Source organism: Mercenaria mercenaria, chromosome 15 (assembly GCF_021730395.1).
Source record: "Mercenaria mercenaria strain notata chromosome 15, MADL_Memer_1, whole genome shotgun sequence".
NCBI classification, from domain to species: domain Eukaryota; kingdom Metazoa; phylum Mollusca; class Bivalvia; order Venerida; family Veneridae; genus Mercenaria; species Mercenaria mercenaria.
In genome coordinates this window covers 59,207,672-59,279,760 of record NC_069375.1, presented here as the reverse complement: position 1 = coordinate 59,279,760, position 72,089 = coordinate 59,207,672, and the positions used below count along the sequence as shown (strand labels likewise).

Here is a 72,089-nt window from a genome sequence, read left to right as displayed (position 1 = left end):
TATGAAGTGCAAGGCAAATACTGCCAATTTCAGAAAAGCTCGCCGAATGGGCGTTTACATCAAACGCATGTAGTAAATGACGTAGCTGTCACTCTAGTTATCAGTGAGAGGATCACCCGTGTAGTTTGCTCCGCCCAAAAGTGTATTTCTATCGATCGCAGTGGTTTAAAATGTACAAAAAAAAAAAAAAAAAAAAAAAAAAAAAAAACGATGTAAAGGGTTAGGTACAAAAGTAAAATATTGCGGGAATTTATTTTAAGATAATCCTGCATAATGCGTACATACATGTGCATGACACGTTCGCAGCATATACACATAAAATTATTTAGATTAAAGATTTGAACTGTCTGAGGATTGACACTGTTGTACTCTAAACGAAATACAACAAAACTTATTATTTCTTAGTTCGATTCTTTCAAACCAAATCATTCGGAGAAGTAACAACAAACACTGTGATGTATTGAGTAGGTACAGTCTCGTATTGTGTATTATACTTTAACAATATTTCTTTACAATTATACCTGTAGCAGTGTCACTATATCGTTAAAAAACAAAGTTTTGTGTAAAAAGTTTTCAGTCTGTTAAAAACTAGATCTAACCATGTGTCAACATTTTCAATGTTCATTCCAAATGTATTACATAATGATAAGCACAGTTCAAGTATCGAAATTGTAGAATGACAACTCTCCTTATATAGTCCAACATAAACAATTCATCATTTGTTTTCCTAGTTCTTGTAAACGATCACTTCAATCATTTGTATAAATGACTATTAATAAACTTTGATAATGTAGCAGTTGACCTCTTTGCAATCGACACCGTTTACTTTCAAATACAGGTTGCAATATAGCCCCAAGGTAATTTTATGACTGATATCTTTCAACACCCCTGGGCTTATCAAGAATACATACAATACTCCAACACCACTCATTTAGTACACTCAAATAAATTGCCTAACGGTAGGAAAGATTCCATTTGTATTCATAAAGGTGAGTGACAGTCGAGCCAACTCGCAAGAGTGAGTGACTGTTGAGGGAGGGCCTGGGGACCCTTGAGTGTTTCTCAAGGTCTCATAATGTTAGTTTAGATGATAAATTTTCAATATCTAATTAATTTGAACGTAAGATAACAGTGTCATATTAAAGCGGAAGTTCATATTTGTGCAAGGTATTTTGGAAAAATATAATATGTTCTTTTTTAATACATGTTGTTGAGAACGATGAAAACACAAAAAAGGCCCAGCAAATCAAAAGACTGTTTGAATATACAATTACGAAACCTAGCCTAACGGGGCTCATCAGTCACTCCCAGAAACACACGACGTAGTAATAAATATTTACATTTCACTAGCTTAGATACCCGTTAATTTATATTGAAATATATACAATCCGTCAAATTAAATGTCATGAAGAACCTATCATTATTAAATCTCATTGTTTAAATGACAACGGAAACATTTACTTATACAAAAAATATGAGCCGCGACATGAGAAAACCAACATAGTGCGTCTGTAGTCTGGTCAGGATCTATGCTGTTCGCTTTCAACGCCAATTGCAATTAGAGTAGCTATTAGCGAACAGTAAGAATCATGAGCAGAGTGCACCGATGCGTAGGTTGATCTGGATTCATGCTGGTCGCAAACGCACTATTTTGGTTTTCTCATGGTGTGGCTCAATTATGTTTCTAACTAATACGTATTTCCTTTCCTACATGGTAAAAAGCTACATATGATGAGATGTAATCCGAATGTCGGTAAAATACAATGTGATGAGGTCACTACTAGTATAATTATGCGTCTGTCTGGGTCTGGTGTCTAAATGCTACATGTATTTCGATTTTTTAAAGTTCGACGCCCAGAATTGTCGAAGTTGGACAAGATATGATAGGAAAACTATAGTTATGATTTTAAACTTTCAAAAGCACATGTGACTCTGATTAACTGCATATTGTCAAATGGTACGGTCGTTAAATTCTAGTATTTGTGACAGGCAATTTAACGGTGAATAAAGTCTATCCAAGATCGCCTTTTACAATTCAAATTCTGCTATCACAATTTTAAATGAAATTAAAGATAAAATACTTTTACCGATATTTTCTCTCAAACGAGTCCACTTTTGAGACACTTAAGTTCTGTATATATACGCGTGATGTGTAAAATATTAAAACAAAGGATTGTCATCGATTGAAGTTTCATTGGAAAAGTCTTCCATATCAAAAATTATACATTTTTCATAGAAATCCGTCAAATTATTACTGCATACAGAAACCATGTAGTATGTGATGTCATGAACATTTTAGTCAAACGGAAAAAATAGATGTAAAAATAAGCTGTTAGTCTAACTCGTCGCGCTAAGTCAATGCTGACTTCTGCTTTATTGCAGTAATGTGCCCGTGTGATTTCTAAACTAGGAATTGTAGTATCCATCCATCATGTGACTATCTCCGTAGTCAAGTGGTTAGTCGCTAACTTGAAATCACTGTAATCTCTGATTTGGTCAATTGGGTGGGTGGGGAGGGCAAGGGTTCGAGCCTTGCTACCGATCACATCTCTTTATCTGAGAAATTTGGACGTTTCTTGCAGAGGTTAAATTCTTCCCATGTACCACGGCTATATTTCAGTTAATTCAAGCCAATATTTGGTAGAATCTCAAACGCACAGAACTGTTTATTGCCGTTATAACTTGAGTAACGTATTTAAACAGGGAGTTTATGTTTAAATTAAATATTTTACTTTTTTGACATGAAAAGTGATGCCAATCGGGCTATGATTTACTATTATAAACTTAGATCTGTGACCAAGTGGTAAAAACACATGTGTAATTTTACATGTATAAACTTTATGCGCTGACTTAATTTGCATTTTGTAGTGAGGCTATAATGGATTAATGATTGTTATCATCGGTGACAGAAAAATTAAGTACTTTTAGATAATGCGACACTAATCGGGACAGTTTTACGTAATTGTAATCGGTCACAGATTGTAAAAAATGTTTGATTTGAAACTGATTCTGAGATACGGCTTAAACTGTAATATCATCAAGTTTTAAAAACCATAAATACATTGTATGACTGACAATTTATGTGTTGTTAAGACAAATTAATGGGAAAAACCCATATAACTTGACTCGCCACTTGGGCGGAGTTAATGTAAATAACGGTTACAAAATTAGCCACTCGCGATAAGAAAATCGATATCAGTCAGTGACTACAAGTGTATGATGCAAACCTATTCTGAAATTGGCAGTATAGTCAATAGTAAGTAAAAACCATTAGTTTGAAATAAGAAGTCTTATCATGTCTGACGCAAGTTTGATAAATGTGTCTTTTGGGATGGGACTGTTATTAGACGGTTAATAACGCACAAAAAAGGACCACCACTGCAGCGATTTACATAATTTCTCATTTAACAGATATTTATCTCTCCAAAAATAGCAATGAGCTTTGCTACCTATAGCTAAAATTACCGGATCTGGTCTGATGCATAGTTTTGAAATGTTTAATTTGATCGCAAGTTTAGATATAGATATATATCAAATATCTTAATTTTGTTTTCGACATGCCCAGTCTAAATTGAATTCAGTGTATTGGAAATCAACACTATTTATTTGCAAAGTGAATATTTAAACTAATTTAGTAGGTAAAAAAAAACGCTGAATATTTAGAATTCTTCACTCCAAGGTGTGATTTATCGTAGAATAACCCGAGTTTTTCGTTCTTATGCGGAACAATCTGTCACTCAGGCCTACGGCCTTCGTGATATATTCTTACGCATAAGAACTCAAAACACGGGTTATTCTACGATAAACCACATTTGGGAACTTATTATTTCTTAAATACATGTCTTATATATTTACTCGTGTCTCTGCCAACTCGTGGAAATGTTGCATACTGTGCTCTGTCGTGAAGATATAACTTAATCTTACACTAAAAGTACCCAAATAAACATACACATTGTATGGGTAATGCAAAAGAGTTAGGTACGTTCACTTAGTATAAAATATTTTAAAGATCAATAACTTTTACATTAAGAAACACTGTTGTAGTATGAATTGTTTCCCTTGACCTTGTCTACCTCGGAGAAATTCAGAAAGTGTGAATTTCACAAAAATAAGAAATGATTTTATTATATTCGATGAAAACTGGAATAAGTAAGAATGTACAAAATGGATATGCATGTGTATTAAAGTGTATTCTAACACGACCAGCAAATAACCTACATACACGTAGAGCAAAATCTATCTCGGGTTATTCTGCAATAAACCACTCGCGTGCAATGACGTCATCCGATCCAGGTGCGTAGCACGGTCGTAAAAAGTAGTTACCATATTTTTCTAACACTGTTGTACTCGTATGTCGTGTTAGAATCGAAATAACAAGCTCCCAAGTGTGATTCATCGTAGTATTAACCCGAGTTTTCCGTTTTTATGCGAAAAAATATATCACTCAGGCCTACGTGATATATTCTTACGCATAAGAACTCAAAACTCGGGTTATTCTACGATAAACCACGTTTGGGAACTCATCATTTCTTAATTTAAGTTTTGACTCTTGTTCATTAAAAGTGGAGGACGTATGACAAATATAAATAGATTTCAATTTCGTCAGCTACGCTATAGGCCTACAATATACAGAATACAGATATGTAAACTTTCCATTCATGATTGATATGAACTGAACCATGTCGGTATCGCTATATATGCCAAATGTATACTCTGTATTTGTAAAGAATGTCACAGTATTTGACAGCTGTCAAACTATGTACGTTGACTGGGTCGCGAAACTTTGTCTCTAATCTCCTGGATCGCATCCATGTCCATTAACACTCGGCCCTGTTTCTCATTTGGCTGCTGAACATAGACCTTACAGCCGGCGACCCAGCATTTTGTTATATATTTTTCTCTTTTTAACTGTCGTGCACGGAAAGCCAGATTTTCACGATAAGGAGTCAAATTTTCCTGTACGAATATACCATCCGCTAATTCCTTCCTAGAAGCATACAGGCGCTGTCTAGCCTTCGAATTTGTGAATTTGATGATAACTCTTCTGTTAACGTTATCTTGTGAGGTGGATATTCCTCTTCTTGGCTTCGTCTAGAATTTTGGATTCAGTATCATCATCGGTCCTGCCCGTATCGCCAGGAATTCCAGAAATATCTAGGTTTATACGGCGCCCATATTGTGCCAACTCGTCATGCTCCAATCTAGACGATTTCAAATCTGCTTTTAACATTGATATTTCAGTTTTTAGAGAGCTCACCTCATCCTGGAGATGTTTAGTTTCTTGGTTGACAATGTTTCGAATGTCCCATTTCAACTCGTTTAGAATTTCTCTGAGTTTTCTTTTATCAGTACGGGTGCCAGTTGCGAACCCAATTCTCTAAGATCTTCCTGACTGAACTTTGCCATAGCTGGAGGGGTAATTGAAATCTTCACCTGTTTCACACGCCTCGTAAAAATCTTCTCCCTCACTTTCAGAAATATTGATAATACTTGGAATGTTTGGAAATTTTATTGGTTTATGTTTCTTGTTGACAGAATTTTGGCCTGGAGAGGTTTTGTTTCGTTTACGATTGCCCATTTATCAGAATGTTTATTGATAACAGGTAAATCACAGGTAGTCAAAGGTTATAATGTCATAGGTACAATTGTCTGACAGCAATTCACCTAATATCACAATCATCTCGTATCAATGTTCATATAGATCACATAGTTGTCAATAATTGTCCAGAACTTAGCCCGACTTCGCTGGAAACTTACATTTTGTTAAATTATGTCTCCCACCACACAGTGGTGTGGGAGACATATTGATTTACTCCAGTCTCTGTGTGTGTGTGTGTGTGTGTGTGTGTGTGTGTGTGTGTGTCTGTCACAAAGCGTGTCCGCATTCTAAGTCGAACATTTCTCATCCGATTTTCACCAAAAATGTGTTTGACTATAAGACCTTGGCCAAGTTCGATAACTAGCCAAATCGGTCCAGGCGTTTTGGAGTTATGTCCCTTGAATTACCAAAAATCGGCCTTTTTACTCTTGTCCGCACTCTAATTCGAACTTTTCTCAACCAATCTTCACCAAACTTGAACAAAATGTGTTTGACCATGAGACCTCGGCCAAGTTTGATAACTAGCCAAATCGTTCCAGGCATTTTAAAGTTACGGCCCTTGAATTATCGAAAAATCAGTCTTTTTACTCTTGTCCGCACTCTAAGTCGAACATTTCTCATCCGATCTTCACCAAAATTGAACAAAATGTGTTTGACCATGAGACCTCGGCCAAGTTCGATAACTAGCCAAATCGGTCCAGGCATTTTGGAGTTACGGCCTTTGCATTACCGAAAAATCCGCCTTTTGCTCTTGTCCGCTCTCTAAATCGAACATTTCTCATCCGATCTTCACCAAACTTGAACAAAATGTGTGGGAGACATGCGCTTTTCTCAAAAGCATCTCTAGTTCTCTTTGTTTTTGAGAAATTCCCCGACATCCTGTTTTGACCGTAAGATTTAAACATATCAATACTATTTTCAAATCATTCATGAATAATGAAGGGTAACACGAGCTGAAACGTTTTATTTTTTTTTTTTTTCCGTAAAAGTTTTGCTTTAATCTTACATTAGTCTTGAAACTGCCAGTCAGAGTTTTTACCAAAGGTTTGATGTTTTCTTTCTGTTTCTGTTCATTATTTCTTATACATCGTACATTCCTGTTGAATTTGCAGTCTGGAGTATGCTTTTAAAGTTCACAAGATAGGTGCGTAATCGTCGCAAGTGCTACGTAACTTCAGTTTTCATCCGGATTAAACGAGCACAGATTAATTATTGTCTCTGGCTCAAAGTCTTGTTGATAAAGTCCAAGGAGACCGATTGATAATTATTTTTTCGGCCGGTGCTCACACGTGTATCATAATTGGCACGTGACGAGGTGCGCGATCGAAGAAAATATGATAGAATGTTCGAAATGATAAGCAGAAAGTGTAACATAGGCATAGCAGCAGTGGGACCTGAAGGACCCCCACAACTATGAGAGTTGCTTCCCCCTTCCCCCCACCCCCATTCCCTCCCCCCACCTCACCCCTCCCCCTATCCCCGTCGTCCCCCGCACTTTTAATTAAAACAGAGATTTTTTCCTAGAATTAACAGAAAAGCCCATTTGAGAGAGCATTTACATAAGAATTTGATGCAACTTTAGTGTAAAGTACTTTGAGAGAGAGAGAGAGAGAGAGAGAGAGAGAGAGAGAGAGAGAGAGAGAGAGAGAGATTTAACATAACTATGCATACCAAACCTGAACTTGAAAGAAATAGAATGCATTATAGCTGACGAAGGTTTTCATATATACGCCGAAACCTAAACCGAAATAAAAAGGAAACCGAAACAAAACATGAACGTGTGGGGAAGAGATGGGGGGCTAAATCGGGTTGAAGATGATTAAAAAGAACAATTTTCCTTCATGCAAAATGTATGTCAAATAATCATATAGGCTTCTTTCCGTGGAATTCCGCGGGAATTAATCTCTCTATGTATATGTATATGTTATGCGTAATATGCTATCCTTTCCTTATTTTGGCGGGAAAACTGCACTTGCTTTTATTGCGCTCCACCGGTTCATTAACATAAAGTTTCATGATTTTATTATAGAACGTAATCTTGAATTATTCTGTGATATGTTAACTCTGACCCTGCTGTATTTCTATAATGGACTGGTCCATCTTTCAATTTGGACCGTACCATTTATTTTTCAAAGGGGTTTGCACTGAAAATTTACTGACTGAATAGCGAACAGTGCAGACCATGATCAGACTGCACGGATGTGCAGGCTGATCTTGGTTTGCACTGGTCGCAAAGGCAGAATCATCTGCCGCCGGCAGGCTAAGGGTTAACCAAATGAAAATGCGCGATTCTGAGCGTGAATGAATTTCGTTTCTGTACGACGGTAACTAGATGTTTATGAAAATTTTCTTTCGGAACTATTAACATTTTGATTATGCGTTAAACTTCAAAAAGGACAGAGTTGAATCACAAAAAGACCTTTCACTTATTCTGGCGGACAAAAAAAAATAATTGCCAACTGAGCAATGTTTAATATATCCCTGTACATCTCGTACTCTTACAAGCTCATATAAACTCCCGTTTTCAAGGACAAACATGTACAAGTGCGGATCGAATTTGATATGATTAACCAATGTTGATATCAAATATTATTTTAATAACAATATAAAACGTTAAATTGATACCTTTGAAGAAGAGACCATGGTCCGTTCTACATTCTTTATCCACAGTGGTGACTAAAGAATTTTACATGTAACATAACTATGGAGTCTTGAAGAAAATGTGTTGAAGTTATTATTTTTCTGTTTGTTTTCCGAATACTCACTGGTCTGAGTTTAAACCTTGGCGTTTCAGTGGAACATTTACATTTATTTCTTTATTAGATCTGGGTCCTAAATATAACTTAAAAATACAGATGTCATTGACTGGAGTCAAAATTTGAAACTGATATTGATAGATTTGTGTGAGTAACTGAGTATCACTGTGATATTGAATGTGCATACGGTGTAGATCATTGATTATGTGTTAATGGTTGAACACATTCAATTACGGTGTTCCGTTAGGGCCAGCGCCTGCTCCCTGTGAACGAGAAGCGCGAATGTAAGACGGTACGATGGCGAAGCGTGACAGTACTATTGTGACAACACGACAGTGCGAAGGCGAAGCGCGACAGTACGATGGCGAAGCGCGACTGTATGATGGTGACAATCCGTCGTTCTCTCGCGCTTCGCCATCGTATTGTCGCGCTTCACCATCGTAGTGTCGCGCTTCGCCATCGAACTGTCGTGCTTCACCATCGTAGTATCACCATCGGACTGGCGCGCTTCGCCATCGTACTTTCCCGCTTCGCCATGGACAAGGTGACGGTGTCAATTTGGAGTAAAATTTAATATTTACAGAGCAAATGTTACTATACCTTGCATATGAAAAATATATGGTAGTGTGTGGTTCCTTTCAGCTTTCACAAATCTCAACCTTTATAGGACTGAACGCAGATGAGGACCTTAAACGATATAACAAACCTTAGGGCGTGGACGGTAGCATGCATTTCCACTGCCGTCCATGAACAGGCTCTATCAAACCGAGCCTGCAACATTTTTGTTTTTGTTGTGTTGAGCGACCTGTGGAGTTTCCACTTTTTCTATTTAGTAATTCGGGCGACTATGACCTAAGTTTTTGTTCTGATCTGGCATTAAACCCATATCTGTTTGTAAATTGCTTTTGATCTTCCTTATGAGGGGCGTTACAGCCGAATCGATTCAGTGTTTAGTGAAGAATGAAGGTATAAATTTGGAGTAACAAATTAACATTTACAGAGCATATGTTTCTATAGCTTGCATATGAAAGATATATTTCACTAGTTAATTTTATTCAGCTTTTACAAAACGCATCCGTATACAACTCAACGCAGGTAGGAACCATTCACGATATTTAAAGTCTTTGTGATATCCTGCTACCTTGACTGATGCGTTTGTCCCCCTCTATCATTAAAAATATACAATTAGCATTAAGATTTTCAACTACAACTTGGAGGTTTTACTGCCGATTCAGTTCATTGGTTAGAAAAGGGTGGCGGAATCAATTTGGAGTAAAATATAATATTTAAAAAGTCAATGTTACTATACGTTGCATATGAAAAATAAATGGTACTGTGTGGTTCCTTTCAGCTTTCACAAAACTCATCTTTATAGGACTGAACACAAATGACATCACAAGATATCAAAAGCCTTAGTAATTCGGGCCACTATGACATTGAAAACATACCTGTCTGTATTAAGCTTTTGATCTACCATTTGATGGGTTTTACTGTCGAATCGTTTCATTGTTTAGGGGAGGATCACGGTATCAATTTAGAGTAACATATTAATATTTTCAGAGCAAATGTTATTATACGTTACATATGAAAAATACATGGTACTGAGTGATTACTTTCAGCTTTCACAAACATCCGTATAGGATCCGACGCAAATGAGGACCTCACACGACATTACAAGCCTTAGAAATTCGTGCTTCTATGATCTATGTTTAGTCCTATTCTTTCATTGAAAACATATACCTGTGTGTATTAGGCTTTTGATCTACCATTTGAGGGGCTTTACTGCCGGATCGGTTCAGTGTTTCGGGGAGGATAAGGGTATCAATTTCGAGTAAAAAATTAATATTTACAAGGCAAATGTTAATATAGTTTGCATATGAAAGATATATTTCACTAGTTGCTTTTTTCACAAAACGCATCCGTTTAAGACTCAACGCAGTTAGGAACCGTAAATGATATTGCAAGCCTTTGTAATATCGGACCACTGTGACTTATGTGTTTGTGTGTCTCTTTCTATTAGTGAAAATATATCTCTGAAATTAATATTGTGATTTACAATTTGGGGGGATTGACTGTCGATTCGGTTCATTGGTTAGTGCAGGTTGACGCTATTAATTTGGAGTAAAATTTAATATTTACATAGCAAATGTTACTATACATTGCATATGAAAAACATATGGCAATGTGCGATTGCCTTCAGTTTGCACAAACCTCATCTTTATAGGACTGATGGCAAACAAAATGACCTCAAACAATATTACAAGCCTTACTAATTAAGGCTATAAGGACATACGTTTTTGTCCCTATCTGGCATTGAAACCATATCTGTGTGCATAAACTTTTGATCTACCACTTGAGGAGCTTAACTTCCGAATCGGTTGTTTGGCGGAGGATGAAGATTTATGGTAACAAATTTTAAAATGTTTACAGAGCAAATGTTATAATATATTGCATATGTAAGATATATTTCACTAATTTTTTTTTTTTTTTTGGTTTTTCTTTGTTTCTTCTTTTTTTCTTTTTTTCATTTTTCACAAAACGCATCCGTATACGACTCAAAGCTGATAGAAACCGCACACGACATTACAAGCCTTTGTAATATTGGGTTACTGTGACTTATGAGCTATTATTGAAAATATACATTTGAAATCTAGATGATGATCTACAATTTGTGGTGTTTCGCTGCCGATTCGGTTCTTTGGTTAGGGCAGGGTGATAGTTTTAATTTGGAATAATATTTACAGAGAAAATGTAACTACACGTTGCGTATGAAAAATATATGATACTGGGTGATTTCTTTCAGCATTTTTCGAAACTCAGTCGTAAAGGACTAAACGCAAATGAGGACCTCACACGATATTACAAGCCTTAGTAATTTGGACTACTATCACCTACGTTTTTGTACTTAAGTGGCATTGAAATCATATCTGTGTGTGTATTAGGATTTCTATGTAATAGAAAGAGCATTGAAACTCAAGGGTAAACGATTTGTACGAGGGGGCGTAGCCCCCGAGTATAAATCGTTTACCCGAGAGTTTTAATGTTCTTTCTGTTTTGTATCATAGCCATCCATATATGGTAGTTCAGTAGGCGTTCCGCATTGCCATATACAGCAGTTCAGTGAGTACTTAAAATCCTTGCTTTACAAATGTGTAAAGCTCAGGCAAAATAAACCAATGCGAGCGCAGAAAATTAATAAAATGCACTTCGCTGTCTGCTGTTAGAGACACGCCCATACACGCTGGCATACTTTCCTATCCAACAGTGCGGTAACTAGCGTGCGGGTATTTAATACCTGCACACTTTTAGTTACCGCACCCTGCGCTCACTGTATACGATTTAACTGCACCAGACTTGTTAAGAAAAAACACCGAGCTATGATACAACTACCATTTGTTGGGCTTTACTACCGAATCTGTTCAGTGTTTAGGGGAGGATATTGGTATCACTTTTGGATATTTACAGAAGAAATGTTACAATAGGTTAACTACACTGTAGTAATTTTTTTCAGCTTTCACAAAACGCATCCATATACGACTCAAAGCAGGTAAGATGGCGAATGACGTTACAAGCCTTTGAAATAATAGACTAGTGTGACTTATTAATATGATTTAACTGTCGATTCGGTCTGTTGGTTAGGGCAGGATGACGGTTTCATATTTGAGGACCTCACACGATATTTCAAGCCTAAGTAATACGGGCTGCTATGGCCTACAATTGTGGTCTACAATATGAGGGTTTTCGCTACCGATACTTTTCATTGGTTAGGGCAGGGTGACGATATCAATGTTTAGTAAAATTTAATATTTATGTTGCAAAATGGCAGTTAGAATAATGGGCTTGCCCTTAACGAGAAAGCATGGGACAGAACTAAACAAACTGGTATATAGAAAGCGGATCTGGGGTTACGGAACCTGTATATCACAGGAACTGCCAAAAGACAAAATTAAAAAAGAAGACACAATATCCAGTTTATTGTATGATATACGATATGTAATATGATTGGACATGACACTGACGGTAATACTTAACAATGTAAAAATTTCATTATATAAAAAATAAAAATAGAAATGCCGTGAAAAAATGATATGACTGGATTATAGAGACTTCGCTCAAAAGGATAAAGAGAATTTGTATTGCGTCGTTTTTGAAAGCACTGTCATTTTGTGCTCAATCTGTTGTACATTGTTTCAAGGTATGTTGCAATTCGGTTACCATCTAATACAGAGATATACTGTGTATTTTGACGCTCACATCTTGAACCATTCTGATATTGTACAAATAATTCAGACAAGTTTCCACTTGGAACAGTATTTACAGGATCACGTTGCTTTGCACGCAATGTTTTTTTCATGGTGCACATACAGTCATAAATATATTCTTGGAATGATGCCATCAGTTCAAGCGAGGAATCGTCTTGGGCGGCCTGACGTAAATATTTAAAGTAATTTGCAAGTTCATTCAGCATATCGTAGTGTTCTCTCACTGCCTCAAGGAAGGAGTCAAGGTTGTTGCAAATCTGAAAGGAATTATCACTTGAATTGTAAAGGGATCATGCTCCTACATATATAAAACAACAATATCATATATTTCAAAGCAGAAAGCAACATCTATACTATATGCTAATATTTTAAGTAATGTATCTAGTATAACTATTAAGTACACTAAAACTATTTTACATCACGTAGTTAAAGAGTGGCCAAATATAATTTTCAATATTTTTAAGCCTGAAACTGCTTTACTTTATATTTTCTGATACTAACAAATAACGGTACTTATTTTACGTTAGATGCACATGTGTATATATTTGTATATATTTACCTAAACTAAAATTTCCTTTGTGTTAACAGGTGCATCAAAATGAGGATACAAATTATCTTTTATGTATAGGCGCAAAATCAACATGGCAAAAAAGGCTGGTACTGTTTCTAACATATTTACAGTGGTTCAGAATTTGGTTAAAATGTTCAATTTAATGCGCATCTTTCACTAAAATTTATTTCTAGCTACTATACTCGTAGAAAATCCTCATCAAATGAATACATTTGAATAAGTATAGAAATAAACTTATTTCATCAGGTACATTCACAATTTAATGTCATTTATAACAGCCAATTGCTAAATATACAGTTAGCACACGTTTATACGGTGCTTGGCAATACATGTATAGATGACCTTATATAAATACAAGCTGTTGAAATTATATACTACATTTTATTATTTATATTTTCAAGAATGAATCTGGGTCTTTCTTTATATCATCTCACATTGTGTTTCAAGCGTATACCAGTATATGCATTGCATTCATTTCATCTTCAGATACTTACATTCTGTGGAAAAACTCCAGTTTCTTCAAGTGCGCCAGTCTCCGACAGACTCATGAAACTCGCATTTTCATCTTCGGTACAGTAATACACAGCCATCTGAATACCAAGAAGCAAACATTATAAACGGTTAAGTATCCAGCTACTACTCCGTATCCAATAACTCTCGTAACCAGTTACTACTCAGTATCCATTACTATCAGTACCAGTATACTATTCAGATCGTTACTACTCAGTATCCATTACTACTTAAAGTATCCAGTTACTATCAGTATCCAGTTACTACTCAGTATCCAGTTACTACTCAGTATCCAGTTACTATTCAGTATCCAGTTACTACTCAGTATCCAGTTACTACTCAGTATCCAGTTACTATTCAGTATCCAGTATCCAGTTACTACTCAGTATCCAGTTACTGTTCAGTAGTCCGAGTTATGTCATATCCAGTATCCAGTATCCATTACTCTCAGTATCCAGTTACTACTCAGTATCCAGTTACTCTCGTATCCAGTTACTTCAGTATCAGTTACTTCAGTATCCATACTCTGTATCCAGTTACTGTTCAGTATCAGTACGTATATTACTGCTCAGTATCCAGTTACTGCTCGTATCCAGTTACTGTTCAGTATCCGTTACTGTTCAGTATCCAGTTACTCTCGTATCCAGTTACTGTTCAGTATCCAGTTACTGTTCAGTATCCAATTACTGCTCCGTATCCAGTTACTGTTCCGTATCCAGTTACTGTTCAGTTTCCAGTTACTGCTCCGTATCCAGTTACTGCTCCGTATCCAGTTACTGTTCAGTATCCAGTTACTGCTCCGTATCCAGTTACTGTCCAGTATCCAGTTACTGTTCAGTTTCAAATTACTGCTCCGTATCCAGTTACTGTTCAGTATCCAGTTTCTGTTCAGTTTCCAGTTACTGCTCCGTATCCAGTTACTGTTCAGTATCCAGTTTCTGTTCAGTTTCCAGTTACTGCTCCGTATCCAGTTACTGTTCAGTATCCAGTTACTGCTCCGTATCCAGTTACTGTTCAGTATCCAGTTACTGTTCAGTATCCAGTTACTGTTCAGTATCCAGTTACTGTTCAGTATCCAGTTACTGCTCAGTATCCAGTTACTGTTCAGTATCCAGTTACTGCTCCGTATCCAGTTACTGTTCAGTATCCAGTTACTGCTCCGTATCCAGTTACTGTTCAGTATCCAGTTACTGTTCAGTATCCAGTTACTGCTCCGTATCCAGTTACTGTTCAGTATCCAGTTACTGTTCAGTATCCAGTTACTGTTCAGTTTACAATTACTGCTCCGTATCCAGTTACTGTTCAGTATCCAGTTACTGTTCAGTATCCATACTGCTCCGTATCAGTTACTCAGTTCTTACGTCAGTTTCAGTACTGCTCCGTATCCAGTTACTGTTCAGTATCCAGTTACTGTTCAGTTTCCAATTACTGCTCCGTATCCAGTTACTGTTCAGTATCCAGTTACTGTTCAGTATCCAATTACTGCTCCGTATCCAGTTACTGTTCAGTATCCAGTTACTGTTCAGTTTCCAATTACTGCTCAGTATCCAGTTACTGCTCCGTATCCAGTTACTGTTCAGTTTCCAATTACTGCTCCGTATCCAGTTACTGTTCAGTATCCAATTATTGCTCAGTATCCAGTTACTGTTCAGTATCCAATTATTGCTCAGTATCCAGTTACTGTTTAGTATCCAGTTAAATACTGTTCAGTATTCAGTTAAATACTGCTCAGTATCCAGTTATTGCCTATCATCTGATTCACAGTTAAACAGAAATTAAAACAAAATGTCCAACACTTGATTACAGTAACTGTTTGTCATGTGAATTTTGAAATTAGGATGTGATAGAACAACAGTTACCAAAACTTACAATTAACAGATGACAGGCCTCTGAGTCACAGCTATGAATATTTATATAATTTAAAATATAGTAATTGGCAGCCACCGACTTCCATGACCTAAATATTAAATAATCAGTCGTCCGAATCATGATCGGCTAAAACTGACTACAACATAGGTATCACAAAATACATTGACTGACAGTAGTTGGGATTAAAGAAAGCGGATACTGATTCAGCATCATTAGGATTTGATCCAGTAATTAAATAAACTATTAGAAATTCATGTGGCTTATGGCAAGCAACAATGGTTTCAACGTCAGTAATCAGTAATTTGCTACAGAAATTAAAAAAATATGCCAGGCAAAATTCGTACACTATCAGTATATCAGTGTTTAAATAGAGTTATAATAATCAGCTCCCCGATTCATTGCATCAAATACTTGTACAAGCATCCCTATCTAGTCCTTAAACACGATTGTTGGAAAATTAGCATAGCAAGCCAGACTTACAGTGTATTCATAAAATGTAGACATAATGCATGTTTGATTCTTGTTATGACATCTGTAGAATCCGGGATTAATTGGTGCCCAAGCCGGGCAGTGCGAGGGAGCCAACTTTTCTGGAAGTACTCTACAGATGTCATTACACGAAACAGACATGTTTTAAAACTATTATTGCAGTAAACTTATAACAATGTAATAAAAGTATTAATATATTTAGTCTGTTGAGGTTGTATGTAAGTGGTAGCCTGGTGCCCGACTTGTTATAGACTGACACTCTACTAGGAAACAGAGAGGAGAGCAAACACGCATATCGGTCCATACAATTGGAAGCATATACCATAAAACATTTGCAAAGAAAATAATAAGTTGTTTTTTTAGTTTCTATCAAAATACTTTTTTTTTCTAACACATTTTAGACTGCATCAGATACATACAGCATACTTGACCAAACCTGATACCTAGCAAAATGCTTCTTTTCAATTTCATCAACACTGTTAAAACAAGCAGCGATATAATTTCATATAAACGACTTAAATTAAACATAAATATATCCTTTCAAGGCATTTCCATTTATTACAAACTTAAGTAGTGAAAATTAAGCTAAAATCAAAACGGAAATAGTTTAAACATGAAGAAATTAGAAAAAACATTTAAATTCCCCATGATTATGACAGTTCTTTGGTAATGGACATTTGAGCCGTGCCATGAGAAAACCAACATAGTGGCTTTGCGACCAGCATCCGCGCAGTCTGGTCAGGATCCATGCTGTTCGCTTTCAAAGCCTATTGCAATCAGAGAAACTGTTAGCGAACAGCATGGATCCTGACCAGACTGCGCGGATGCGCAGGCTGGTCTGGATCCATGCTGGTCGCAAAGCCACTATGCTGGTTTTCCCATGGCAGGGGTGTAAAATTCCACTCGCCCGCTCGCATTGGCGAGTTAAAGTCTGGATAGGACGAGTGGATCTCGCTGTATACTCGACCGATCGGGCGAGTGGTTTTTACGTCGTTGCTTTAATGAAATTCAGAAATTACATCTTGAAAAACGTCAACAAACTTTGAGATAGTTCAGTTGCTACTTTGATTGACTGGAATTTACCCGCGAATCGTAAAGATATCAAAACGTCATGCCGGTAATTTTCCATTCCGAGAGCACGTACAACCTATCGTAATATCAAATTTACATCTCCGTTACTTTTGTTTATCGACAAGTACACAAAAAACGCGCGTAGTGCATTCGTTTTTTAACATTATCGCTTCAGTTTTTCAACACCGCTTGAGAAGTAATACAATTTGAATTCTATTAAGATTTCAATAAAATATCGACGGAAATGTAAGCAAATTTGTATGAAAACGGTCGAATTTTCATATAATCATTTGTTAAGTTTCAAACAGCGCGATCTTAATTACTGATTTCTTTCTAAGAGAAAATAAATGATACATACAATGGGCATAAAATTCAGACTTTTGACCAGAAAGAACAAAAAACAGAATTAAAAAATCTTAAATAATGAAAAAGAGACAGTAATTTAAATACATTGAGTAAAACGATTTTTGAGTAAAACGATTTTTTTGGTAAAAAGGTTTCTGTTAGTGCGGCGGAATAGGGTACGTGACCTCGTGGACGTAAATAGAAAAAAAAAATGATGTTGTTGCGCTTTTTAATAAGTTTTAAATGAATCTTTGTACATGTATTTTTTTTTTATAAAATATTCTTCTCAAACGATAATGTAAATTTCTTGAGGGCAAATAGGTCACATGGCACGAAAACTGTAATATGACGTAATGCCATGACAATCTCGTGCAACAATACCGCTTTGATCTCCACTTCAGATGTCATGATACAGACACACCTCTTTTAGCTCTTTGAGAGGATGTTAATTGATGGTGAAAACAGGCCAATTACTTAGTTTATCAACAGAATAATTACCGATGATCTTCAACTTTTTTTTTTCGCCATCAAGACGGGTAGGTGGATGATGATTATGGTGTCCATATTTTTAAGACACTTTTCAAAATAATTATTTTTCGGGAAGTAAGTCTTGAGAAAATGAAAATAACTGATGTTTAATACTTTCCTGACACTTTGGGAAACTACGGTAGGGGTTAGACTGTGATTATTTTTACTATCGATGCAGTTATTATATGGAGAGCAACTTGACGGTGGAGGTGACAAAATTAGTGAAAGAAAAATGTCTGGGGTGAAAAGGAAATTTAAGAGTAACAAAAATGAATAATCAAAAAGGAAACGTAGTGTACGAGCTATGTGTTTGTTAGAAATTTGCTTGTTGTACATAATACTCCTTCCATAAAACGTGACAGTATTTAAAATGTCAATTATTAGGGCGAGTGACTGTCCACTAAGGGCGAGTAGATTTTACTAGCTACTAGTCCTGCAGGGCGAGTGGTGTGAAAAAGAATTTTACACCCCTGCATGGCGCGGCTCATTTATTTAGTCAAAACAAATCCATCACCAATTAACCCTGGACATACAGCTGTATAAGATTTAGACTCAAGACATTAAAACGCTAAATGTTCTTTTTGCTCGTAATTTTCAAATTAGTATGGACTGTATAAGAAATTTGGAAGAATGTGAATTTCAAACTAAGAAATAGCTCAGCAAATTCTCTGAGTTACAAGTTCACTATAAACAAAGTTACGGCAAATTGAATACTTTGAATTATAAAGTTTTAAGTCTTAAGTTTCAGCCTTTAAACTTAGAAAAACAGGCCCAAATTCTAACAACAGAGGCCAAATAAATTCTAAAAAATAAACCACAAATATTACTGATCTTGCTCTTCAACAAGGAGTTGTACCTGGTATTGAAGAGCCTAAGGGGAAAATAGGAAAACTTGGGTAAGGTAAAATTCTGCTGTTGTAATCTGAAAACAGTTTTATTACCTTTGTGCATGTTGCTGCTCTGCCTCGGCCAGTTGGGCCTGCAGGTTTTGAACCTTGGTTGCTAGGTCAGCGTTGTCTTCTTCAACCTTGCAGAGACTGCGGTCCAGGCTGGTACGTTCCATAACAGTTTTGCTGGCAAGCTCCTCTGACCTCAACTTTTCACGTTCAACCTATACGAACAAAAAATAAATGTGAAAAAATTGTATATTCGGTACAGGAGCTATCCCATAAAACAAGTGTCATAATTTGATAATGAAAGAAAAGTATACAAATGAAACTTGTACCTCAATAAAATATTATCATGCCATAACTTTAATAGCAGGCAACCACTAGTCTGTGAAGGTTTTATCAAATTCTACCTGATAAATAAAGAAGCAGGCGACATGTAAGATTTTCAGGTTAAATAGACGTACTAGCAAAACCTATATGCTATCATATATTTAGGGTTCAAAAATCTATCTATCAAATTAAGTTATAAAACATACCTTGTCAAGAGTTTTTTGCAGAGCGGACTTATCTTTCTCGAGCCTGATTTGATCTCGTTCAGTCTCGCGCTTCTCGGTTTCGAGGGTAGCGAGGGCACGCTGGAGGGCCTGAACTCGTTCCTGGAGGCTGGACCTCTCTGCCTGTAATTTTTCAATCTTCATCGTCAAATCCTGCTCAGCTTCTTGTCTCTGTAGAAGCACCTGGAAAACACAATATCTTCACCATGTAGTCAAATATCATAGTAATAAGAAGTGTGAAACTGAATCTACCATTAGTACTGTATAAGTGAATACATTCGCGGGTTAAAATAGTTTGCCAATTGCTGATTCTAGACATTTCACAAATGGAAATATTCACGAATCACCAAAAACGCAAGTGCCAAAGCTAAATTTGGTTATCTTTACTTGACTATAATGACGTGTCTTGGTGAATGTGGCACATTCATACTGGCTGATATTTTTCCTGAATTTCTTGAATTTACGAACATTTCCACATCGTAAGCTATTCCACTTATACGGTAATCTATACTTCTTTGTCTCTTTGTCTTCTTTATATTTGGACTTTTGAATAACCTCCAGTAAATCCAACAGCTGATTATGTTGTATTAAATGAATTACAACAAAGTTACATTTATGAAGGTACATTACATAACTTGGGATAACAATACATGGCAAATAACATGCACAGTTTATTTTGAGGAACCAATGGAGTTTTTTTTTTTTTTTTTTTTTTTTTTTTGAGTGTTTCAAGTCAAACTGATACAATTTTAGGTCATATGGCAACTTTTTAGTGGTGGAGGAAGACCCAAGGTGCCTCTCCAGGTATTGTTTCAGCACGAGTAGGCACCCGTGTATAACCACTGACCTTGTATGAGTTAGATGGACGGCTACCTACTAGGCCACATTTAAACAAGAGGACCATGATGGTCCTGAATCGCTCACCTCTTCCCACATGATCCAGTTTTGAGTATGATGTCGTTTTTTCTATTATTTGACATAGTGACCTAGTTTTTGAGCTCATGTGACCCAGTTTTGAACTTGACCTAGATATTATCAAGATAAAAATTCTGACCAATTTTCATGAAGATCCATTGAAAAATATGGTCTCTAGAGAGGTCACAAGGTTTTTCTATTATTTGACCTATTGACCTAGTTTTTTAAGGCACGTGACCCAGTTTCAAACCAGACCTAGATATCATCAAGGTGAACATTTTGACCAATTTTCATGAAGATCCATTCAAGGGTATGGCCTCTAGAGAGGTCACAAGGTTTTTCTATTTCAAGACCTACTGGCCTAGTTTTTGATCGCAGTTGACCCAGTTTCAAACTTGAACTAGATATCATCAAAATAAACACTCAGACCAACTTTCATACAGATCCCATGAAAAATATGGCCTCTAGAGAAGTCACAACGTTTTTTCATTATTTGACCTACTGACCTACTTTTTGATGGCACGTGACCCACTTTCGAACTTGACCTAGATATCATCAAGATGAACATTCTGACCAATTTTTATGGAGATCCATTCACGAGTATGGCCTCTAGAGAGGTCACAAGGTTTTTCTATTTTTAGACCTACTGACCTAGTTTTTGACCGCACATGACCCTGTTTCGAACTTGACCTAGATATCATCAAGATGAACATTCAGACCAACTTTCATGAAGATTCATTGAAAAATATGGCCTTTAGAGAGGTCACAAGGTTTTTCTATTATCTGACCTACTGACCTAGTTTTTGATGGCACGTGACCCACTTTCAAACTTGACCTAGATATCATCAAGATGAACATTCAGACCAACTTTCATACAGATCCCATGGAAAATATGGCCTCTAGAGAGGTCACAAGGTTTTTCTATTATTTGACCTACTGACCTAGTTTTTGAAGGCACGTGACCCACTTTCAAACTTGGCTTAGATATCATCAAGGTGAACATTCTGACCAATTTTCATGAAGATTTCATGAAATATATTACCTCTAGAGAGGTCACAAGGTTTTTCTATATTTAGACGTACTGACCTAGTTTTTGACCGCACGTGACCCAGTTTCGAACTTGACCTAGATATCATCAAGATGAACATTCAGACCAACTTTCATACAGATCCCATGAAAAATATGGCCTTTAGAGAGGTCACAAGGTTTTTCTATTATTTGACCTACTGACCTAGTTTTTGACGGCACGTGACCCAGTTTCGTACTTGACCTAGATATCATCAAGGTGAACGTTCTGACCAATTTTCATGAAGACCTTGTGAAATATATGGCCTCTAGAAATTCACAAGGTTTTTCTATTTTTAGACCTACTGACCTAGTTTTTGACCGCACGTGACCCAGTTTCGAACTTGACTTAGATATCATCAAGATGAACATTCAGACCAACTTTCATACAGATCCCATGAAAAATATGGCCTTTAGAGAGGTCACAAGGTTTTTCTATTATTTGACCTACTGACCTAGTTTTTGATGGCACGTGACCCAGTTTCGAACTTGACCTAGATATCATCAAGATGAACATTCAGACCAACTTTCATACAGATCCCATGAAAAATATGGCCTTTAGAGAGGTCACAAGGTTTTTCTATTATTTGACCTACTGACCTAGTTTTTGAAGGCACGTGACCCAGTTTCAAACTTGACCTAGATATCATCAAGGTGAACGTTCTGACCAATTTTCATGAAGATCTTGTGAAATATATGGCCTCTAGAGAGGTCACAAGGTTTTTCTATTTTTAGACCTACTGACCTAGTTTTTGATGGCACGTGACCCAGTTTCAAACTTGACCTAGATATCATCAAGGTGAACATTCTGACCAATTTTCATGAAGATCTTTGAAATATATGGCCTCTAGAGAGATCACAAGGTTTTTCTATTTTTAGACCTACTGACCTAGTTTTTGATGGCACGTGACCCAGTTTCGAACTTGACCTAGATATCATCAAGATCAACATTCTGACCAACTTTCGTAAAGATCCCATGAAAAATGTGACCTCTAGAGTGGTCACAAGCAAAAGTTTACGGACGCACGGACGCACGACGGACACCGCGCGATCACAAAAGCTCACCTTGTCACTTTGTGACAGGTGAGCTAAAAAGTCTTTGTTTGCTATCTCCCGACCCTACTTTTTAAAGTTGGGTAAGTAGGTAGTCCATTTTTTTTTTTTTTGTGGGGGGATTATACTTTTACCAGTAGATATATGATCGTTTCTTACAAAAATAAGACAAATTTGTTATATTTGTATATGTTGTATAAAAGGGTGACATTAAATAATACAATTTAAACTTTCTTATTATTTTGCTTACTTGAAATATATGCGGCACTTGTCATATCGCAACTTTAAAAAAAAATTGACCAGCATTGTCCAATAAAAACTTTTGGGGCGCAGCATTTTAAGTGGGTAGGTAGGGAGACAGCAAACAAACATATTTTTAATTTTGGCCCTATGAAAAAATTCTGCACTAAAACTGAGATTCTGAACCCGCAGTAGTGAGGGGTAAGTGTTTCAAGACAGGAACAGCAGCCTTCTGAATTAGTTTAGAAGATAATGAAACCTTGGGATGTCTTCACCTTTAGCCTGCTGATGGTAAGTGATTCTGCCTTTGCAACCAGCGCAGACCAGGTTCGCTATTCAGTCAGTAAATTTTCAGTGAACATCCCTTCAAATAATAAAAGATACTGCCCAAATGGACCAGTTCATTTTAAAGATTTAGCAGGCTAAGGATTAATGTATCAATGTATCGATATATAATAAAGAAAGTCAACTTACACTATGACCCTGTCTGATCTGTCCGTCAAGCTCGGATCTGTTTACTTCAGCCTCACTTAGCTCACTCTGCATGCTCTGGACTCGTTCCAGGAGACTGTGGTTCTGTTTCTTTGCCTCATTCAAAGCTTGTCTGAAAATCATTATGCAAAATTTGGAATTACTTACTGGATACGGAATATATCTGGTCTGACAGCACATGGCATTTTTTGATCAGTAGAAAAGCAAGTAACTTGTAGAAAGGGAGATAATTTAACAAAATATATTAGAAAGATTAGCTGAAGGTGTAACAACGTATTCTTCAAAGTTTAGTAACATTTTCTCTCTTTCTCAAAAATACAATCTTATGATATCCAGGTAGAAACCTGTTTGCACTATTGTGAAGAGCAAATTACATTCAACACTGAACTTTATGCACTGGAAGTCCCACAAGGGACTTAACTCAAAATACCTGAAATTCGGCAATAGAACTGAACAGAACAGAACCATTTTAAGATTTGTACACAATACGTTGTCTACAACACAATACTGTCATATTCTTCACAAATTTATGTAAATGCCATATGACCACCTAATGAATTTGACTTAACAGGTTTTACTTTAAATGTTAAGAAAATGTTATTCTACTCAGTAAATACCTGGTAGTATCAAGACGTTCCTGCAATATTCTACGATCATGCTCACTACTAGTTAGCGCCCTCTGGAGGTGAGTGAGGCGTTCCTCAAGTTCCGCAATAGTGGCCTGGTTGTCGGACAATGAAGAGTTCAAATGATGAACCTGTAATGATGGAATAACATCTAAATAAATATAAATCTGAAATACAGATATATATTTACCATAATGATTACATGTATAACATTTAAATCTTGCGAACCATTTCTTTGAAACCATTTGATTTTTTTTTTTAAATATGTTTAACTTATAAGGTGCATGTATTCTGTGCCTGTAATCCAATTTTACAACTAAGTAATAACTGCAAAGCTATGTCATACCTTACATACTATTTTACAATTAATTTTCAGTTTCAAAATTGTCTTCAGTGACTTGTATAAGTTTCTACTGCGTCTTTATAACTAAAGGCTCTGATTTTGACATTAACTGTCACCTTTTCTTTCTGTTGGTTTTCCTCTTCCTCGGTCCTGGTGAGGGCGGAGCTCAGTCTGTCAATAGTCAGCTGTAGGGACTGTGCCTTGCCTTCCAGATCCTGGATATTCTTGGTCAGGGATTCCACACGGTTTTGTAGAACCTGAAATCATACAGGGAAGAAAAAAAATTAATTCTTCATATGTTAGCTTCTTCTTGTTCTTTGCTGTTCTGCTGAAGAAATTTCAGTTTCAAAGTACAATAAAATTTGAGAATTTGAAATTAAACAGACTTTAATTCTTAAAACTAAAGGTACAATCTAAGACACAACAAAATTATACATTTAATAGTGATACGAATGCATCCTGTTTTTTAAAGTAATAAAAATGTATTTGTGAGGTCCTTTTCAGTTCAGCTTTCTAATTCTATGGGGACAAGTGTGTTATCACCATTTCCTTCAATTTTCATAGGATTCTTGTTTTTACATAATTTTAAATCTATTTCCATTACCAGAATCTTACCATTTCTTTATGCTCCAACATTTGAACCCTACTTTCCCTATCATGTATTGAGGTTCTATTCTGTTGTGTTACATTATCAACTGATTTATTTGTTCTAGTGTTAATCTCTTGATCTCTTTTTCTTCTCTCCTTCATTTCATCCGCAACAAGCACCATTTGAAATGATCATTTTTTACATGCTTAAACATAACATCCAACTGACCATATTCTAGGTCAGACTTTGCTCTAGGTCTTTCAAAAGAACTTTTAACAGATTCTTTTTGAGGCATTTTGTATATTCCATCTTTTTCAGACACATGTGCATGAGATTTATCAGCACCATTCGTAAAGTGTTAAGAGTAGTCTCCCTTTTGTTCATTCTGACTGGCCACTGTATACACATGATACTCTCTATTTCTTATTTGATCCAAATCAAAATCCATTTTATCAAAGCTCAAATTATAATTATGAGATTTTTCATCTCTAGCACCTAGTTTTATATCTCTAGCAAATCTCTGACCATTGTTGTGCCCATTTGTTCCATGTAAACTCATGTAGGGCTCAAATCCATTAGTTTCTAGATCTTTTTCTTTTGAAGGAAAGTTAGTAAGGTCAGGGCCTAGATAACTACCATCTAAATCTGTACGGTAGTTAATAGCTTTGTTAGTTTCTGCAAAATTCATACCATCTCTCACACATAAAATGGAATCCAATCTTTGGCTGTCGTTTACTTTGTGACTGCGGCGAAATTCCTGAAAAGCAGACTCCTGTGAATTCACAGAGTTGCATCGACTCACTCGCCGGCTTCGTCCACTTTGATCAGAATTTCTACTGGTTCTTGTGTCACCACTTCTTCCATTTTTTGAAACAGCCGTATGACAGTCTACTCTATTTCCATGGTGTGTCTCATTGGATTTTCCACTGCGCCCCTTTCTTTCATTTCTACTATTTCCATTTCTACTAATCGCATAGCCACCATTTCCATTTTTGAACACTCCGTGGTGATTTCCATGACTTTTGTTACCATTACGAAGATTATTCATTGAATCAAGAGATCTTTGATGACGGTTGTCTGACTTTGTTATGCCATTTACACTACTTCTTTTATGTGAACTATCCACCAGAGTGTGTAACTGGTTGATGCTGATTTCATCTATATTATCAATATCACTTAAACCTTTTAAATCACTTTTCCCATTAAATTCTTGTAAGTAATCAATATTGAAGCACCCATATTCTGGACTCGAAACGGGCATAGAATGTGGAAAAGGAAAGTTTGTATTTCCATTTTTCAATGCACTTTCCTCATCAATTTCATTTTCTTGTCTAACTCTTTTATCAATATCCCTAACTCTATATTGCGAGTCTGTCTGATCATGACCAGACTTTATTACACGGCCATTTTGATTTTCCTCAATTTCTGACTTTAAATGTATATCACAGTTGGAAAAAGAATGACCATTTCCCACCCGATCATATGTTTCACCAGATATTTTATACTTTAAAGCTTCTCTTACAAAGCAAACACCTAATCGACAATGTTCATGATCGGAATCTAAAGCCTTTCTATTGCCATCACAAACAATTTCAGGCAAACATGTACCAAATTTGCATTTCTCATGTACAACTCGTTTCCCACTAAAATCACAATATCCAGTATTTTCAAAATCATTTTTGTTTGGTTCAGTTACAACATATGACCACCCATGACTTTTATCCCTCCTTGCAACAAATTCTTTAGCAGCATCCACATTGTTATTATGAATCGTATTTTCATTTGATAAAGTTTTAGTTTCCTTTAACCTATCATGTTTCTCAGAATCCGATATACCGTTACTATATCTATCAAAAGAGTTTTGTCTGCTTGGTCTATTCAGTTTCTGATTATTTACCCCACTGTTATTCCCATTTGTTTCTGAACCCCTAAAATCACCATAAGTATTCCCATCCCTTCTCTCTTTCTTAGTACCATTAGTATTTACTATGGATGTATTACTATTAGATTTAACAAACCCATTATTTAACCCATCTGTTTGTTTTCTGCTACTAATGTATCTATCTGATCCATTAAAACCATTATTTGAATGTCTTCTGGATGACACCCCGACATAATCTCGACCACCATTTTGATACATTCTATCTGATTTTTGTTGAACATCTACAGACATAAGCAATGACTCCCCTGATCCAGGAGGACTATTTACATTCACATTATTGCCGTAACTTGTGTCAACTGCAAGCGGCTCCATCTTAGCCTTAATATTTTTTGCATCCAATCTGTTAATAATTTATCATTCTTTCTTGAAATTTCCCTTATTAGAGTCTCAATTTTACTTGCATCAGTCCAAGAAAATCTTATTCCACAAAATATATTCCAAAAAATTAAACCATAATCACAAGAAAATTTATCTAAAAATGCAGTAATATTCCGTAACAGGTTTCTTCACCAGCAAGAACATTCACTGTTTTATTACAGTGTAACCTTAACAGTGAAACAAAAGTTAGATAAATGACACAAAGAGACAGAATGAACCTGAAGAAAAACAATTAACTACCTCATTTTTTATTCACCCAATTACATACATCCAGCATCAACCAATTCACACCCTTTATAATGGTAAAAAATTCAATTATGTCCAATTTATCGCACTATTCGCGATCGACAACCATTTTACATATGACAGTTCTAAGACAATGACCAACGTCTTATGCTGTCATCTCTGTACTGTAAAAACCCAACATAAGGTACAAAAGTAGTCCGGCAGATATAATCTCTAAGACGTCGTTAATTATGCATGACAGCCATATTGCTCCGTAATATTACAATCTCAATGATTTGCTCTTTTCATCTTTTATATTCAGTTTCACTGCTACATTCATTAATATCTTATCATGTAAATACTGGGCTTTCACCAAGATGTATGCAAAGGAAATGATCTTTTTCATAATTTTCACTTTTTGGAAATGGTGGCAGATTTGCATATCTTATACACTCGATATAAAAAAAATTGAATGTTTTTTATTCAGGCTAAACAGCATTTTACACAAGTAAGAAAATTTTGAGGATATTTGCAAAGACTGTATCAATATCTGAGCCGCGCCATGAGAAAACCAACATAGACTAGTGGCTTTGTGACCAGCATGAATCCAGACCAGCCTGCGCATCCGCGCAGTCTGGTCAGGATCCATACTGTTCACTAACAGTTTCTCTAATTGCAATAGGCTTTGAAAGCGAACAGCATGGATCCTGACTGGATCGATGCTGGTCGCAAACCCACTATGTTGGTTTTCTCATGGCATGGCTCAATTTCAATTTACAACATAAACTTAAATTCTTATTCATCTTAAGAAAATGTACTTTATAAATTTACATCTTATTTAAATATTCATAATCCCCTCATTAAATATGCACAAGTTACTGTATGCAATCAATGCAACACTATTAGATAAATATAATCAACAGATTTTTATAAATTAAACCAAGACAGAGAAAAATTTCTTATAGAGGAAGTCATCAAATATTCAATCAATGTATAATCAAGTCAATCAAAGTCTCACATCCCTATTTTAACTCTCCTAAAATTTGATAATTTAAACATTTCTTCTGCACACTGTATCATACTATGATATTATAAAAAAAACTTATACTAATGACATTTGCATAAATCCAGTCTGTAATGACTCTTTTCTTTAGACGTAGACAGCAGCTACCAAACTTTGAACATCTTCAATCATTCAATTTCAAATATGATGAGAATTTCCATAAACAAGAGCTGTCAGTGGACAGCGTGCTCGACTATTCTCAGTGCTTGACAGAATAATATAAGCTATGAGTAAAACTAACATTACAATAAACATATTCTAAGTCGAAAAGGGGCCATAATTCAGTCAAAATGCATGATAGAGTTGCCTCCTCCTTTTTACACACTTGGGTCATGATGATAAACAAGTATGCAAAATATCAAAGCAATATCTCAATGGACTTTGAAAATATTTGGGGTGGTACGCAAACTTTAACATTACAATAAGCATATTCTTAGTCGAAAAGGGGCCATAATTCAGTCAAAATGATTGATAGAGTTGTCTCCTCCTTTTTACAGACTGGAGTCATGATGGTAAACAAGTATGCAAAATATCAAAGCAATATCTCAATGGACTTTGAAAATATTTGGGGTGGTATGCAAACTTTAACATTTGTGTGATGCTGACGCTCACACTCATGCTCACGCCGACGCCAGGGCGAGTAAGATAGCTTTCCTATTCTTCGAATAGACGAGTTAATAAAAATGCTGAAAGGTAGCTGGAGAAATTGTCTTTGAATTTTTTTTTCAAAATCCCAATTCATTTTCTGAAAATTCGATCATGGAAAAGAAGTCTTATGGCTAAGTTTGTTCCAAGAACCAACAAGAGCTGTCACTAATGGTGACAAATGCCCCCCGCAGCACCTTGACCTTTGACCTGGTGACCTTGACCTTTGACCTGGTGACCCCGAAGTCAGTAGGGGTGGTGTACTCAATAAGTACTATCAGCATGTGAAGTTTGAAGGTCCTGGGTGAAGTGGTTCGCGAGTAAAGTGCCTTCATGCAAAAAGGTAATGTTGGCCCCTGTGACCGTGACCTTTGACTTGGTGATCCTAAAGTCAGTAGGGGTGGTGAACTCAATAAGTACTATCAGCACGTGAAGTTTGAAGATCCTGGGTGAAGTGGTTCGCGAGTAAAGTGCCTTCGTGCAAAAAGTTAACGTTGGCCCCTGTGACCTTGACCTTTGACCTGGTAATCCCAAAGTTAGTAGGGGTGGTGTACCCATTAAGTGCTATCAGCTTGTGAAGTTTAAAGGTCCTGGGTGAAGTGGTTTGCGGGTAAAGCGCCTTCATGCAAAAAGTTAACGTTGGCCCCTGTGACCTTGACCTTTGACCTGGTGACTTCAAAGTCAGTAGGGGTGGTATACTTAATAAGTACTATCAGCAAGTGAAGTTTGAAGGTCCTGGGTGCAGTGGTTCACGAGTAAAGTGCCTTCATGCAAAAAGATAACGTTGGCCCCTGTGACCTTGACCTTTGACCTGGTGACCCCAAAGTCAGTAGGGTGGTGTACTCAATAAGTACTATCAGCAGGTGAAGTTTGAAGATCCTGGGTGCAGTGGTTTGCGAGTAAAGTGCCTTCATGTAAAAAGTTAACGTTGTGACGAACGAACGAACAAACCAACGAACTAACGAACGAACAAACGAACGGACAATTGAAAACTAATATGCCTCCCTTCGGGGGCATGAAAACTTACTACCATGCTGGATTTTTTTTTTTTACCAAATACATTATACAGGCTAGCAAAACATTCTACACAGCCTTGTTTACTCCAAACGACTACGTACCTGGTTTTCAGTGTCCTTGTCATTCAGTGCCAGCTTCATTCTCTGTAATTCACCCTCAGCAGATCTGCGGGCCAGTTCTAGGCGTGTTGTCAGCCTCCTCCAGAGCATTACGTAGATTCTTCTTCTCATCTTCAAGACGGCCCTCCTGTTGTCTCATCTTGGCAATCCTCTCCTACACAATGTATAAATACATATAGACATGACTACTGGTTTGTTTTGGGTTTAGCCCTATTTACCATCAGTATTTCAGTGTTCCTGGATTCTGTACCAGTACTTACCTATTCTCCTTAAGTAACTCCCAACTTTTCCACATTAATTAAGAGTTGGAGGACTAATTATTTCAGACACGCTGTCTTCTAAACAATTTTCATGAAGAACATACGCTTCACAAGGGGATCAACTCACAACCCCATGATCTTTAGATTCACCCTATTTAACTAAGCATACAGGACTCAGTAACTGACTGATAACTGACTGATAATACTGAATGACTGACTATTTGAAACTATTAATTCATAGGTGGTTTCAACATTCTCCTATATGCCACTGGCCAATTCACTTAACATAAAAGAACTGATTAACTACAGAGTGACTGAATAAGAGATTAAATGACTGATTATTATTTAATTGACTGATTACTGGCTGACTGAGTTTATTGACAGATTTATGATTAATGGACTGATTTATTTATTGATGAATCTGCAGGCTGAATCATTTAACCTGACTTACTTGATCAAATGATGTAAATTTACCAACTTTTAGTGGAAATGATGCTTAAAGCTTGTTCTGCCTAAAATGTTGTAGCAGTAAAAACATGTATGATATATATCAATGAGTATAAAGGAAAAGGCACTGTTACCTGTGTCTGTCTTTGTTAAGACTCCTTGGCAGCAACAGTACGCTCCAAGCCACTGATCTTGTCAGCCATAGCTTTCCTTTTGCGCTCATTGCGTCGGATTGTCTCCTCCTGGAGCATGAGGGCGGTTTGGGCACTGGCAAGACGGCCATCAATGCCGCGTTTGTCTATAAATTCAAAAGACATTGATGTTTTAGACAACTGAAACAGCAACATATAGTTAACTAGTTGTCCTTTTTTTAAATATTTCTTACTTACAGTCTGCCAATAACCATTTGGCTAACTAATTAATTGATAGGACACATTTAGTGCCTTTTTCACCCCTTCAGTGTGATAAAGAATTCAACGCAAGAGAAAGCTAATGGATATATGGGACTAGTTCTCAGGCAAAACTGTAATATAACTTAGTTAGCTGGCTGGTAGGAGGGTAGGAGTGTGTTTGAGGTTAGGGACGTCTGGGGGGAGCGGGGTAGGCGATTTTTCGTAATGAAAAAAAATCATCATTTGAAGGAATTTAAACATATATGTTGTATAATAAATAATAATCAATTTTGTCCATTCATTATTTTATTTATTTAGTATCACTGCTATGGCTTCAAAACTGTCCCTCTGCAAAAACTGATCACTTTAAACAAGAACTGTCACAGGAGACAGCGCTCTCGACTATTTCGATGCTGGATAGTGAAACTGGGCACATCTGAGGAAACTAGAGCTGTCACTGGAGTCCAATTGTGGATGAAGATATTGCACAATAGCCTGAGTCTATGTCAAAAATATCAACTTAAAGTAATAAGAGAGGTAAAGATAAAATTATCAAAACACTATATAAGTATATCCTAAGCAAAAAAGGGGCATAATGCATTAAATATTGGTGCCAGAGTTATGCACCTTGTGTCATATGGTGTGGGAGATGATGTTAAACCAAATCCATTCAGTAATAACAGAGACAGAGTGAAAGTGCATCAAAACTTTAACCTAAAATTCTAAGTAAAAAGGGGAAATAATTCATGAAAAATTGGTCCCAGCGTTATTCACCATGTGTCATATGATAAGGGTAATAATGTTTAACAACTGTTTAAGTTTGAATCAGATCCATTCAGTAATAACAGAGATAGAGTGAAAGTGCATAAAACTTTAACTTGAAAATCTATGTGATAAAGGGGGATAATTGATGAAATATTGGTGCCAGAGTTATGGCCCTTATGTCAGATGATGTGGATGATTATTCCTCATCATCATCCACATCATCTGACATAAGGGCCATAACTCTGGCACCAATATTTCATCAATTATCCCCCTTTATCACATAGGAGTATTTCAAGTTTGAATCAAATCCATCAAGTAATTACAGAGATAAGTTGAAAAAAGAGAAAGTGCACCAAATTTTTAACCAAGGTGGGGACGCGAGAAAACGTCAACGCCGGGGCGAGTAGGATAGCTCTCCTTATACTTCGTATAGTCGAGCTAAAAAAGAAGTTTCACAATACTTGTTTAAGAAACACTTTTCAAGATCTAAATTTTTTCAATTCAAAATTTCTTATGTCTCCCTTGCATGATATTTGCAACAAACCATTTCTTTCAATTTAAATCTTTCTTAAAATCTTTCTTTTTTGCTTTTAAACTGCAATTCATTATAAAAATACCTACAGATCAGCAAATTCCACTTTTAAAACAATTTTCTACTGGCACCTTGACAAAGTTTTCTTTTTCACTTTTATTTATCTCCTATTTATATTGTTCAAATTCATAACATATTTCGTCAATAGATTTTCCCCCCTTTTAAATACTTCAAATTATTTAAAGTATTTTCAGGTACGTCTTATCATTAATTTTATGAACATATTTTCGATCTTTCAAGCATGCCAGCTACTGCGTACTATAATAAAAGCACTCAAAAACGCTCTAATATTCCATCACACGCAGTCAAAATCTTAACTTTTGTACTCAAACACAGAAACCCCTTTTAGAACATTTTTCAAGTGTGCTTGAATTTCAACAAGATAAGGCCAGCATTTTTTTATTTTCTGGTTTACGGGAGATTTTTCAAAAAGTTTGGGTCGGGGTGGGGGGGATGGGGGTCAAATCAAAATAAAAATCCAAATTTTGAGCAGTCGACCAAATAAATAAAAATAAAACATCCAAAATTTAAAAGGATACAATTTTTTCTTTATTTTTTTTGTACACCACAGAAAACAAAAGCTTGCAAGCTTAAATTGCATACACACTTACAAATGAACTATTCTGAAATGGTTTATATATCATCATCTCAGGATACTGTTGTTTTCTTTATGTGCAGCTTGTATAAATAATGCCATTTCCAAAGTCACCAAGGATATGTATTATTTGTGTTTTTGTATATATCTATTTTGTAGTATTCTAGCATAAAACTGCTGTTATTGTCACTTTTCGGGGGTGTTTTAACAGGAGAGAAAACGTGTGTTAACAAGGAGATTCTCACGTGCTGTTATAACACCGTTTTATATATGTGCATTCCGTGGCAAAGACTAAACGCCATTCGGCCCCAAAAGTTGAAATGGATAATTCAAAACGAAATGATGCCAACGTAAAAAAACAACTCAAACAATTTCCCGCGCACTTTGTGGAAATTTAATGACGTTGAGTGACATTGTATTCATTTATCAGTTTGTACGCGTTTTATGCTAGAATAGCGTTAGCGCATGTTAATTTCGTTTATAACATCTTCAGAATCCCTCGGGAATCGTTGGTACCCTCGCCCTAACAAGCTCGGGCACCAACCAATCCCTCGGGATTCTGCAGATGTTATAACACGAAAAATGCATTATCCCTACAAAAATAGACTTGTGGAAACATTTTTCATAATAAACAAGAGATCACAGAGTGATCTTGGCGCCCACCAATGTGCCATTTTTGAGTGTTCCAAATTTCAAGACTTACTGACTAGCTCAAGGTCAAATTTCATTTCCGTACACAACACTGTGCATGTGGTCCAAATTCGAAAGCTGTAGCTTGAGAAATGTGAAAGTAGGTCACTAGATCAATCTTAAGGTCAAAGTTTAATTTGGTACACAAAACTATGCAAGTGGTCCAAATTTGAAGGCTTAGCTTGAGAAATGTGTAAGTAGGTCACTAGGTCAAAATCAAGGGTCAAATTTCACTTCAGAACACAAATCTATGCATGTGGTCCAAATCTGAAGCCTGTACCTTCAAAAATGTGAAAGTAGGTCACTAGGTCAATGTTAAGGTCAAAGTTTGTTTCGGTACACAATCCTATGCATGTGGTCTAAATTTGAAGCCTGTAGCTACAGAAATGTGAAAGTAGGTCACTAGGTCAATCTTAAGGTCAAAGTTCATTTCGGTACACAAAACTATGCATGTGGTCCAAATTTGAAGGCTGTAGCTTGAGAAATGTGAAAGTAGGTCACTAGGTCAAAATCAAGGTCAACTTTTCTTTCAGAATACAGAACTATGCATGTGGTCCAAATTTGAAGCTTGTACCTTCAAAAATGTGAAAGTAGGTCACTAGGTCAATGTAAAGATCAAAGTTTGTTTCGGTACATAAAACCACGCATGTGGTCCAAATTTGAAGGCTGTAGCTTGAGAAATGAGAAAGTAGGTCACTGGGTCAAAATCAAGGTCAAATTTCATTTCGGAACACAAAACTATGCATGTGGTCCAAATTTGAAGACTGTACCTTCAAAAATGTGAAAGTAGGTCACTAGGTCAAAATCAATGTCAAATTTCATTTTGAAACACGGAACTATACATATGGTCCAAATCTGATACCTGTACCTTCAAAAATGTGAAAGTAGGTCACTAGGTCAAAATCAAGGTCAAAGTTTTTTCAAGTGCACAAAACTATGCATATGGTCCAAATCTGAAGGCTGTAGCTACAGAAATGTGAAAGTAGGTCACTAGGTCAAAATCAAGGTCAACTCATGTCAAGGTTCATCTTGCCACTCAAAAATATACATGTCCAAATTTGAATGTTGTAGTTATTGACAAGAAGATTTTAAAAGCTTTTCCCTATATAAGTCTATATGAACCATGTGACCCCCGGGGCGGGGCCATATTTGACCCTAGGGGGATAATTTGAACAAACTTGGTAGAAAACCACTAGATGATGCTACATTACAAGTATCAAAGCCCTAGGCTTTGTGGTTTGGACAAGAAGATTTTCAAAGTTTTTCCCTATATAAGTCTATGTAAACCATATGACCCCCAGGGTGGGGCCATATTTGACCCTAGGGGTATAATTTGAACAATCTTAGTTGAAGACCACTAGATGATGCCACATACAAAATATCAAAGCCCTAGGCCCTGTAGTTTTGGACAAGAGGTTTTTCAAAGTTTTTCCCTATATAAGTCTATATAAACCATGTGACCCCCAGGGCGGGGCCATATTTGACCCCAGAGAAGTAAATTGAATCATCTTGGTAGAGGACCACTAGATAATGCCTCATACCAAATATCAAAGCCCTAGGCTCTGTAGTTTTGGACAAGAAGGTTTTCAAAAAATTTCCCTATATAAATCTATGTAAATTATAGAAATAAACAAAGGGCCATAACTCACTCATAAATTGTTGAACCAGTCTGATTTTCAGGGGGACACAACTAGGGTACCAATTCATCATTCTGACAAAGTTTGGTCAAAATCCCCCAAGTAGTTTCTGAGGAGATGCGATAACGAGAAATTGTTAACGGACGGACGGACGGAATGACGGACGGACGGACCACGGACGCAGAGTGATTTTAATAGCCGACCATCTGATGATGGTGGGCTAAAAATACAGATACCACAGTTGACATATCATAAGAACATTGCATAATGTTTATTATATTGATCAGGTCGGATATCCGAGCACTTCACCGATTATGTTGAGTAGCATCAAGAGCGAGGTGAAAGTAGACGCCATTTTGTAAAGAGAATGCATTGTGTGTACCATGGTTGTTCATTGTTTTTATTAATTTAAAGTGATTGAATGGAAAAATAAAAATATGCCAAAAATTTATAATATTACGAATGTACCTATAATCATTTGAGAGTGAGAAACCTATCCTTCTTTTAGTTTCCTGACGTGATATTGAACAAATGATCGCCGATTTAAATGGAGTCGTGCATGCGGCAGACAAAATCCTGACGGCTCTGAATGGATACCAACTGCAAAGTATATTTACATTTGCAGTCAGCACTTCCGTAGATTTTATTATTAATTTATTTAATTCATGCCGTAATAGTCGCGAGAAATTCGATCCCCTTTCAGTTTAAGGACCAGAAAATAAACTGGGTAAATGGGTCTCTCCATTCCAGTCGTTCTGTAGATGGCCTCCAATAATAAAACCTCAATTAATATTTTTTCATAAACCTTTTTCTCTTAACGTGGCTCGCTACTTTCCTCACGAATTTTGGCACCATCTCAGATTGTGATGATTTCTGGCATAACTGAACGATAATGCATCCCCTTTCAAATGGTGATCTTTTTAAATAAATGTCTGATATAGTTTTGATGTCGAAGCGCCCTCTAGCGGCAACAATAAATTTGCATCTTTTTAGCACTGAACGCTCATAATTTTGACAATTTTTATCAGATTTCACCGGTAAAACGTTCATTTCACTCTATAGACATTCTGTTTTATCACTGAATTTATTTGTCAATGAATTTTAATAAATTGAAACCGACCACAAAAACCTATTCTGACGTCCGAAAATTTTGCCTCGTCCGTTAGATAAAATAGCGATAAAAGCATGTTTTTAAACGGTGAATGTTTTTCATATTTCCACATTTTGTTCAACATTTATAACAAAATGATTAATGGAAAAAAAATATAGGGGTCATCGCGTAAGATTTTTCGCTACATTTGTTTCAAATTAAATTTGTCATTAGATTTAAACCCGGTGTTACATCATCAGACCAGTTTTTTTTAAATATTGCAGTCAGCGCATAAATGTTTCGGCCAACTTATTTTTGAAGTCAAACGAAATACAAAAAAAATACACTTAAGTTTTTTCTTAAGGTTTTAATCAATTAATAAATTAATTATTATAAATCTTGTATGTATACCAATGCAAAGGGTGGAACGTTCCTCCCTTTCTGCAAAACTTAAGAAATCTTGTAATTTCTGCTAACATAATAAGCAGTGAAAGGGAGGAATATTCCTGCCTTACACGGTTTGTAACAAATAAAGTCTATAGTTTACTAACTGAAAGGGTGGAACGTTCCTCCCTTTCTTGCCAACGTTAAGGCCTTTCAACAACACAAATATTGTGTATAATATATTACATTGAATGTAAAGGGTGGAACGTTCCTCCCTTCTGCAAAATTTGAGAATTCATGTCGTTTCTGTTTACATTAAAAGGGAGGAATATTGTCTACCTGTAATGAAAAGGGTGGAACGTTCCTCCCTTTCTTAAAAGTCATGCCTACGTATCTAATTTAGAGGGAGGAATATTTCGCCCTTTCAACAGCACAATTTTTCTTAAAATGTATACCAATGAAAAAGGGTGGAACGTTCCTCCCTTCTGCAAAACTTAAGAAATCTTGTAAATTCTGTGTACATAATAAACACTAAAAGGGGGAATATTCTTTTTTCAACAATACATGTTTTGTAACAAATGAAGTCTATAATTTACTAATGAAAAGGTTGGAACGTTCCACCCTTCTGCATAACTTTAAGAATTCTTGTAAATTCTGTTAACCTAATTAACACTCAAAGGGAGCAATATTCCTCCGTTTCAACAATACATGTTTTGTGGCAAATAAAGTCTATAGTTTACTTATGGAAAGGGTGGGACGTTCCTCCCTTCTGCAAAACTTTAAGAATTCTTGTAAATTCTGTTAACCTAATTAACACTCAAATCCATAATTGTTCGGTCAGTCTACTAAATAGAAGACAGACTATAATATCAATTATTACTACACAAGTTTGAGTTGGAATGGTCTGACAAACTTTTGGAATGGTCTGAAATATATTTACAATGTTTCAAATGACTTTTCGTTCTGCCTAACAAAAGTACAAACATGATATTGTTGAAAAAGATATTGCATTTCTTATTGATAACGGTATGATCTGAAGTTCAAAACTTATATTTTATTCTTAAACAAGAATTTATAACATAATTACCAACAACATCCGCCTAGGAGCATTTTTCTAAAACATATTTTACACCATTACAACATCTTCCAAGTAATAGGACAACATACTAACAATGTATATAAATCATAACTATACATCATATAATTCATGAAGACAAAATGAAGTTTGAAAATGTCTGTATTTTAAAGATTTAATGTGATTTTATTTTTACATTGGTAACGAAAAATACAAAATAAAGATATAATGAAATAGTTTATCATATAAAAGGGAGGTAATTAATAAACAAAAGGAATCCATGTCACCCATATGTCACTAAAATACTTGGTTTTATATTACTCACCAGGAAGTTAATTCTACTGTTGGTCAAGTCAAGAGCTGCACTACATATCAACCCAATTTAGTAGTAATAGTAGACATAGTAATGCTGCATTTACCTATATATACCAATTAGTTATAACTGGTACCTGGGTTTCCATTTAGTAAGTCCACACTTATTGATAGCTTTTAATATCTATCAATACCAACTAGAAGATGCTTTTGTAGAAAAGCACGTCTCCCCCAATGCATAGTTATATATAGGCAGGAAGTCAATAGGGGACAGGAGCAAATGTCAAAGCGACACTGATGGTTTTTAGCAATCATCTACTTGGCATGTCCGATCATTCCGCAAAGTTTCAACTTTCTGAGCTTAGCGGTTCTCAAGAAACTGTTTTCCATGTTCAGGTCAAGTGGTTCTCAAGTTATTGATTGAAAAGAGTTTTCTATGTTCAGCCCACCTGTGAATTTTGATGGTGTGACCCATAAAAATAGGGTTCATCTACCTATCACCCTATGAAATTTTAACGTTCTAGGTCAAGTGGTTCTCAAGTTACTGACTGGAAATGTTTTTCCATGTTCAGACCTCTGTGACCTTGACCTTTAATAGAGTGATCCCAAAATTAATAGAGGTCATCTACTCCACATGTCCAATCATTCTATGAAGTTTCAACTTTCTGGGTCAGGTGGTTCTCAAGTTATTGATCAGAAATGGTTTTCCATGTTCAGGCCCCTGTGACCTTGACCTTTACTAGTGGCCCCAAAATCAATAGGGGTCATCTACTCTACATGTCCAATCATCCTATGAAGCTTCTACATTCTGGGTGAAGTGTTTCTCAAAGTATTGATCGGAAACGGTTTTTAAGCCTCTGTGACCTTGACCTTTGATGGAGTGACCCTTGAAACAACAGGGGTCATCTACTCTGCATGTACAATCGTCCTATGAAGTTTCAACAATCTGGGTCAGGTGGTTCTCAAGTTATTGATCGGAAATTGTTTCCCACGTTCAAGCCCCTGTAACCTTGACCTTTATTAGTGACTCCACTATCAATAGGGGTTATCTACTCTGAATGACCAATCATCCTATTAAGTTTCAGCATTCTGGGTCAAGTGGTTCCTAAGTTTCTGATCGGAAATGGTTTTCCATGTTCAGGCCCCTGTGACCTTGACCTTTGATCCCAAAACAATAGGGGTCGTCTACTCCATAAGCCCTGTCACCCTATAAAGTTTGAAGGTTCTAGGTCAAATGGTTCTCCAGTTACTGATCGGAAATGATATGTGACGAACGCAAGTATGGATGGATGGACTGGGCAAAAACAATATCTCTCCCCCAGAAGACATAATTATCTTACTCATATTTAAACTAGATCTGCTTTCGAGAAAAGTGCATGTCTCTCACAACTGCCTAATCTTCATAGTAATGTATCTGAGTCCATGCACCAATACATGTATCATTGACATCTGAGTACAGTGATTATCAGTAATTCAAAGGCAATAATTCTGAAGTATCTGAGCCAATTTGATTAGTAATCTAATATGGCTGAGGACATATTGGTAAACACTTTTTGTTAAAGTTTGGTGAAGATCAGATGAGAAATGTTCGACTTAGAGTGCGAAGAAGTGTGTACAGAGCGGTTTTCGGTAATTCAAGGGCCATAATTCTAAGTGCCCGGGCCGATTTGGCTAGTTATTCAATTTGATTGAGGACTTACTGGCAAACACATTTTGTTAAAGTTTGGTGTAGATCGGTTGAGAAATGTTTGATTTAGAGTGCGGTTAAGTGTGTACAGATCGATTTTCGGTAATTCAAGTGACATAATTCTGAAGTGCCAAAGGCTCGTTATCGAACTTGACTGAGGACTTACTGGTTAAAACATTTTGGTAAAGTTTGGTGAAGATCGGATAAGAACTGTTCAACTTAGAGCTCGGACAAGAGTAAAAAGGCCAAGTTTTGGTAATTCAAGGGCCATAGTTTTGAAGTGCCTTGGACGACTTGGCTGAGGACTTACTGGTAAACACATTTTGTTTAAATTTGGTGATGGTTCAACTTAGAGCGTGGATAAGATTTGTGATAGACAGTCAGACACACTGACACACAGACAACAGTAAATCAATATATGTCCCACACCACTATATGGTGGGAGACATAATTAGTGGGAAAACTGATATAAAACACATGTATTGTACTTTAACATATAAAAGGGAGGTAATTTTATGTTCAATCAAAATAATGTTGACTTGGGTGCCTATGAACTCGGCCTTGACACAATGTCTTATAATGGTGAATATACTCCAATGTATAAAAATGCTGCTGCCCAGACAAAAAATGCCAAAATGTTCTCGAAAGGTGATCTTGACCTTGAGTCTGGGTCTTGCACACGATACATCAACTTCAGGTAGTTCTGCATGTATAATAACTGTAAGTACTGGCTTAATGTTATTTATCTAGATAATATAGGATAAAGACTGGACTTGACATACAGAAATGAAAATCAAGTTACGAATTAATGGCAAGCCCTGAGTTAATTCATTAAAACCGCAACATTTTACCTTTGTTAAAGACAAAACATAATATTAAAATGTTTGATATGTAACATAGTTTCAAATATTTTTTAAATTAATATCAGCTTGAAAAATGCTGATCTCTAATCACTCTAATGATGGGCAATTATCTCAAAAACAAGGATTCGGACCTATGTATTTTATTTCACCATATTATAGATCATATATTCATTTACACGTTTACAATTGTGAATAGTTTCATTAAACTCTACATTGTAAGAAAAATTCTAATAAAAATTCTGACTTTCCCAAAGGATTCCATAATGAAAACTTGCATTTATAATGTCCAAATGTTAACAACTCAATGTAGCAAAAAATCAAGCACACAATCATCTCTATTTGCCAAATTTTATAAATATATTCTGATCAGATTCTACATCACAGAACATTTTTTTCATAAAAAAGTGCAGAACTGTCTTAATATGATTCTATATACTGAACAGTTAGTGGTCTAAAAAATCTCATGCCCTTCATTTCATGCACACAAGCATGTAATTGTCCAGTGTGCATGTTAATAGTCACTTGCCATATACTATTTAAATACTTTAACATTCTCAAAATTGTGCACAAAGACGTCAGCAATATCATAACAATCAGAATGAGCAATGAAATGGCAATGTCTATCATGCAAATCAAAATCCACAGCCATATATGTCTTTTCGAATCATCGATCACCGGAATTATTACTGTTTTGCTCTGTGTCAAAACCCTTCTTTTACCTGAAAAAAAAGTTGAAACCATCCTTTCAAACTGTAACAAGTGTAACTTCTGTTTCACATTATTGTAATTGAAACTTTAAGAAATGTATTAATACAAGAAGTCCCACAAATATACTTGTATATCAAATTTGATGTAGCTTACCAGCAACTGTAATGATCTCTCAAATTCTCAAAGTTTTAAAGTTATCACAGGATCATTTTTTTGTGACTTACAGGCAGACTAAGAGACAAACTTAGTTTTCTGTATAATGCCATTAATCAAGTCAGTGAATTGCAGGACACATACAAATTGCTGCAGGAAAAATGAACCTTCAGGCAGATTTGTCCAGCCCTGCCAATAATACATACTTTTACAAACAAGCCATATATTCTACTAATGAAATGGGAACAATGATCTTCCCTTTTAACAGCTTGAGGATTCATGTGAATTCTTTATGCATATATTGATACAAAGCACTGGAAAAATATCTGAGACAGGCTATTTTATGAGTTTGCAAAGGCAGGAATACATCCAGTTCTATTCTGACAAGAACTCCCAACAAACAAATAATTATCTTTTTTACTTCCTATCAATCATGTTTAAAGAATGGAAACTAGTTTAGTTTCATTGAAGATTTGTTTTGTTTTTGTTAGGATTAACATTGCACTGACACCATCATATGTCATATGGCAACTTTCTAGTTTTGATGGTGGAGTAAGACATCAGGTGCCCCTTCATGTATTATTTCATTGCGAGTGGGCACTTTGGTAGAACAACCAAACATCTGTTGTCCAACTGGTTGGCTTCCTCACAGGCAGAATTCAATTCCTAGATAGAGGCTCAATCCACACTGGTGAGAGCCAAGCACTAGTTCCACCATTTTACATATTTTACCTTCAATCTTAATGACTGAAACTTACAATAAAAATTAAGAATGATAATCTTCTTCTTAAAGGTTCTTACCAGACTTTTTGTGTCTTTCTTTTGTTCCTGCTGTACCTGCAGTTTTACTCTTTCCCATGGTTTTCCCTGAAACATATAAAATAATAATGAAATATCATTAGATCTACAAATTTTTAAATACAAGTCAACTAAGAAAATACAATTAAAGGACTGGTATAAACAGGCTCTATCTTTCATTTCTGTTTCTAACATACGGCATACAGTATACTTTCCACAATCACAATTTTTGTTTTTCAATATTGCTATGGTTATTGGATAGTTAAGCTTTTGGGATGTGAGCGGTCTCATAAATTTCATAAACTCTCATGTATAAACATAAATAAAGACTTCAGCTATTTAGTTTGGTGCATTTTATGCTTCCAAAGGTTTGATCTCTTTGATCTCATCATTAAATGTAAATCATTATTTATGAAATAATATATATCATTTAGTGATTTGTCGCCGAATAAATCATTGTTTGGAGTTCAGATGTGAAGGAATTATATCATGAGGGTGCAAGTTATTGACTGGAAAACATTTTCCATGTTCTGTTCATTGTGACCTTGACCTTTAAGAGTGACCCCAAAATCAATAGAGGTAATTCACTTGACCTCTCCAATCATCCTATGAAGTTTCAACATTCTTGGTCAACTAGTTCTGAATGTATATATTGGAAAATTAATGGTTTTCCATGTTCAGGCTCTGGTGACCTTGACCTAAAATAAATCTATAGGGGTCATCTACTCTGCATGTACAATCATCTAAAGATGTTTTAACATTTTGGATCAAGTGGTTCTCAAGTTTTTGATCGGAAATGGTTTTCAATGTTCAGACCCCTGTAACCTTGACGTTGGACAGAGTCACCCCAAAATCATTAGAGGTCTTCTACTCTGCATGACCAATCATCCTATGAAGTTTCAACATTCTTAGTCAAGTAATTCTCAAGTAATTAATCAGAAATGGTTTTCCATGTTCAGGCCCCTGTGACCTTTACCATATATATGTATTACGGAAACAATAAACCCGTCTGATGTACCTGTTACTCTGTTCTTCTGACCAGTCTGTGTCTGCTTTTTCTTTGCCTTTACTATCACCTGCAACAGAAAATTTAATCTGTCATCTGAATTTGTAAAACAAAAATCTTGATTGATTTAAGCATTTTCAGTTCAGTATAATCTGCATAGTATTATTCACTAACATTAACATATCATTTGGGTGATTCAACTTGATGTATCATTCCCAACCCTGGTGTATATAAACCAAAGCATATCAATGACCAAATATGTGATGCAATAAATTCAGGGAAGAAAGCTATCATATTTCATATAATAAGAGCACCGCCTTGCAGTTGCTCATCTGTCGTGTATTTTTTTGCCTCTGTATAACAGAAATGTTGTCCCATCAGTGTGTTTTTATGATATTTCATTTCCACAGTGGCCACAATTCTTCCAAAAAGCAGGACGAAGTTGTGTTTCTTGCTGTACAGTCAGCTTTCGATAGTGAACAAGTGTTGCAAATTCATTTTAAAGCAATATCTTTGATAGTTTAGTAGAAAAGCTGACCTAACCACAAAAATTTTAAAACCAAGAAATCTGTCTAAGTCTAAAAGGGCCATAATTCTTGCAAAAAAAATGTACAGTTACTGTACTTGCTGTACAGAGTCAGCTTTTAATGGTGAATAACTGATCAAAATTTAAAAGCGATAGCTTTGACAGTTATGGAGAAAAGTTGACCTAAATGCAAAACTTAACCAATCTGATACCCTGCATGAACATGACTCATGCATTTCAGCCAGTTAAAACTAGAGCTATCACTAAAGGTGATGAATGTACCCCCCGCATGCACTGACACAGTACATTGCAATTTGACGCACACAAGATTGCATAAAGATGTGAACTGTATGTATATAGTCTGTATGTATACAGTATAGTAACAAAAAACAAAGTCCCATAACTATGCAGAATATTTATCTTAAAGAATGTAACATGCACCATGCACAACTAGGGTTGGTACTGATTACTTGTGTGAAGTTTCATTAAATTGTGTGCAAGGGTTCAGAAGACTAGACGCGCACAAGATTGCAGATGCAGACTGTATGTACATAGTATGTTAACAAGAAACAAAGTCCCATAACTCTGCAATTTTTGTTGTTGAAAGAACCTAACATGCCCCATGCACAACTACTGTTGTTACTGTTCACTTGTGTGAAGTTTCATTAAATTGTGTCAAGGGGATGAGGAGAGATAAGTGCGCACAAGATTGTGTCTACGGACAGACGGACAGACAGACAGACAGACAACCTGAAACCAGTATACCCCCTTACAACTTTGTTGTCGGGGGGTACAACAAGCTTCAATTCAGTATCTTGAACAAAACTTACCTTTGGTATTTCTCGTTCTTTTTCTAACATCTCCTCGATGTGACGAGGAACATCAATTATCTCTGTATGTTCTGCTTGTTCTGTTTGCCTTGGCAAGTCTTTTAAAATCCATTTATATCTCTTCATTGCCGGTTCTCTTTCCAAGGAATTTAAAAATTCTATCCACCAATTGTATGAAGTACTGTGTGTAAAGTAATTTTGTAAAGCAGAAACTTGGCGTTTCACACGCTCAATATTAATTTTGTCATATTTTGGTTCAAGTTTGTCTGGTTGTCCTTTCGGAGTGTATGCCAACACGTTGAAATCCAAAGTTTGCCATGGTTCAGTATGTATTCCCTTATAACATGTTCTTGTTGTCCCATCATAATTGTAAAATTTAAAATGAAGAGGCTTTGAAATTTGACTGATATCATTAAAGCATGGCTCCAACCATGTTTTAACATTAAACATATTATCAAGTTCTTCTGAGTCTGGGATAATGTTCACAAGTTGTGGAATTGTCTCTGCATCCTTTACTTTGAGTTTTTCAGAGATCTTGCTAAATGCAGCATCTACGTCTTCATGTGTATGGCCAACTGGGAGAAATGACATATACACCTGAAATATTTTCAAACATATGCAAGTAACAACAAGAAAATGATGTGCAAGTTTCTAATTTCAACAAATTAACTAAAATGAAAAAAAAAACTGCAATGTGTGCAAATAAAACTGACTTTAGACACTTATAAAACAATGTCCAATTAGAAGTGCAACTTAAATTTCCTTGTAACTCTTGACAAATTTAAGCAACCTAATATTTAGCATATTGTTCAAAACAGGACAATTATATTATTCAATCATATTCTATATCAATTTGAATAAGATTCAATTAAAAAGAATTGCTTAAGCTTTTGAGTGTCAACCATCCACTTTAACAGTTCACTGATTAAAGTTCAAACACTTACTATAAAATTTTAAGACTGTGACTCAATGCTGACTTGGAGCGCCAGTATAAATTACAGACTCCTGTATATACCGGATTCAAGCAATTTGAACTAAAAGTACTTTAAATGTATATATTTTGTAACCATGGTGATATTAAGCCTAACCTTTAGTCAGTATATCATGCACATTATACACTAAATACGTGCGAATATGTTAAACTTTGCGTATTTTTGCCATGCAAACCAATTGATAACAAGGCATTCTGAAAGACAGCTAATTCCCCCGCCACTGCTATGGATAGTGAAAGGGTAAACCTTTGACCTTTAGCTGTTTAGCTCATGAACTGACATGGCTGACTCATGAATTCGGCACAACTTCCTTATGAGATGATCCCTTTACCAAAGTTTCATGAAAATCCTTCAAGGGGTTTAGGAGATACAGAGCTCAAACCTTTGACCTTGAGTTGTGACTTTGACCTTGAGTAGACATAGCTGACTCATGAGCTCTTGATGAGGTAATCATTTGACCCAAGTTTGATGAAAATCCTTCAAGGTGTTTAGGAGTTACAGAGGGGACACAAAATGGAAGGCTCAAACCTTTGACCCTAAGCTGTGACCTTGACCTCAAGCCAGCATGGCTGACTCATAAACTCTGCATATCGTTTTGATGAGGTGATAATTGGACACAAGTTTTATAAAATTCCTTCAAGGGATTATGAAGATATAGTGCGGACATGAAATGGAAGGCTTAAACGTTTGACCTCGAGTTGTGACCATGACCTTGAGCCAGCATGGCTGACTCATAAGTGCTGCACATTGCCTTGATGAGGTGATCATTTGACCCAAGTTTCATATGAATCCTTCAAGGGAATTAGGAGATACAGAGCAGACACAAAATGGAAGGTTCAAACGTTTGACCTCGAGTTGTGACCATGACCTTGAGCCAGCATGACTGACTCATAAGTTCTGCACATTGCCTTGATAAGGTGATCATTTGACCCAAGTTTGATGAAAATCCTTCAAGGAGTTTAGAGCGGATACAAAATGGAAGGCTCAAATCTTTCACTGTAAGTTGTGACCTTGATCTTGAGCTGATATAGCTAACTCCTAGGTTCTGCACATCGTCTTAATGAGGTGATCATTTGACCCGAGCTTTATAAAATTCCTTCAAGGGATTAAGGAGATATAGAGCAGACACAAAATGGAAGGCTCAAACTTTTGACTTTAAATTGTGGCCTTGACCTTGAGCTGACAAGGTTGACTCATGGGTTCTGCATATTGTCTTGATAAGGTGATCATTTGACCTAAGTTTCATGAAAATCCTTCAAGGGGTTTAGGAGATATGGAGTGGACAAGAAAGTGTTACAGACAGATGGACAGAAGGAGGAGACTAATCCTATAACCCCCACCCCCCTCCCCCACCCCTGCAAAAGACTGCTCCAACTCTGTAATGAGTTATATCAAAAATTTTAATGCATTCTGGTTCAGTTTAACTGGGTACTTAAACCAGACCTAAAAATAAATCAATAGGTATTCATAAATGTTTTATCAGATAAAACAAGTACCTACGTACCTCTTTAAAAATCTGCTCAGTAACAAGTAACTCTAGGAATCCAAGGACAAATCTGTTTTTATTTTCGCGAAAACAGTTGTCTGCCTGAAGATAGAATATCTTTGGAAGTCTGTTACCCTGAAATCAAAATTGAATTTCTAGTTTTAAAATTGTTTCCGAGCTGAAAACTAATGGGATCACATTTTTTCAGATTTTCAAAAAAACTCTAATGACAATATCACAAGAAAACTGATCTGTATACATACTGTCTATAAAAAGGTTCACAGATATCTCATAATTACTGCTAATTACTGCTGGAGAGAACTACCGCAAGGACTAAAATGGTCAAGATGTTTATAGCTGACTTTTGATTTCTGGTTCCTCACTGTTACCAACTTGAATCCTGGTCAAGGGCAGAATTATTATTTTGAGAACACTTCAACTGGTAAAGAATTATTTCTTGTAAGGAAGCTATCCAGCCTTTTTGTCTCCCTGCACCAATCAAGCTAAAAATTTGCCAAATTATAAGCACTGTCAGTGTGACTTAATTTGGAAAATGAAAAACAAGAGGGTCATGATGACCCTATATTGCTCACCTGTTATCATTGCACTTAAGGACAAGAAGGTCAAAAAATCATAACCAAGATCAATCAAAAGAATTATGAGAATATATCTTAGTTAAAATTTTCTTAAAGTTACTTCAAATAAAATTATTTTCAAATCAGGCCAGTAGTTTTTAAAGGGAAGAAATTAAAAATAAATCTAAGTCCTCAGAAAAAATATCTAAGTCCAAAGAACAGGAACAACAAAGGAAAGAAATTTAATCAAAAAAATTCTTACAAGGTACAGATATGTCAAAATACATCTAAAAATTGGAGGTACCATCCATGTTGTACCACAGAAAAGCAGTCTCAGTTTTTCTCTATGGCCAATAATAAAAAAATTACTAAATAAGCTATTTATAGTAACATTAAAGGGAAGTAATTAAAATAAAATATTGTAAGTGAACAAAAAAAGGATCTGCCAATTAAGAAAAAAAGAGCACTGCAATGCAATTCAGATGCAGAGCAATATACACACAAAACAAATTCATATGACCTTTGACCCCTAAATGTGACATTGACCTTGAAGTGAGCCATCCGAAACATGCGCTCTACACGTCGTTTCGATGATTTGAACATTTGTGTCAGGTTTCTTTGAAATCCTTCAAGGGGTTCAAGAGTTACAGAGCTGAAGGGAAATTGCTAACCAATAGACAGACAGGCAGACTGACAGACAGACACCGTGTCGGTAAAAAGCTATTGTGTCGGTAAAAAGCTATACATAGCTTATGTTAATTTGTTAAATATCTCCGACAATAAATAAATTTTGATTTGATTTGATTTGAAACATAATACGTCCCTTCCGGCGTATAAAAAGGAATCAAGATCTTATTGGGATACAAGTTGTGTGCAAGTTTAGTGAAAAAATCAAATCATAAATGAAGCTGCTATTGTGCAGACATAGTCAAAATAGCTCATTTCGGCCCTTTCATTGGCCATAACTCTGGTACCCATTATGGGATCTGGCCTGTTCAAGAAATGAACCAAGATCTTACGGTGGCACAAGTTTTGTGCAAGTTTGGTTAAAATCAAATCATAAGTGATGTTGCTATTGTGCAGACAAGGTCAAAATAGCTAAATTTTGGCCCTTTCAGAAGCCATAACTCTGGAACCCATCATGGGATCTGGCCTGTTGAAGAAAGGAACTGAGATCTTGTTGTGGAACAAGTTTTGTGCAAGTTTGATTAAATTCAAATCATAAATGAAGCTGCAATTGTGCAGACAAGGTCAAAATAGCAAATTCTGGCCGTTTCAGGCTCATCACTCTGGAACCCATTATGGGATCTGGCCAGTTAAGAAAAAAGGAACCAAGATCTTAATTATGCGCAAGTTTGGTTAAAAAAAACATAAAAGAAACCACTATCGAGCAGACAAGAAATTGTTGATGCAGGCATGCAAATTCTGGCTCTTTAAGGGGCAATAACTCTAGAACCCATGATTGGATCTGGCCAGTTTTCAAAAGGAACCGAGATATCACGCCAATTAAAGTGTTGTAAAAGTTTGATCCAAATTGCTTGCAAAATTTGGTCTCTTAACATGTTACCGGTAACAAGAAATTGTGGACGGACTACGGATGAAGAGCGATCACAAAAGCTAATCCTGTCACTACATGACAAGTGAGCTAATAAAACATAAAGATTTTGAATTATCTTGATTTCAGATGAACTGAGTAGTCAATATCTCACCTGCTCTTCAGCAACCTTCTTCAGTGTCTTCAAAATGAGATTAATGGTGAGATTGGGATCATGCGGATATTGATTGAAGTCCACATATGTGCTGAACTTGCCCTGGCCATGGTTCACAATTCCCGAAACATGTGTTTTCAGTAAATCAGCATGATTTATTATCTAAAAATATAAACAACTGACTAGAATTTTGTTTATACAACAAAAGATTAAGTTTTCATTATTTTAAGATGTTTAAAGTGCTCTTTTCACAATTTTGCAAACGTAACATAAACAAGTTTTTTTAAACTTAAACACCAAAATTGTATTAAGACCCATAAGAAGATGGCCATATATCGCTCACCTGAGTACCAGTGCTCTTAATGATAAGATCAAGTTTTGACACAGATCACATAGGCATACACATTAAAATATCATCAGGATTAATATTTTCTTGTAACAGTCTCAGTATGGGTCACATACTAGTCAGGGCCAATCTCGATACCACGTTTGTGGATCCTAGGCTCAAATACTGCATTTTTGTACTAGCATGACTATTCCGTACCCTGGAAGACTTAATTAACATTTGAAATCAATCACATTTTATGCTGGTGAGGTATATTCATTTACATAAAATAAATGGAGGTAATTTGTCATAAATTCAGTCAAAAGGTTATCTATTTTGATTGTTGGAGTCCATCTGATGACATAAATGACATTTCAAATAAGTATCTTTATTAGTTACTGAGATACACCCATTTTAATTTGAGACAAAAGGAGGTAATTTGATATAAATCAGTCCATAGTTATCTGCCCAGATTGGATCAGTCCAACTAATGATTATAATAAAGTTTCAAATGAGTCCTATAAATTCTTACTGAGATAAATCCATTTTTATTAAAATCAGGGGAGATAATCATGCATTGGTATATGTATGTAGAAGATAGCCTTAAAAACAATATATTATAAAAGTATTCATATCTATAAACGTTCAATCAAGAGTTATCTAACATGACTATTTCTTACCATGGAAGACATAAATAACGTTTCAAACCAATCTCATTAGAAGCTGGTAAGATATATTCATTTACATAAAAAATAAAGGGAGGTAACTTATCATAAATTCAGTCAAAATGTATCTTCACTGATTATCCAATTCCATCTGATGGCATAAATAAAATTTCAGATCAGTATATATCTTCATTAGTTACGGAGATATACCAATTTTAATTTGAAATAAAGGGAGGTAATTTGACATAAAATCAGTCCACAGTTATCTACCCTGATTGTCTCAGTTCAACTAATGACAATAATGAAATTTCAAATGAGTCCTATAAGTACTTACAGATATTAATTTTTATTAAAATCAGGGGAGGTAATTAGATATAAAATAACTCCGGTACCTATGATTGAATCTGACAGATTCGTCATGGAATCCAAAATTAATTGTTGTTGAAGATATTTTGCAAGTTTGTATCAAATCAAACCATAAATGAAGTCTCTATACATGCTATATCAGGCTGCAAAAGCCAAAATAGCAAATTTTGGACCTTTAAGGGGCCATAAATCAAGGATTTGGCCAGGTTTCGAAAGAAACCGAGATATTATGCCAATACAAGTTGTGTGCAAGTTTGATTGAAGATGATTGCAAAATGTTGTCTCTACCGTGTTCACAATCCAAAATGGCAAATTTTGGCCCCTTAACTCTGGAACCCATGATGGGATCTGGCCAGTTTTCAAAAAGAACCGAGATATTATGCCAATACAACCTGTGTGCAAGTATGATTAAGTGGATTGCAAAATGTGGTCTCTATCATGTTCACAAGCCAAATATAGCAAATTTTGGCCCTTTAAGAGGCCATACCTCTGGAACCAATGATGGAATCTGGCCAGTTTTCAAAAGGAATCGAGATATTACGCCAATACAACTTGTGTGCAAACTACATTGTCTCTATCATGTTCACAAGAAACTTAGGACTGACGGACAACAGACGGACGGACGAAAACAGATCAAAAAAGCTCACCTTGACACTATGTGACAGGTACGCTTCCAAAACTGTTACAAAAACCAAACATACAGCATGAGGTTTGAGCGAAGTTTAGTTATCTTCAGTCCATGAATCAGTTACTAAGTATATAAGCCAGAGGCCAAGTAACAGTTATCCATTGCATATTTAATTTTATTAGCAAATTAACTAAAATCAGACCTTTATTAAAAGACTTGTTTTTTAAATTCCATTAATATTTAATGGTTATTACCTTCGATGGCCTTCCAGCAAAATGTGGCAGTGATGTCTTGCCTGAAAAGATCAATAATTAGGTTAATACATTCACTAAAATACCAACATTAGAGCTAAATTATTCTAAACAAGACTTTCATTAACTGCTATAAAAGGATATAGCAAACCGCTTATGAATCTTTGATGAAATATGATTTGCTGATTCATTTTACCCTCCTACGATTGAACAAATTTATTATATCTTAATCAAAAAGTTCTGTTATCCATGCAACACTTTTCAACCATGGGGGTTAACTGTAACAGCAATGTAATGAGCTGAAAATGAAATGCTGTAAAATGTGAATTAATTGAGTTATTAGAATCAAAACAATAAATATGTTCCAATAATTACATCATTTAATAAAATAATGGGCAGCTATTAAGATGCGAATAGTTTAATTAATCATTGCACATCCGAAATACTGCATTTATTTTATTAGCTGGTAAAAATATAGGAACATGCTTTTTCTTTTTAAAAGTATATATAATCATCAACAATACTATATGACTTGGTAGTTATACAATTGCCCCTTGTTGTCACATTTTGAGAACATCAAGCCTCATAAAAACCAATGTGCAAGCATTTTTTAAGTGCCTGGCCTTTTACGTTTTAACAAATTTTGCACTTTGACAAGAAATAAGAGGAGCAATTGCATCAAGCTGTGAAGATATTTAGTCTTCTTACCTTGGTCCATTCCATCTACTATGAAGGACAAATATTTTGATGGTTCTTTTTCACTTGACAACCGTTTACCATGGTAGTGAGCTCTTTCTAGCCTGAATATATCAAAGATGTATAATAAATAATTAATTAAAGAAATTCACATTTGAAACACTTTACAGCTTTTGCCTTCAAACGATATTGGTCCGAGTAGCCTAGTATAAGGATTTGTCAAGAGGGAACAAGAGTGTCACAACATATGTCACAGCAAAGATTTTAGCATTGAACATTCTGATTTAGTTAAAAAATTTGGTGAACATCAGAAAAGAACTGCATAAGTTATGACGTAGACACTGTCAATATTCACACTTTTAAGTAATTCAAGGCCAATAACTCAAATATGACAGCTACTATCAGGCTGGTTATCAAACTTGTATCAAATAATTATAATGATCTGGACATCAGTGCCTTAAAAAGCAGGTGATTTTTGATATATGAGATTACTAAAAATGAAAAATGTTTAAAAATTTTATTAAAATTTTACTGTTGTCTTGTACCAATATCTAATGCGTTTATGGTAATGTAAATAGATTATAAATTTTCTTACATCTGCCTGTCCACATGTTCTTTCTTCAGTTGTTTGTAATGACCTCTTATCTTCACATCCATGGTTTTTTCACATTCCCTTTCTAAGCTTGTGCATGTTGAACATCTTGAAAAACTGTTAGTCTGTAAACAGAATTATATAGTAGCAATCAGAATGTAGGAAAAACAAATGGCTTATCTGGGAATAATTATTTGTAATGATCATTATGGACCAGTGCTGGAATCATACACATGAAACACACTAAGAAAGTGCTGTTCAAGTAACATTTAAAGTGATTCATTAAACATGACCAAAGTTATCCTGTACACCCTAAACCAGCGCTAATGTAAATAAAAGTATGGGGAGCAAAAATCATACGAATTCCTATTAAATGCTGCATGTTTTGAAAAGAATAGCTGTTTTCTGTCTGATATGCAGAAAAAAACTACTAAATTCTGTTTCTTTGAATTAGAATGCAGGAAAAATTTGTTAACTATCTGCTAAACATCTATATAGACTCTTACCTTTTTAACATGAGGGAAGTGATCAGACCAAATTCTGTAGAACTGACTACGTGATACAAAATCTTTATGTTCATTTTTATAGGATTGGTAGATGTCTTGTTTTCGAGATTTGTAGGGTAGCAATACATCTTCTTTGTGTGGCATTCTGTCACCATAGAACTGACTATATTCTTGAAACCAAACGATTGCTTCAATTGTTTGCTTTGATTGTTTTCTTGGTTCATTTAAATGAATTGTCATTCTGTTGTCTTTGTTTAACTTCACAGCTTTAAAATAAGCCCCCCTGCTAATTCTTAATATATCTATAAATGCTTCTGTACAGACCACTACTTCCCTCGTCAAATACAGCATTCGACTTTTCCCAGACTGTTCTGCATCTTTAATAACACTTATCAACCAACTGAACCGTTCACTTTTTGATTTAATCCAGTACATTTCCCTAAACTGATATATGTCTCTCATAGATATTTTTCTTTTACAGTCTTTACCACATTTACACTCTTTTCTTTTACACTGTTGTATGCTGGATAAATCAAGCGCTTTCTTCTTCATTTCTCCGCCATGTGTCAATTCAGCTGTATGAATAAAAGGAAAGATACATATTTTGCTGTGTTTAATTGTAATTCAGTAGAATTATGCATAAATTTTTAAATATACACTCAAATTTCCAATTGGCCATTATTGACCCTATCAGATCATGCCTTTTACACTTAGGGACGGATCAATTCAATTGACCTTACGCCAGATAGCCTGTAGCCACGCCTACCAGTTTTCAGGGGGAACAATTCATGCTAGGCCCGACAAACATAAGGAATCAAATGGCGACGGCAGAAATATTTTGCCGGACATTCTAGTTGATTTCGGCGTACTCTACCTCAATTCACACGTATTTCTAAAGTGAAAAGACAAAACACAATCGTTAATAAGTGGATGTTCTGTAGCGAAACATAAATTCTACAAAAAACAACGATACGTTGTTGTTAAAAGCCGGGAACTGCACCCGAGCATGAGGAAAACTAAACAAGGCAGGGGGCCGAGCGGAAAACACGTAAAAAAGACGGAAATCTCTGAAACCATTATAGCTGATTTTGTTGGTTTTATTTAATTGTCCGTTTCTTTTTCATTATAGAAACGTCAAATTTCGATCTCCCGGAAATCATGTAGGGTATGACTATATTAAGCAGACTAGAACATTGATTTTTAATAATTAAGGCTGAAATCAGACTGTGGATGCTGAATCCTATTTCAAAATAATTAGATAAATTAAATAAGGTAATTTACATGATACTAATGGAGGCCAGTAGGTCAGCTGAAAAATATTAAATCTTATGAAAATAATGACTAAGCAAACAACAACAAGGTGTAAAACAAATTGAAAAAGCACTTTTCCTTGATACATGTAGGTATTTACCTATTACTTTACCGAAATGAAAAATATTTCAACAGATATTGAAGTTCTCCCAACCTGCAAAATGACTTCAACTTGATTGTTTGCTTTACGTTTTTATTAAAACAGAGAACTTAATCGAATGACAAGACTTGTTGGGTTCTTTTGTGATTCAGCAGCTTCTATTGTTCATTTTTGTTTCATGTATTCAGCTGTTTTAGCCTTTTCTGCTTTAAGCAGTAAAAACGGGGTTTGGTCCCTATATTTCACTTTCATAACTGCTTTTTAATTTCACTTTCAGATGTTTTATTGGGAAATACATGTTTAAATTGAATAGAATAAATACTTAAAAAGTTAATTGAATTTTTTCTTTTTGGTAAATGCATTACTATCACTGAATTCTATAAATAGCATGGTGTGCGAATCCGTGTACACTTAAATGCAAAAACTGGTCAAAATATGTTATCCGAATCAAGTTCACCAAGAGGTATGACGTCATTGAAGTGGGAAAGGAAAGTAAGCCTGTTTTAAACCAAAATAAGTGTATTTATTAAAACATGTAGAGGTAAATTCAAATTTAATCATTTTTGGCGAAATAGGAAAGTATTCTCAGGAAATTTGTGCGAAACCGGGTACACTGACTCTACTCATATTTCAAGACATATACCGGCGCATCGCAGCTTAAAACAATGTTTGAGCCTACCAAATTTCTTTATAAAGTATACAGAATGAATGTATAATTTTTTGTTTAAGAACATATCTTCTTTATACGAAATATGCTATTTTTTCTGGAATTCTAGACGAAGTTTACGCTGTCTATTAAAATGAAATTTAGAACGAAAGCACACACCGAGTGCTAAGTCAAAACTTTGAGCGCCTGGAAAGTTGTTGATTAGACTCATTAAAAATAATCTTATATGAATCATAGTTTTTTATCATGTTTATTATTTGTTGTATTATCACCCAGGTATGACTTAACATACACCAGTGGGAGATTGATGTAAACCTTAAAAAATGCATAAATCATGTTTCCGGTACATTAAGGCATAATATTTACACATTACCATTCAAATAATATAGAACATCAAATACTTGTGTTTTATCAGTAAATACCAGTTACTCTGGTAACTGATGGAATATTTTTACTATTGAATAAAGAATACTAGGCACTTTTGTTAAATAAGAAAGTTAATTTTCATAGAATTTTACACTGATTTAAATGAAATAATTAAAACGTTATAACACAATAAGTGCTAAGTCGAATTGCTTTGCTTTTAAACACTCTTATAAGATTTTTAAGATCAACTATTCTTGATGACGTCCACAGAGCCTGATACATCGTTAACATTATATTCGAGGTCTGAGAGTGGATTTGGAAAAGGGAAGCGCTCTAGTATTACACTGTATTCCCTGTGTCTGATGTAAAGGTGTCGTAACGTCACCTTTTTACCATTTTGGACGATTTTTCGGAGGTATTTATATTCTTTGACTGGCGAGTCCGGCACTAAGTTTGACAAACAAAATGGCGGCTAACAACAAGGCTTGTCAGTTCTATTATCTGATTGGTTAGTTGGAACCTGTCAATCAACACTGGCGTAAGGTCAATTGTTTGTTTCTCTAAATGCCTATTCCTCATAGATAAACCAAAGTTATGGGTCGGACACGATGTAACATTGGCCATTTATTGTAAAAGATGAAGGCCTAAAAAGAAATATCATTTTCTCTAGGTAAAACAAAAAACTGATAAAATACACTTGGAAATTGAATACGTACATATTATATCAAATTTTACTTATACTTACATGCAATGTATTCATTCAATGCTTTCGGGGGTTTTAGCTTTGCGTGAACATGATAATAATTATCCGCAATCATGGCTTTTTTTGGTGTGCTTGTAAACATTACATGCTGATCTGTAGGGTCATCATCTTGGTCTGACTGATATTCTATAACATCAAGAGATAAACCTAATTCAAGAGATATTTCTGAAGCATCAGACACACTGTCCGTTTCTGTATCAGTCATAACTAAACTGCTCCCAAGATTAAGAGGACTAACAGCATCATGTGATTCTACACTACTGTCCAAGCTCTGCATGCTGGTGTCAGTGAAATCAACTAAACTAGTTCCAAGTGAATTTGACTGGGAAATTTCATCTGTAGACTCAATCAAACTGCAGCCTAACATAAATGACCCATCTGCACTGTAACTATGCGTATCTGGCTGGCAATTCACCATAGCCTGAAACAAAAATATTAGAATTATTATTATTGTGTGACTTTTTAGACAACTGTCTATTGAATTTTTGTCATTATAATTTGTCACTTAATTATTTATAATACATTTGTGAGGTATGCTTCACACCATTCTCAATTACAGCTTACTAGTTATACAAGTACTGCATGTCATGACATGTGCGGACCCAGCCGATTTTCTCAGAGGGGGTCCGACCCCTACCCCGGAAAATTTTGAAATTGAGTGCTTCATTTTCGGCATTCTGGGGCATTCTAGGAGCATTTAAGAACACCTTTTCACTGCAATTCTATACATAATATACCCCTTATTTTCACAGTGTTTTATGGGCTAACCTGTTAAATTTGGGAAAATTATAAAATCAAGATTTCTCGTAGGTAAAATTCTTAGTTTCTTTTAGATAATTAATATAAATAGGAATTATGTCGGGGTCGTATGAAGCAGACGCCGCATATACTTTGAATGCGGTCCTAATGTTATCTGTTTTTTAAAACATTTTCTTTCCATCGTGTCTTCTTTCCTTTTTTAAGGATTTTCCAGAGGGGGTCCGGACCCCTGGTCCCCCTCTGGATCCGCGCATGCATGATGTGCAATTCTGGCACTCACACAGTCTGGCCCTTTCATTTATTGAAGAAAAAGCTAGAATTTGAACAAAGTAAAAATACTCTGCATTTTTTATTTAAGTTAGACCTACAAGTTAAACATTCATATTGAAACATAACTAGAGTTGCTTTTGAGAAAAGCGAATGTCTCCCACAACTGCCTAATCATCTAAATAGCAAGTCAGTCTTTATATACTGTTTACTCACTACAATTAAAGGGCCAGAACTACACAATGCCTGGACCGATTTGGCTCATTATCAAACTTTTCTGAGGTCTTATGCTCAAACACATTTTGTTCAAGTTTGGTGAAGATCGAATGAGAAATGTTTGACATAGAGCACGGACAAGAGTAAAAAGGCTGATTTTTCGGTAATTCAAGGATCGTAACTCAACAATGCCTGGATTGATTTGGCTAGTTATCAAACTTGGCCAAGGTCTCATGGTCAAACACATTTTGTTTAAGTTTAGTGAAGATCAAATGAAAAATGTTTGACTTAAGAGTGCGGACAAGAGTAAAAAGCCTGATTTTTGGTAATTCAAGGGCCATAACTCCAATATGCCTGGACCGAATTGACTAGTTATCGAACTTGGCTGAGGTCTTATAGTCAAACACATTTTGTTGAAGTTTGGTGAAAATCGGATGAGAAATGTTTGACTTAGAGTGCGGACAAGCTTTGTGACAGATACACGGACACACAGTCACACACACAGACTGGAGTAAATCAATATGTCTCCCACATCACTGTGTGGTGGGAGACATAATTAATTTACATAATTAATTTACGTTTTGTCTGTCATGTGCAGATTATAATGATAATATCAATTTTTATTAATAATAATAATATTAAATCTACATTCTTTTTTTGGAACCATGATGCTGTTTTTTTTTTATATATTTTGTATAATTTGGTATTTCCACAAGCTCAAGTATATGAACTTCAGATGATGAATTGTTTGATGAATCTATGGTTCATGAAGTACTGGTGATGAACAGTTCACAAACATTATTCATGAACTTTAGATTCATGAAATCCTGTTGATGATTCATTAAATTTGTGAACAGTTCATGAAACTAAGGTTCATGAACTATTGATGAATTCTTTTAATGATTCTAAATTGATGAATTATAAGTGAACAGTTAATTATGAAAGTTCATGAACTGTTCATGATCATCATCATTAGTTCTTGAACAAATTCTTAACAGGAACCTGAATTAAATGTATTAACTTCCTTTAAATGTATTAATTTCCTATACAATGAAAACATTATTTTGCCATTTACAGTTAAACTTCAAAATAAGATATTTATAAAATGGTGTAACACGGATTTTTTTAACAGACACATTTTAAAATGCAAATATCTTGCCAGTATTTGCATTTTTTTAAATGTTGAAATGGCGTAGCAACAAGGATTAATATATCTGACAAATTTAAATGCAAAAATAACTGATTTATGAAAAAAAAATCTTCATCATATTTTCTCAAAAACCATCCAAGTTTCTGTTGTTGTTTTTTATGTGTAACATCTGTAAATCTTGAGTTCTGTTCAACACATGGCTGGAGGGCCATATTGATAGTAAGGCCGAAAAAAAAATCTTTGTTTCCGGTAACATGCTCAAAAAATTAGGGTTACTAAGGTAGGTCGGAAAAATATTTTTTTTTGGAATTTTTTTTTATTAAGGGAGACTTTTCGGAAATTATTTTTGTGTCAAAAAATGATTACAAATAAGGGGGTTATGCCTTTAGAGCATCAGTAAGTTGATTTCTAACATCACTTGCCATGTTTAAAGCAGAAAAAGTGCAGTTTTGCAACTTTTTGTGAAAAAGTTGAAAAAAAATTTCTCCAAGGCAATAAAAACATATAGGGTTGGGCCAAAAATTTAGGGTGGGTCGGAATACCGGAAACAAACAATTTTTTTACGCCTAATCATGTATTTCCATTGGGTACTGTCTATGCAAGCTAAAGGAAACCAAGCCTTCAAAATTTTCGTTCAAGTTTGTTGTGTTGAAAGACTGTCTACTATTTTACTTATAAAAATTCTCATCAGATCAGCTCTTGCAAAACGGCCGGTACTGTACCGGGTAACATGAACATCAAATCAATTTAAATTTAATTCCCTTTTTTGGCATTTACCCCGTATCACTATATTTTTTCCCTTCAGAAAGTCGTAAGTTATTTTGAACTGTAAAGAAAACTATGGTTGGCAGCCACATTAGAATAATATTATTATACAGTAAGGACTGTCTACAGTGATATTAACCTTCAAAGACTCAATCTTTATTAATGCAGTTGTTCAGTCTGAATCTGCGCAAATAATGACAATTTCAGTTCGCCATTTCTTAAAATTTGTAAAACCAACAACCTTCAATACATTTTCAGTATTTTAGCGAAAGATTTAATTTTAGCAGCAGTAAATTATCTATAGATCTATTCAACATTTTGACATCTATGATTTATTAAAATTTCAATGTAAAACAAACCTAACTTTGTACACTAATTTGAAATCATCCAAAACTTATGAAAGTCAGTACCTGAGAGTAATTAAATTATTTGCTATATATAAATAAATGATCTTCTACAAACCACTTTGGTGTTTCTAAGGTTTTATTTTTTTTGATAGAGAAAAACACATTCACCCCACCCCACCTTGAATGAAAAAAAAGACAGCTAGCCTAGCAAACTGCTGTAGATCTATAATGTTAATAAAGAAGAAAACTGAATCTGTACTCATGGAGTCTGCCAGACTTAGTTAATTACCGTAATTAAAATAGCATGAAATAAACTGCAAAGGGCACTTTTTAGGGATTGATAAAATAAAACTATCAAATAAACAAATATAAGTACAAATACTTACAAATAACAGTGCCACAAAAAACGCTTCTTTTCCTGTCATCTCCATGGCTCCTAATGATAGGTAAAAGATGAAAAATGGGCTACCCTTTGATCCGTGCTTTGATGCGCCGCTTTTACATATACAAGCGTGTCCCCAAAGTTAATGAGCGGAAATCGATGATCCTGTCAACCGACTTCATAATTTGGACCAGTCCATTTAGACGAAGGTGTAGCGAAGAGGTAAAATATATTGACATATTTATTTATATATTTTACATGTTTAAGATTTCAGAAATTTATTATTAAATATACTTTCATTTTCCAAAAGTGATAGTCTTCGTCAGCTCATGTGAATATACTGTTATTCTTATTTTTTTTGGTAAAAGTTAACGAAACCCGAATACCCTCAATCAAAAATGGCATACGCCGTAATTTTCTACGACCAGCATCATTTCATCATTTTGAAAAAAAGCAGCTCTTTGAATACTTGACATTTTGAACGTTCTAGATCTAGATCAACTTGTTAACAAGATGGTTTGGTGGTTCGAAAAGATAGACGGGGATATTCATCTGGTAGATGGCACTGACAAGAAAGGGAAAGTGAAGAAGCTGAAAGCCGCAGTACCCAATCTGATCACCTCGGCCTTTATGCTACGCAATAATGTATTTACCGGAGTATACGGAAATGCCCGATGTTGCACGATTGCCGCAGGACCATTATTCGTTGAGGTAGATCTATAAAATTTATTGTTTGATTTTATTTTGAATCATATTTCAATTTTTGGTGCAAATAATGAAATTTTGGCACAACTTAGAGTAGTTTATAGTTAACATTATTTTTTTTTTCATTTGTAAAATTAATTATAAAGTGTCTGCTTAGTAGGATTCTTACAAGATCTAGTCCAAATAATTTGATGTCAGAACTCCTAGATTAAAAACTTAATTCAGACAGATACAACATACACAATTATGTTTAAAGTGCTTTTATCTGAAAAACAACACTTTAATCGTACTCACCACGCTATTTTATTTTCTGACTTAATTTAGCTGTTTTATGACCAGGACTTAAGTTTTTACTTAGACTTACGCTGAAATCACCACAAACTTAAGTAAAATCTTAAACTTAAGTCAGAACTTATACTCAAGATGCTTTATGAATACGGCCCCATGTGTCCCTTAAGACAGTGTTAAATACACAGGCTGAAACCTGGGTAATCCAGAATGAATTACTTCCTTATATTATATCAGAGAATTCCATGACGCTATAAAGTAAGGTTAGAATGTCTATTTGAACATGGTCTCTAATTAAATACTTAGTATTGCAGTTTTCGGGATGAATTTATTTCAAAAATTGAAACATATCAATTCATTGACTTGTAAATACAAACTATTATTAAATGCTTACAAAAATCAAAAGGCTCGAGAACAACAATGTTTTCACAAACAATCAGAATAACCCTCATCGCGGACAGCGGAACTTTCTAAAGCTTATTTCATGGACGTCCACACATCCAGTTGGTGGGCTTACTTGACAATAATCCGCCCATTTCGGCTATTTTTCAAAAAGCAACAAGACATGTTTTGTATAGGTTCGTCTCAAAATATAATGATTTGTCTCATAATGTTTATTATACACCTATGTCGGGTAAATCAGGATAATGATGAAATGCATATATCAATTTTGCAAAAGAAACAAGTTTTGCTTCAGCGGTTGTATTAGATGAATTAAATGATAAATCATTTAAAAGAGATCAATATCTAAGGCGTAAAAAAAATATTCTTTGTTTCCGGTATCCCGACCTACCCTAAATTTTTGGCCCGACCCTAAATGTCTTTATGGCCTTGGAGAATATATTTTTCAACTTTTTAACAAAAAGTTGCAAAACTGCACTTTTTATGCTTTAAACATGGCCAGTGATGTTAGAAATCAACTTACTGATGCTCTAAATGCATAACCCCCTTATTTGGAATCATTTTTTGACACAAAAATAATTTCCGGAAAGTCTCCCTTAATAAAAAAAAATTCCAAAAAAAAATAATTTTCCGACCTACCTACCCTAATTTTTTTGAGCATGTTACCGGAAACAAAGAATTTTTTTTTTAGGCCTAACATAATTTATTAATCCTCACTTTTAACCAAGAAACGTGACTCTTTTAAGCAGCAGAGCAAGAAATGTAACTAGTTCTACTGGCAGCTTATGCAGTTCTCATATTAACAAAGCGCATTCATCAATGGATAAGATCATACCTAGTAGTTAACAAAATATGTAAAAAGATCCCTTGGAAGCATAGAATGCAACCAAAAATCTTAAGTTTTTCATAAATATTTATAATTATGTTCGTCGGAAAATTGAATCTGCGTACTGAACGGAAAACAAGGTTTGGGAATGCTTGATGAAACTGAGTTTTTAATACTTTTCAATCAAACATGTTATTGATGTCAAACTTGTTAAGCTTATTTTATTTTAGTTTTTAATTTTTATAGGTAATTTAGGATTGATAAAACATGGCCAATATCTGCCATTTTAATACGATGATAGGTAATTAATGATCGGTAATTCATGTAAAATATCTGCCATTTTAATACGATGATAGGTGATTAAGGATCGATAATTCATGTAAAATATCCGCCATTGTTAATACGATGATAGGTTATTAAGGATCGATTAATCATGCAAAATATCTGCCATTTCATTACAATGTACTGCTTAAACTCATCCAACCTCCGCGCAGGAATACTGTCAAACTATCTCCAATAAGGGGAGGAAACAATGTTTGAGTCTGAAAGTCATCTTATACATCCGCTAAAGCAAAATCATGTTTCATTTGCAAAAAAAATAATAATAATAAATAATAATAATATTTTTATATGCGTTTCAGTGCGATCCTGATTTACCTTTGTAGTAAATCATATTATCTTGCCGGCAGAGTTGGGATGGACTTGGATATCCGGGCGAACACCAAATTGACACCTTTCTTGACTAACTTAGCGCGAAAGTCAATGATATCCCGTAAAAAGTAATCTTTCCTTGCTAGCCTAGAAAAGTTGAAGGAATTCTAAATATTCAGCGTTTTTTTACCTACTAAATTAGTTTAAATATTCATTTTGCAAATAAATAGTGTTGATTTCCAATACACTGAATTCAATTTAGACTGGGCATGTCGAAAACAAAATTAAGATATTTGATATATTTCTATATCTAAACTTGCGATCAAATTAAACATTTCAAAACTATGCATCAGACCAGATCCGGTAATTTTAGCTATAGGTAGCAAAGCTCATTGCTATTTTTGGAGAGATAAATATCTGTTAAATGAGAAATTATGTGAATCGCTGCAGTGGTGGTCCTTTTTTGTGCGTTATTAACCGTCTAATAACAGTCCCATCCCAAAAGACACATTTATCAAACTTGCGTCAGACATGATAAGACTTCTTATTTCAAACTAATGGTTTTTACTTACTATTGACTATATTTGCCTTGCACTTCATAGACAAATAATACAGTTTATTTACTGCCAATTTCAGAATAGCGCGCCGTTTCAGTGTTTGCATCATACACATTTAGTATCTGACTGATATCGATTTTCTTATCGTGAGTGGCTAATTTTGTAACCGTCATTTACATAAACTCCGCCCAAGACGCGAGCCAAGTTAAACTGAAAAGTATGTGATAAATGTATTTATGGTTTTTAAAATGGATGATATTACAGTTTTTAGTCGTATCTCAGACTCAGTTTAAAAAAACCCAACATTTTTGTACGTGCTCTCAAACGGATTACATTATGTCTGTAAAACTGAACTTAATTAACCTCGCATTCACCCGATCATTTCACGTATACATTATAAGTATTTTTTTCGTCACCGATGTACATCGATTTCCTTGTGAAAAGTCGATAAAAAATAATGTGTATTTTTATCGCTTGGTCAGGGATCTAAGTTTACATTAGTAAATCATAGTCTGATGGGCATCACTTTTCACATTAAAAATTATATATTTAGTTTAAACATAAATACCCTGTTTACATACATGACTCAAGTTATAAAGGTAATAGCTCTAAGCATTTCTGTGTGTTTGGTAATCCAGCAACATGCGATTCTGACATGCTTGAATTAACTGGAATCTTGTTTTTTCGTACATTGAACTTGTATTTAGGTCCTATTTATCAACGATTAAACTTCCGGTCATGTAGCCATTGTACATGAAGTTAAAAACCTTAAGTGCTGGGCTTCTTCATTTCGCTTTAATAGCAAATTGAGACTTGATTCGGGATTCATGACTAATTAAGTCACCTTGCCAAGAAACTTGCTCACGGCGGAAATTTATTTTCTTGGGTTTAACGCCAGATTTCAACCGTTCTTCTTTGATGTCGGGTGGTTAGTTTACTTAATTAAGCATCGCTCCTGGGAAGAACCAGTACTAGACTCTCGTCTCCGTAAGAAACTGCAAACTTTCTCACATAAAGAAATATGGTCGGTAGGAAGGCTCGAACCCGTGCCCCCACCCCAGTCAGTGAGAGGTTATAGTGATTTCAAGACAACGACTAACCACTCGACTACGGGAGCAGTCAACCGATGGATGGGTACTACAATTCGGATTATAGAAATCACACGACAGAAGTCGACATAGAACTCTGAAGTTGATTAAGGGCGATGGAATCGACTGACAGCTTAGTTTTATCTCTACTTTTTTCTGTTTGACTTAAGTATTCATGACATCGCATACCACATGTCTTCTGCATTCAGTAATAATCTGACGGATTTCTATGAAATAATGTATATTTTTTCATATCGAAAACTTTTCCAATGAAATTCTAATCGATGTCGATCCTTTGCTTTGGTATTTTACAGATTATGTTGTAAATACAAAATAGATTCTATAGAACTTACGTGTCTCAAAAGATTATTTTATTTAAAACTGTGATAGTAAAATTGCACATCTATGTTCACAGCGTTTGTAAAAGGCGATCTTGCTTATACTTTGCCTGTCACAAATACTAGTTTTTAACGATCGTACCATCTGACCATGATCTGCATTTAATCAGAATCACGTGTGCTTTTGTTTGTTTAAAATCATAACTATAATTTTCCTATCGTAAGCTTGTCTGACTTCGACAATTCTCGGCGTCAAACTTGGAAAGATCGAAATAGACAGCATCAAGGCAACCTAAATTAACCCACTTGAAACCTGGAAGGCTGGATGTGGTAATCAGACTCGGAGGTATAATTATAGTGACCACATCACTTTGTATTTTTTTCCGACAATCGGATTACATCGCATCGTAGGAAAGGAAATGCTTACTAGTTTTTATTTAAAAATGGCTGCGTGTTTATCTGCACCATTTACAGTCCATAAAATACGTGTTTGTAAACATGGACGGATCCAAACAGAAGGGGAAGAAGCATTTTATAGAAATAAGTCGATGTGGCAAAATACAATACATATCGTAGTCCTGACCAACCTATAAACCGGGCCAGTCTATTATATAGGTACAACAACATGGTTGACCCATTTAAACGAGCTGTAGTAATTTTTGAAGCAAAAATAAAATAAAAAGGCCAAGACTGCACTCGATTTAATCGGTCGCACTCAGCGCACGTTGCGCTCTTTACAGAATTGTCCGATACACATGTGTGGAAGAAAGGAATTACTGAACAAGACTTAGTGCTATAATAACAGTGACCTGAAAGCATGTTCAGTAGAGTGACATCAGTCAGAATTGGCGCGCTAAAATAGCAATCTACATGACATGTAAACTGGACAATAAAGTTTTTATTACAAAATCTAGTGCATGATCTTAGGTTTCTATTCTCTGTGTAACAAGAACGAAATGCAACAAGCTGCGCTCTTAACCTTTAACCTGCTAAATTTCTATAATGAATTTGTCCATCTCGTCTTTCAATTTGGACAGTTACATTAACTGTTAAAAGGGGTACTTACAAAAAAGATACTGATTGAATGGCGAACTGTACAGACCATGATCAGACTGCACGGACGTGCATGCTGATATTGGTCTGCACTGGTCGCAAAGACAGAAGCACTTGCCACAATCATGCTAAAGGTTGAAACAAAAGAAAGGCATTATACAAACATGTACAAGGTATTACCAGACGTTCACGAATCTAGGAACAAAACTTTCAGTTGTATTTTGACAAGACACTGCATGTAGTTTTAAATAGATATTGCCGAGTTTGTTTTTCACAACTGAAAGCAAAACGGGTAAACGAACCTTATAGTTCAATGTGGAAGACAACATCGATAATAAGCGGTATTTTCCGCGTTTGAAAAAAAATCCATGACTGACATCCGTGGATATAATACGAAGATTATATACAGTTGAGTTCGTTTTTGTAAACATCATGTTTGTAAACATTAAAGATTGCGTTTAACCTTAACTCCTGCTTCCTTAGTTTAGCGTTTCTAGTTTAAGAAAAACTTGAGCACAAGCTGAAACAAAACATAATAAAAAATTAGAAAGTTCATTAAATATAAGTAGAGAAATTTTGGTTTGAAAACGTGTAAACACGTATGACCTGGTAATCGAACTGTAGTAGATACATCAATTCAAAATAAATACATGAAACCAGCTGTGTTGTATTTCGTCGAGAGTTGCTTATAAATACAAATTATACACATCAATGTCGATCTTCAGAAAGTTCAGATCTATAATGTAAATAGTTTTAAGTGCATATATATGCTGCGTATGTGTACATGCACATGTGTGATTATGCAGGATTATCCTGAAATAAACTCCCATAATATTTCACTTTTGTAACTAACACTTTACAAGGTCGCTTTCCACTGCTACCGATAGAAATATATGTTTAGGCGGAGCAAACTACAAGCGTCATCAAATTACTCTCTTACCGATCACTACAGTGACAGCTACGTCATTTACTACCTGCGTTTGATGTAAACGCCCATTCGGCGAGCTTTTCTGAAATTGGCAGTATTTTATAGAAATGCTGTTGAAAAGTTGCCTGTCTGGCATTTAGTGTTGGCTATTACAGGCACAGTTTATACCTAAAAGAATATAACATTTTGTTTTCATAGAAGGCGTTTAGAAAGGTTTTTATTTTTTTTCTCATTTTAGAAATCAATATAAATTTTAGTAGCACCATAACGCATTTGCATTTGCGACCAGCATGGATCCAGACCAGTCTGCGCATGCGCGTATTGTTCGCTAACAGTTTCTCTAATTGCAATAGGCTTTGAAAGCGAACAGCACGGATCCTGACCAGACTACGCGGATGCGTAGGCTGGTCTGGATCCATGCCGGTCGCAAATGCGCTATGTTGGTTTTCTCATTTTGCAGCTCAATTGTCATTTGTTTGATGAACAGTAATAATGCTTAATAGTTGTCTATGTTATTAAGTTAGATGTTCTTAATGAATGGTATAGTAATTATCATTATCCAAGGAAGCAAAACCGATATTGTCAAAAATTAATGACATATTTTACTTGTTTGTTTTGCATCCTAATGGTTACAAATACATTAATTATACATTTCAGAAAAAAAAACATGTTTCATGTTTTTTTTTTCAAGGTACAATATAAATATAAATCTAAAAAACATATATGAATAAATGTATAAACCGTAAATAAATATGGTTTAAAACAGGTAATACATTTGCCTTCAAATTACCAGTTAGTAACATCAGCTTATTTAAATACTTTTAAAACTGTTTAAATCAAGTCTTAAACAAATGATATTCTTAAATCTTAAGTACAGTTATGACCAGAGTGTTCCAAGGTAATCCTTCTTTTCACAAGGGGAAATCTCCAGAATGCGCCAAGGGTGTGAAAGTCTATAACCTGGAAACCTCAGTTTAAGGCCATACCAAATTGATTTGTCGTTCGTCGGAACTACCGCATCAATGATTTCATTCCCGAGAAAAAGAAAAAAAAAATTATCCGCCCGCACGTACATAAAAATCGCCGGATTTTTTTTTCTGATTACGCGGTCCGGAATGATAACGGTAGAAAGGTTTTATCGCTGTTTTAATGCGTCAAAGTGATATTGATCGGAATCCATGCGTTCGTAATACATGTAGCTGATGACACAAACTCAGAAAGTCAGGAATTATGGTGTTGTTCATCATTTGTTTTAAATCTGAAGTGTCTGTGCTAGTGCCACACATGGCCTTCGAGTTGCAGGTAGGTGATGAAGTAGGCACGTTCTACAATTGTTCAAATTATACAGTGAAAAGAACAAAGCCCGACTTGTAAGACGTGCACGGCCACGGGGATTCAATTTGAAAATATTTGGATTAAACATAGAAATATTGTTCAGATAAAGTTTTCAAACCATTTGTTATCAGTGTGTTTAGTTAAAATGTTTTAGATCTAGAGCCAAAGCCAGTGCTTTCTTCAAAAAAAAAAGTTTGTTCACAGATCCTGACTGATCCATCACATTAATTGTCTCGGGTCCAAATCGTTTTGAACGTAACTTCTTTAGTACGGCAGTCAGACAAATAAGTTGTGTAGATACAAAAAATAATTTCTTTCGTATTGTAACCCCAATTTTCCCTGTTTGTATATTAATTGGCTGTGAATTGATTGAAATAAAGAATCTGGAAAAACAGACCTTCCCAACTCAAAATTTCTTGGTCAATCAAAGCACAACAAATAACACTTTTAAAGAGTGGCCATATTGGGATCATTTTTTGTCCGTCTGTTATCATTTTTGACTGAAATGAACCTCTACCACAAAAACTTAAGCTAAGCTTATCTGTTAAGAAATTATTCCAATGGATTTGAGCAATGTCGAAGCATTTGTGTGCCCAACTCCGTTTGGTCTCATTGGTCAAGTGATTTATTACTTTCCCCTCACCTCTACCGTTTGGAGTTTCACTAGGGGCACAAAGTTGCTCATGTGTCAAAGCCATCTAACTGGGTTTCAGAAGATATGTTATTCCACTTGGGTGCCTGTTTTGTCTTAAATATTCCTCATCCTCTGCCGTTAAATGGGCACGCCTTCAGATTAATGTAGAACAATCAAAATTAAAAATAAGACACTCATTCAGTAATTATAAATACAAAATAAAAACAAAGTGATTCAATGAGTTTTAGCAAGAATTTATTTGCAAAACCATTCATGTAGTCTTTAAAACATACAGAAAAGCTATCTACTGTCTTAGACACACTGTAAATGTAAAAGTTCTGTGTTATTCTTAAAGAAAATAAACGTGTTCCTGATCTTGTATTCACTTATCAACAATAAAATATAATTCTAAATGTGGTTAGATTTATCACACTGGCTATGTATCATTATGTAGATAATGTAGTATACTCACAGCGCATGCGTATATTTTATACATCAAGTTTGGTAGTTAAACTTATAGGTGGCCATTCTTTACAATAAGACTTGGTGTCAGAAAATTTTAATACATCCACATTGGTCAGGGATATTAAGAATAATTGTGCATATGGTGTATCGAATTTAGATGATAGATTTAAACGGAATACCAACGCCTGTCAATATCTTTAGAGGTCACTGATATTCCAGAGTCCGTTAAAGGGGAAAAACAGTACAAATTAAATATATGCTCCTATGGATTGGACAAAAGGGAAGAGAAATTTATAAAACTTTAGAGTTGACAGCTGATCAAAATAAAAGCGAAGCTACCGCAGACGCATTTGAAAAACACGTTCAACCAAAGTCAAACCCAGTATTTACGCGGTTTAAGTTTAATAACGAAGTAAATGTGAAAATACCATGGAACATTTCATCACAAGTCTTAAGATAATTGCTAATGACTGTTCTTATGGAGGTACCTACAGAGCAGATTTGATAAGAGATAGAATCGTATTCGGAATAAAGTCGTCCAAAATTAGAGAGAAGCTTTTGACAGTAGGTGAGAGACTAACATTGGCAAAAGCTTTAGACATATGTCGTCAGACTATCGAATACGCACAGGCGCAAATAAATGACGTGCAAGAATTGTCATACATAAAGCTCACAAAAAGAAGGAACCGAGAAAACATGAAATAAAGTACAAAGGCGGGTCGCGGAAATTGACGGAGACCAAGCCCGATGTCAAGCACAGGCCGTGCCAGAACTGTGGTCAATCTCACGGAGACAAACGGTGCCCAGCGGTCCGGCTAAGGAAGTGCAATGCAGAAACACAAATGATTCTTTTTGGTAAGTGTTCTGTTGCTTTTTTATCTATCAAACCACTTTATAATCTATCTATCTATCTATATATCTATCCATCTATCTATTAATTAATTAATTAATTAATTAATTAACTTATTAATTTTCAGCAAGGATTATACCTTACAAAAGATGTAAATATTTTTATACAATTCTTCTCGTTAGGGAGCCATTTATCTGGCTTACGTTGGTTCTAATCATGTGCCACAATGCTTGGAGGAACACCAGGGGTATTGTTCACCAGCGGAAGCATGGGCATATGTGCAGAATGAAAATGGTATTGCGTGCAGGCGAACAGGACACTGTTGATTACCTTCCAAGTGGGACATGGTCTCCCGTTTTTTCTTTTCAATAAATCAATAGCTCAGTATGTCATCACCAAAAAGCACAGTATTATTTCATGTCCTATGGTCATGAAATGGCAAAACATCTCAAAACAAAAAATAGAGGATGATTACAAAACAACAGTAAGTTTTGTATCATTCAGGTGTTAAAAGTGTTTTATTTATCGTCCTATCGTCCTGACTGCAACATGTGCAATACATGGATATCTTAGGGTTTATATGTTCTTCTTGCTTATTTTGTAGCTCACCTGAGTATGGAGTGTTCTTTTATATGATAACTACACACCAATATTAAGAAATACTGTCAATGTCAAGAAATCCTGGTATAATACTTCTTACACTACACATCAGAGAGTGCAAAAAGCTATCCGTTGGTGACATGGCAAGGGTCGTGAGTTCGACCTTCCACTCCTCCAACTAAAATAGATAATATTTATAAGAGTTGCGTGTATTTCAGTATAATAAAGGAGCAAGAAAAAGAAATTCCATTACAACAATAGGACAAAAGAAAAACAATTCATTATAGTGATAAGAAAATGAAAAAGACATTTCATTACATTGATAGGATCTATGGAAATGCCTTTCACTTTATTAATAGAAGCAAAGAAAAGGCATTTCACTGTATTGATAAAACACTACCACATACTTCATAGTCCTCCTTGTGTACTCTTCCCTTATCAGTAGATGTGCTAGTTACATAACTGGGTTATGTTTGTTTTGTTTTGAACAGAAAACCCTAAAGTAAATATTTGTGTAAA

General features: G+C 35.3%; 4 protein-coding genes across 4 annotated transcripts; all 4 read right to left on the bottom strand.

The window, feature by feature from the left end:
- Positions 1 to 12,381: 12,381 nt before the first annotated feature.
- LOC123562145 (uncharacterized) lies at positions 12,382 to 13,832 on the bottom strand. Its single transcript, XM_045354798.2, has 2 exons — positions 13,683 to 13,832; positions 12,382 to 12,874 (listed from the first exon to the last, which is right to left on the bottom strand). Exons 1-2 carry the CDS (start codon positions 13,776 to 13,778, stop codon positions 12,515 to 12,517), a joined length of 456 nt encoding a protein of 151 aa, XP_045210733.1. The 5' UTR covers positions 13,779 to 13,832; the 3' UTR covers positions 12,382 to 12,514.
- A 2,575-nt stretch (positions 13,833 to 16,407) lies between these two features.
- LOC128549100 (rootletin-like) lies at positions 16,408 to 31,158 on the bottom strand. The gene is made up of 8 exons (XM_053525342.1): positions 30,998 to 31,158; positions 30,139 to 30,310; positions 24,295 to 24,435; positions 23,827 to 23,966; positions 23,192 to 23,321; positions 19,427 to 19,627; positions 18,942 to 19,111; positions 16,408 to 16,532 (listed from the first exon to the last, which is right to left on the bottom strand). The coding sequence occupies exons 2-8, from the start codon at positions 30,265 to 30,267 to the stop codon at positions 16,454 to 16,456; spliced, it is 990 nt and encodes a 329-aa protein (XP_053381317.1). The 5' UTR covers positions 30,268 to 30,310; positions 30,998 to 31,158; the 3' UTR covers positions 16,408 to 16,453.
- A 9,689-nt stretch (positions 31,159 to 40,847) lies between these two features.
- Positions 40,848 to 53,632, bottom strand: LOC123543812 (uncharacterized). The gene is made up of 9 exons (XM_053525341.1): positions 53,255 to 53,632; positions 52,672 to 52,763; positions 51,967 to 52,007; positions 49,729 to 49,890; positions 47,463 to 47,579; positions 44,967 to 45,563; positions 43,623 to 43,680; positions 42,608 to 42,673; positions 40,848 to 41,664 (listed from the first exon to the last, which is right to left on the bottom strand). Exons 1-9 carry the CDS (start codon positions 53,314 to 53,316, stop codon positions 41,363 to 41,365), a joined length of 1,497 nt encoding a protein of 498 aa, XP_053381316.1. The 5' UTR covers positions 53,317 to 53,632; the 3' UTR covers positions 40,848 to 41,362.
- A 101-nt stretch (positions 53,633 to 53,733) lies between these two features.
- Positions 53,734 to 61,445, bottom strand: LOC128548795 (uncharacterized). The gene is made up of 3 exons (XM_053524269.1): positions 60,855 to 61,445; positions 56,947 to 57,385; positions 53,734 to 54,332 (listed from the first exon to the last, which is right to left on the bottom strand). The coding sequence occupies exons 1-3, from the start codon at positions 60,897 to 60,899 to the stop codon at positions 53,734 to 53,736; spliced, it is 1,083 nt and encodes a 360-aa protein (XP_053380244.1). The 5' UTR covers positions 60,900 to 61,445.
- Positions 61,446 to 72,089: the final 10,644 nt, after the last annotated feature.

Bases quoted from the DNA above. Each gene is read 5' to 3' on its own strand.
- LOC123562145 (XM_045354798.2), bottom strand. From the start codon at position 13,778: ATGGCTGTGTATTACTGTACCGAAGATGAAAATGCGAGTTTCATGAGT. The intron at 12,875-13,682 runs GTAAGTATCTGA...AATTCCTTTCAG, and splicing joins CTGGAGTTTTTCCACAGAAT to ATTTGCAACAACCTTGACTC.
- LOC123543812 (XM_053525341.1), bottom strand. From the start codon at position 53,316: ATGGATGTGAAGATAAGAGGTCATTACAAACAACTGAAGAAAGAACAT. The intron at 52,008-52,671 runs GTAAGAAGACTA...TGATCTTTTCAG, and splicing joins AGTAGATGGAATGGACCAAG to GCAAGACATCACTGCCACAT. The intron at 49,891-51,966 runs GTAATAACCATT...TTATATTTTTAG, and splicing joins TTGCTGGAAGGCCATCGAAG to ATAATAAATCATGCTGATTT.
- LOC128548795 (XM_053524269.1), bottom strand. From the start codon at position 60,899: ATGGAGATGACAGGAAAAGAAGCGTTTTTTGTGGCACTGTTATTT. The intron at 57,386-60,854 runs GTAAGTATTTGT...TTTTTGTTTCAG, and splicing joins TTTTTGTGGCACTGTTATTT to GCTATGGTGAATTGCCAGCC. The intron at 54,333-56,946 runs GTAAGTATAAGT...TTATTCATACAG, and splicing joins ATTGAATGAATACATTGCAT to CTGAATTGACACATGGCGGA.
- LOC128549100 (XM_053525342.1), bottom strand. From the start codon at position 30,267: ATGAGAAGAAGAATCTACGTAATGCTCTGGAGGAGGCTGACAACACGC. The intron at 24,436-30,138 runs GTACGTAGTCGT...GTATGATTTCAG, and splicing joins ACAAGGACACTGAAAACCAG to GTTCTACAAAACCGTGTGGA. The intron at 23,967-24,294 runs GTGACAGTTAAT...CCATCATTACAG, and splicing joins AAAACCAACAGAAAGAAAAG to GTTCATCATTTGAACTCTTC.